This window comes from Phoca vitulina, unplaced genomic scaffold (assembly GCF_004348235.1).
Source record: "Phoca vitulina isolate PV1807 unplaced genomic scaffold, GSC_HSeal_1.0 scaffold40, whole genome shotgun sequence".
Lineage (NCBI taxonomy): Eukaryota > Metazoa > Chordata > Mammalia > Carnivora > Phocidae > Phoca > Phoca vitulina.
Window position 1 is genome coordinate 16,020,909 of NW_022589743.1, and position 71,277 is coordinate 16,092,185.

At 43.8% G+C, this 71,277-nt stretch overlaps 4 protein-coding genes across 4 annotated transcripts in view; 3 read left to right on the top strand and 1 right to left on the bottom strand.

The window, feature by feature from the left end:
* The window catches only part of CCL5 (C-C motif chemokine ligand 5), a 6,846-nt gene extending 3,203 nt beyond the window's left edge, over positions 1-3,643 (top strand). Inside the window, exon 3 of the mRNA XM_032429301.1 lies at positions 2,680-3,643. Within this exon, the coding sequence (XP_032285192.1) occupies positions 2,680-2,767 (88 nt within the window). The 3' untranslated portion in view covers positions 2,768-3,643. The remainder of the gene's footprint in view (positions 1-2,679) is intronic.
* A 781-nt stretch (positions 3,644-4,424) lies between these two features.
* On the top strand, positions 4,425-16,918 carry HEATR9 (HEAT repeat containing 9). Its single transcript, XM_032429201.1, has 15 exons — positions 4,425-4,512; positions 5,430-5,479; positions 6,980-7,161; positions 7,420-7,546; positions 7,755-7,811; positions 7,999-8,055; positions 8,736-8,793; positions 9,162-9,292; positions 12,518-12,700; positions 13,108-13,200; positions 13,306-13,425; positions 14,533-14,606; positions 15,094-15,145; positions 15,586-15,672; positions 15,915-16,918. Exons 1-15 carry the CDS (start codon positions 4,425-4,427, stop codon positions 16,293-16,295), a joined length of 1,740 nt encoding a protein of 579 aa, XP_032285092.1. The 3' UTR covers positions 16,296-16,918.
* Positions 16,919-22,735: 5,817 nt separating this feature from the next.
* Positions 22,736-53,700, bottom strand: TAF15 (TATA-box binding protein associated factor 15). Its single transcript, XM_032428623.1, has 16 exons — positions 53,582-53,700; positions 46,545-46,584; positions 45,155-45,206; positions 44,984-45,068; positions 44,799-44,901; positions 41,249-41,442; positions 40,064-40,184; positions 33,401-33,435; positions 32,744-32,776; positions 31,412-31,521; positions 30,338-30,467; positions 27,520-27,612; positions 26,762-26,843; positions 26,555-26,643; positions 25,919-26,447; positions 22,736-24,598 (listed from the first exon to the last, which is right to left on the bottom strand). The coding sequence occupies exons 1-16, from the start codon at positions 53,586-53,588 to the stop codon at positions 24,559-24,561; spliced, it is 1,743 nt and encodes a 580-aa protein (XP_032284514.1). The 5' UTR covers positions 53,589-53,700; the 3' UTR covers positions 22,736-24,558.
* Positions 53,701-63,221: 9,521 nt separating this feature from the next.
* MMP28 (matrix metallopeptidase 28) overlaps positions 63,222-71,277 on the top strand; it is a 24,156-nt gene continuing 16,100 nt past the window's right edge. The window contains exon 1 of the mRNA XM_032429032.1: positions 63,222-63,653. Within this exon, the coding sequence (XP_032284923.1) occupies positions 63,543-63,653 (111 nt within the window). The 5' untranslated portion in view covers positions 63,222-63,542. The remainder of the gene's footprint in view (positions 63,654-71,277) is intronic.

Here is a 71,277-nt window from a genome sequence, read left to right on the forward strand (position 1 = left end):
GAGGGGAAGTTTGCTGCAAAAGGTGTTTGAGAGAAGCCTGCGGGACTGGGCACACTAGGCAGAGCGAACACCGCCAGGACTCTCCTTTGGTTGTTGCGGCATCCCCGGGTAGAAGAGCAATGAGGGCCTCGAGTGGCAGCACAATGACGCAAAAGCGTTAGAGCGAGCGAGATGAGCTGGCACAGGGAAAGCCTAGAAAGGTCAGGTCCAGTTAAGAGGCTGTTACGGTTATCCATGTGAGCGGTATTGAGGCTAAACAGGACCTGAAGGGGACGGGAAGGAGCGATGGGGTAGGAAACCATCACAGGTGGAGTCAGCAAGCCCCGGCAGGTGAGGTGAGGTCAGGAGCAAGGACGAGAGGGGGGTTAAGTGACTGAGGTTTCTACCCAGACGGCTGGAGAAGGGCGGACGCCCCCCCCCCCCCCCGCGCCAAGTCTCAAGGAAGAGCTGTTTAAAGAGGAAAGAACCAAAGTGCCAGCTCGAAAACCCTGTGGCAATGTCCAGCAGGGAGCATGAGAAGAGGGGTTTGTAGCTAGAAAACAGCGTTGGGGCTAGAGATAGGACATTCTTTTATAGGAGGAAAGGGTCTCCTGAGATGAGAGTGGCAATCTTTAGCAGAGTCTTGGTGAACAATGGCCCCAGAGCTAGTCAGCCTTGGTTAGAATTGGCAGTGGCAGGAGCTTGGACCCAGCAGTTAACCTCTCTGAGCCTCCGTTTCTTCCTCTGCGAAGTGGAGTGAAAAAGAAGTACTTCCCTCACTGGGTCAAAGGGAAAACAAGGAAATGAAAAACGAAATCGGAATATATCCTGGCACACGGTTGGTGCCTGATAAGTGTTAACTTCTCCTCCTTCTCCAAATGCACTATTATATACACAGAAGTGACAAACTTGATGAGTGAATGCAGTTCATTCACTAACTCATTCAATAAACACCCGTTAAGCTCCCGCACTGTGCCAGACCGAGGGCCAGAGACTTGGGAGAAAAACACAGAAAAGGGCAGCAATTCTGAGAACACCTGCTCTCAAGGGGCAGGCGGAGGTGGTTGCTCCCAAGAGAACAGGCAGGAAGAGAGGCAGGAGGGGAGTCAGGCAAGTAGGAGGTCCCCAAAATGGGGGCAGGGAGAGAAGCTTAGCTTAGCCAGGAGGGGTTGTTCCTCAGTCTCACGTTCTTCAGGAGGAAATGGAGGCCTGAGAAGCCCTCACTCTAGAGGGCCCTTTTGATTTCCTGGCCACTGGCTGAGGGGGCCAAGAGAGAGGATAGCAAGTCTGCAGGATTTCCTGTCTGACTCGTGGCTGAACAAGGGCAGGGGCTTGGTCTGAAGCTCCCTCACCACCCCAAATAAGCAAACAAACACTAGGAGGCATGAGAGCCCAGAATACTCCATCTGCTCCCTTTCTCTCCTCTGCACACTAGAATGGAAGAGAGATGGTCAAGTGGCTCTGAGTTTCAGAAAAGGGGAGGCAGCTTCCTCGAGAACAAACACTATCCAGGATAGAACCTGAAAACAAACCGAGAAACCCTCATTCTCACCAGACGATCTAAGTCCTCACTTTGTCTGAAAACCTTTAGGCTCATAAAGGTGCAGGAAAACATCCTAAAGAAGCCGAAAGGAGAAAGGTCCAAGTAGACAGGGCTGGCCCAAAAGTAACATGTTAATGGGCAGCGCCGCTCACTAGGCCCACGGTCTCCCCCAGGTAGAGCCGGTCTCCCAGCAAACAGGCGAGGCAGGCAGCTGGACTGAGGCCGTGCCCTGCAGGCTTTCATACCTCCAACGCCTACCATCAACACCTGTGGAAACAAGGCCTCTCCCTCCCAGAGGCCTCCACGTTCCGGCGGGGTTCATTGGTAGAAGTGCTTTCACAACGGCTATACCTCGGGGCCTTCGACCTCGCTGAGCACTGATACCCAGTGCCAGGACCTTTGTCATGTGGCTCTGATCCCTCCCAAAGAAGAATCCCATAACATCCCAATAACAATACGTGTGTGGTATTTTCCACACCTCCACAATACTATCTCATTTGAGTCTCACAACAACAGTGCAAAGTAGGAATTATTTCTATCTATATTTTATGGTAAACAAATAGATTCAGAGGCCCGAAGTGATTTGCCAAGGTGAATGCACTAATGAGTAGTGAAATCAAGACCCAAGGTCATGTCTGTCACTGATGCACACACGCATAGATGTATTCATCTGTTGAGCGTCCACCCTGTGCCAGGCACTGTATTATCTAAAGCCAAATCGCACCTTTGGTTGTTTTTTTTAACCACTTCTTATCTCTCACTTAGTCAACCGTGACTCAGTTCCTAGAAGACACCTCTTCTTCTCTGCATCTTGAGCACCCAGCACAGAGTCTGAAACTGAGATGCACTGAGGAAAGCTAGTGGTTGACGAGCTCAATCCTAGACTCCTCAGGGTCCATATGCCCTTAGCTCTCCAGGTTGCATGGGTTTGTGTGGGGGTTAACATGCACACAGATCTGCTTTTGGTTGGGAGCCCTACGACCCAACAGAAGAGGAAATATCCTTTCCTTAAAAGCTACAAATCCAACCTTACAGAGCTCCAAGAATGCCCCACCCCAGTACCATCATGTTCATCCCCTTGTGGCTCAGTCCACCTCATCCCCAGAACCGGCTGTCCGGGTGCTGACCAGGTCCCATCCTGTGCTCTTCCCCCACAGCTTTGTCACCCGGAAGCACCGCCAGGTGTGTGCCGACCCCCAGAAGAAATGGGTGCGGGACCACATCAACTCTTTGGAGATGAGTTAGGATGGAGGGCGTCTTGAACCTCAACTCATGCAAACTTCCCTAGTGCTTCTTGTTCTTGTCCTAACCAGCTTGGGAGACTCCCCACAAACCCCTGCTCCCACTCCCTCCTGGGAGGGCACAAATTCCACCAGCCAGCAGCAGCTACAAAAGCCTCCTCCACCTAAAGCTCCCAAGAGCTCCTGAGGCTCTGCCTTGTGCACACAAAGTCTCTCGGCTCTGAGCTTCATTTAGGCCCCTCGGCTTCTTGGCCCCGGCTCTGCAATCAGAAAGGAAGTCAGCTTGCCTCTGGAGGCGAAGAAGGGAGGAAGACTGGGCTCCTTCGGTAAAGTCCTGCGGCCACAGATCCTCTCTCAGCCCCCTCACTGGGAAGGGCTGACTGGCAAAATGTGAGAAATCAGCTTCCCATTAAAATTCTCCATGCAGTTACCAAGCTGGCTCCTGGTTTGACTGCCTCCTCGGGAACCCCCCTTCCTCGTGAGCATTGAGCAATTAGCTACATATTGAATTTAACGGTCCTGTCTTTTTAGAGTTCTTTAGCAAACTTTTTGTGTGCGACTTCAAGTATTTTATTAGGAGTTCATATCAAATCTTTGTAGAATGTTCCCTAAGTTTGGATTTGCCTGGGTGTTTCCTCATAATTCGATTCGGGTTAAACATTTCTGGCAGGGACACCACATGGGTGACACTGGGTTTCTCAGTGCAGCACATCAGGGTACATGTTGGTTTACTGGTGATGTTGAGTCTGATGGCCTGACGACGGTCCAGATTTTCTTGCCACAGCAAGCTCGCTGATGTGCGCCAGGCACTATGCCAGGCACGGGAGGTTGGCGGGGAGAGAGATGAATGAGCCACAAGCCACAATCTTTAACTTTAGGCAGATTAAACATATGATAAACACCTAAAGGGAAGCAACTGTTCAAAAAGCTGTGGTCACACTGGGAGTGGGAGTGGCAGGGGGATGACACCACTGAAGGAGGTGAGGCAGGGTGCTTGGGGGAGAAAAGAGATGTCAGAGATGAGACAGCGTTTAAATGAAGTTTGGAAGATTGGAGAGCCAGTTTAGCAGGTAGGAAAGGCCTGACAGGTAGAGGGAACAGCATATGTAAAAGTAGGAGGTACGGGAGGCAGCTCCTCACCACACAGGGAAGAGTTCAGTCTCTTGCAGCCAAGGAGGGAGGTGTGTGTACAAACGGGGCTTTCCCCCTCCTGCCATTTTCCTGATGACTAATCCTAAGAACCATCCCTGCCCCTCCCATGGGCTGATGTGTGCTTGACAGTTCACCAAATGCTTTGACTTTCTTTCCCGTGCATGCCTCACCACAGCCCCTCCAGCTCCCAGACAGGCATGACTTTCCCACTTTTCAGATGAGGAAACGGACGCTCCCAGAGGTCAAGTGACTAGCTCAAGGCCACAGGCCAGGGGACCCCAGGGGTGGGGGCTGGGGGGGCGGGGCTCAAGAATGGAACTGGAGTCTTCCATTTACCTAGGAGATCTGGTTGCTCAACACTCGGAAGATTCTACCCGCAGAAGCCCCAGCCCCTCACCTGTCCCTCTTGTGCCACAGAGGACAGGTCTCCCCAGCTGTGTCCCCACGCTCCCAACAGCCCTGTATTGCCCCACCTGGGTTCCCTCTGGCCCCACCAGGAGAAGAGGAGGATGGCCTACGAAAAATCAGCTGATCTCTTTGACATCTCCAGGTCCATGTTCAAGTACCCATGGCTAGAATACCCAGAAAGGACCAAAGGTGAGGCTGGAATAGGCAGGAACAAAGTCAAGGGTGGGGCCTGGAAAGAAAAGCTCCCTGGCTCCCTCTCCCAAGACGGGGGTCTGGTGAGTTCAGCAAATCCACAGGAAGGGTCAGGGCAGGCCACCGGACACTTGGTGGCCCCACGGCCTTCAAGGTAAGTCTCCACGACCTGCAAAGATGGGACATCTGTCTCCCTAGCTTCCACTCCCACATCTGCACCCTGCTCTCTACCCAACTCCCCACCTCCCGGTCTTTGAAAGAAGTCATTCCCCGTGTCTAGCGCTCTTCCCCCTTATCTATCGGGCTAACCCCGACGTGGATTAAAGCCTGAGCCTCTGGGAAACCTTCCCTGATCCTCCCAGCCAGGTTAGGGGCCTCATCTGTGCCACCTGTGCCTGTCTCTTCACATTTGTCTCCCTTGGTTAATCACTAGTAAACAATTCTGTCTCACCAGCTAGATCCGTGGTTCTCAGAGTGTGGTCCCAAGACAAACAGCATCAGTATCTTGTTAGAAAGGCAAATCCCCAGCCCCCACCCCACATCTGCTGAATCTATACTCAGGATGAGTGCCAGAAATTGGTTTTAAGAAGCTCTCCAGATGAATGTATGGTGATTAACATAACAATAAAAAATTTTTAAAAAAAGAAGCTCTCCAGGTGATCCTACAACACACTCAAGTCTGAGAACCACTGAACGAGACCACTGGTTTTCACCATCAGCTGTACATTAGAATCCTCTGGGGAGCTTTCTGAAAGGCCTAGGCCCTATCCCCAGAGCATCAGATTCAATTAGTCTGATGTAGGGCCAAGGCAGGTTAAAAATTCCCCCAAATAATTCTAACATGCAGCGTTCACTAAATGCTGAATAAATGAATACCTGACTGGATGATTCTTAGCCCACCATTTGTACCACAGAACTCAGAAAAGTCACGGCTCCTGTTCACCTGCCCTTGTCCTGCTACCAGGTAAGACCCCTAACTTTTGCCCCCGCCCCTGGAAGCTTTGTTAAAATGCGAGGGGCAGCCGACTGTCCCTTTCCTTTAAGGCCAGGTCACAGAACCCTTACACTCATCCTTGGGGCTGCCGCTAATTCTGTGTGACCTTGGACGAGTCACTTGCCCCCCGCCCCCGGGGCCTCAGGCGCTTCCTCGGTCACAAGCCAACCCCTGTCCCACTCCATTTGGGGAGTTGCTATGAGCTACTATCTGTAAGGCCCGGGCTTAATGCCGGCAGTGCTTAATAAGGAGTCATTTTTATTCATTAACGCAGGGATCCTCAGAGTTGCCGGATAGAATACTGGATGCCCAATTAAATTTGAATTTCAGATAAGTAACTTTTTGTATAAATATGTCCCAAATATGGTATCCAATACCTAAAATCTAAATTTACGTGGGCGTCCTGTTTTTTTTATTTGCTTGGTTTTCACTAAATCTGACAACCCTACTCATTACGAGTCAATGCTCCACTTTCTGAAATCATGGCAGTCACCTGACAACCTTTACTATGATCTTCTCCATCACCACACTGAAATCCACTGGCTGGAGCCCCTCTTGTTGCTCAGAGAACTGACTCTGACAAAGGCTGGGGCAGAGATAGGAGTGAATTCTAGCCAAATCTGCGGAGAAAGTCCCCTGACCCACCCACCACCCTCCACTACAATCACAGCTGCAGTTTCACGACCGTTTAAGGAAAGCCTGCTTTTCCAACTGAACTGTGAAGTTCCACGAGGGGCAGGGATGATAACTGCCTCCCCAGCACCTAGCACAGTGCTTGGCACTTAGCAGGTGCTCGGTGAGTATCTGCTGCATGCCTGAAGGGGCAATAGCCTGTCTTTCCCCTTTTCACTCCACATCTCCCTCACCCCTTGCCTTTTTTTTTTTTTAAGATTTATTTATTTATTTGTCAGAGAGAGAGTGAAAGAGCACAAGCAGGGGGAGCGGCAGACAGAGGGAGAAGTAGGCAGAGGGAGAAGTAGGCAGAGGGAGAAGCAGGCTCCTTTGCCGAGCAAGGAGCCCGATGCGGGACTCGATCCCAGGATCCTGGGATCATGACCTGAGTGGAAGGCAGACGCTTAACCGACTGAGCCACCCAGGCGTCCCACCCCTTGCCTTTTCATCTCCTTGCCCAGATGGCCTTTTCAAAGTGCTTTGAAATCCTCAAATAACCAAACGGTGTGCTCGGATTGGCTTACAGATCAACAAGGGCTTCACAATCTTGATCTCATTTGTTCTTGCAACAAGGGCTACAGAAAAAAGGATTATTAGCTCCATTCTGCAGATGAGAAGACGACTGAGATCTTGGTGGGTGAAGTCACTTGCCCAAGTCACACAATGGGTAGGAGGTCTCTGACTCTAGCTGAGATGAGAGACTAAAGGGCGTCCCTCTCACCTAGTCCCTTCTTATCCTGGTCTTTTTCCTGGCTGAGGAACATCCCCTCCCACTGCTGTGCCATTCACACCCCCCAGATGCCAAAGGAAGAGTTTCCCCCAAGCCCAGAGTGCTGGAGGCAGCACCCGAGCAAGCCACATTCAGTGCCTTACTGCTACTTCAAGAAGCCTGAGATCTACACACACTGGCACGCTCTGTATGATCAGCGACAAGAACGGGATGCCCAGAAAATGCTGCAGAAAATGAGAGATCACCCTAGGTGTGCTTTGCCCCTCCCTATTCTCCACACCCTTCATACCTTCTAGGAAAGAGAGGAAGGAGAAGGAAGGAGTGGGGTAGGGGGTGGGACAAATCCAGCTTACAGATCCCAGAGAGAAGCCTGGGGTAGGAGGAGGTGCATCTGTCTTCCTCTGGTCCCATCTCTGAGCTGGGCTAAGGACCAAGGGCAGAGGAAAGTTTGTGAAGTACGAGGGAGGGAACAAGGGGACCAAGGCTGCCTATGCAATTTCTCACACAGGCAACTCAAAGAGGGCACGCCCATCCAAAAATTCCATCTCCCTATGAGCAAGTTGACTATAAAACCTCGGACGGTATCCAAGCCCTCAGACTCTACTGGGAACGCCCTGAAGCGGCAAAGATTAAAGGTCAGGGACCACGGTGGGAGGGAGAATGGGGAGACTCCCTTTCTGTGGGTGCCCTTACCTTGGGCTCACATTATCCTTCAGCCCTCAGTCCCTGCCTACAAAATGGAGGGAGGAAAGGAAAAGGGATTGGATGAGCTCCTCTCTGTTTGAAGTTCTACAACTATATTTATCCCTTTCTTCCTCTCCACTGGCTCCCTTGGATGGGCAGGAACTCACCAAAAGCCTGGAATCTCCCAGAGAGCATGAGCAGTTCTATGCAGCACAGGTGAGAGGTGGCAAGGGTGGTGGAGTATGGCCACAGGTAGGAGTTGGCTGAGCTGGGGAGTAGAAAGATGCTTGGGGTGGGGGTGGGGGGTGTATTCCAAGACAAAACTCCAGCTGTGTCCAGAGGCTGTAACTCGTGGGGGTGGTATCTGAGCTCTCTTCCCTTTCTTCCACCCCTGTTCTTGCAGGCTCTGGGATGCCTGGGCGTCAGTGACAAGTTTGTCATAGAGGCCCTACAGCAGGTGGTGAGTCTAGGGCTGCATGGAGCTCGTGAGAGGAGGAAACAGGGTCTGAGGTATGTGGAGCATGGGCACAGGGGCACAGACAAGGCTCGCCAAGGTGCAAGGATGCTGGGTCAGATGCAGTGAGGAGAGAGCTGCCAGTGTGCGGCATGCCCCATCTCATGCCCTTGGCTTTCTTGAAGGGCAGCTTGGTGGGGCTGGGGGAATCTGAAGTTCCCCTCTGTCGAACAGAAAAGACCCTCAACTGAAAAGCAGAAAAGAACTGGGACTGAGTTCATTCTCTACCTTAACTGAATCAATGCCCCGTGCTTATAGGCCAATTTATAATGGGGAACATGCGTTCTTATCCATATTCTCATTTAAATCTTACAAACTGGGAATAGACAGTAGTATCTGTGTTTTTCTAATGATAAAATGGAAGCTCTGAGAGTGAGCCAAGTGACTTGCCCAAGGTCCCATGGCTACTAGATACCAGATAGGGATCGGAACAAAAGTCTTACTCCCGAGTTGTGTTCCTTTCATTGCACCATCCTGCCTGTTGTACTCTGTGTTTGAGCATAGGAGGTCACTCTCTAGGCCTCGGTTTCCTCACTTGTAAATGAAAAGTTAAGCTGAGATGATTCTTAACGCTCTGACATTCCATCACCTTACGGCATATCTCCACCACCTGCCTCTTAAATCAGGCCCAAACTGGTCCAGAGAAAGTGAAGTATGAGGCCTGTCGAAGCCTGGCCATGCTGGGTGAGTATGTCCCCTCCCTGAGGGGCGAGTGGGAGAAAGTGAGAAAGGAAGCAGTGCAGCCCCTGTCCCCTTTGGGTAAGGACACCCACTTCTACCTAGCATTTGGCAGGAGCTGGGAGGTAACCTAGTACTGTGGGCAGAGAGAGGAAAGTGGGGTGAAAAGGAGAAGAGATTGGGAGGGAGTGGGTGGGTCCCTGGAACCCCAGCCATGCTCAGCCAGCTGCAGCAGTGTCCTGGGAGGACGGGCAGCACCTGGGGATCCAGGACTTAGAACTTCTGTCTTGAGGGCACAGTGGAGTCAAATCGGTCCTGGCAGAGAGGGACAGTCCCTGAGGCTCTGCCCTGACCCGAGGACCTCCCTTGTCCAGGCTGCCTGAGTAAGCACGTGATCCAGGTTCTCATCACACAGCTGAAGGGGCAAAATGAGGGGCAAAGGATGGATTCTCTGACAGGGCTACGAGCGGCTCTGAACTCCTGGGCTGCTGTCCCCAAAGACAAGGTGATTGGGAGAAGAGTCAGTAACTGGGGCAGGTAGGACAAGGTAATTGATGGTGCTGGCTGGGGTTAGCCCCTAGCTCCTAGCCTTGATGGGAGAAGACACTGTCCTCGTGGAGTTCCCTGTGGAACAGCTTCCCTGAATAGAAGCGCTGGCAGGGCCACGTAGGAGTCACACAACCCCTGACAAGCTGGCTTTCAGAGCCATGGTCTGTTCATTTCCAAAATGGGGGAGAGTCACACTCATCAGGATGAGCACTGAGTAATGTACAGAACTGCTAAATCACTAAATTGAAACTAATAGAACACTGTACGTTAACTATACTAATACAACACTGTATGCTATTTTTCAATAAAAATTCATCAACAGATTAAACAAAATGGAGAGTAATTATAGCATTGTTGAGAAGATTAAATGAGATAACGTATGTAAAGCACCTCGTTCAATGCCTGCGCTTTTTAAATGGTAACCATTATCATCCTTAAAATAACCTACTAAAGAAAAAACCTCTCTCAAGAGGGGAAAGGGATCAAGAGAGTCTGCAGCACTACTCAAATTTTTTCCTTTTAGGGTCCTCTTACTTTGAGCCCATCACTGTTCCGTGTGAAATAGAAGTCATCATTCATCCATTTACTCAACAAACGTATATATTTTAAATCAGCTATCACATGCCAGGCACTGTCCCAGGCCCTTAAGATACATCAGTGAACCAAAGAGACAAAGATCCCCTGCTCTTGTGGAGCTTACCTTCTAGTTGGGGAGACATATAATAACCAGTAAACTTAATTATATAGTATGTTAGAGGTGACAAGTGCAGTGGAAAAATTAGGTAGCAGGGTGAGGATGATCAGAAATGCCAAGTGGGGATGGGACTAAGCTGCAGTTTTAAACACAGAAGGGAGGGAAGGCTTCATTTAGAAGGTGTCATTTGAGCAAAGACACGAAGAAGGCGAAGGCGTTAGCCTTGTAGATATCTAAGAGAAGGCATTCCCGGGGGAAGGGCCAATCAGTGCAAAGGCTCTAAGGCAGGAGGGTGCTTGGCCTGGTCCAGGGACAGCAAGGAGGCCAGTGTGGCTGCAGTGGAGTGGAAATAGAGAAAGTAGTAAAAATGAAGGTAGGTCAAAGTAGTTAACAGGAGACTCAATTATACTAGATCTAGATCGACTAAATCATACTAAGTCATTGCTTTCTGGACGACTTCAAGTACTTGGACTTTTACTTTGCCTGAAGTAAGGAACAAAGCAGTGACATAATCTAACTTACATTTCAAAAGGTTCACTCTGCTGTGCTGAGAAAAGATGGGAGGTGGGGGTGGGGCATCAGGTGGAAGCAGGTGGACCAATTAGGGGCTACTGAAGCAATCCTGGTGAGACGTAATGGTGGCATGGATCACGGTGGTCGTAGTGGGATTAGTAAAACTCTTGACAGGTAGAATGTGAGCTACAAAAGCCAGTGAGGAAACAAGGATGAAGCCAAGGTTTTTGGCCTAGTGGCTGAAAGGATGGAGTTGTTATTAACTAAGATGGAGAAAGTTGCAAGTGGAACAGGTTTGGAGGTAATATCAGAAGTCCAGTTCTGGACAAGTTATGTTTGAGTTGTTACTGGACCTCCAAGGGAGACAGCAGGTAGAGTTGTATGTACAATTTTGAGTTTAGAAGTCTGAACCAGAGAAAGGAATTTATGAGTTGTTGGCATATAGACAGCCTTTAATGTCATTCAATTAGATGAGATCACTAAGGACCAAGTAGGAAATCTTAGGGCATCCCAATATTAAGAGCTCAGGGAGAAGAGGAAGAACCAGTAAATAATGACAGCTGGCCATTAGGTAGGAAGACAACCCAAGAGTGTGGTATTCTGAAAATCAAGTGAAGAACATATATCAAGGAAAGGAAACAAATCACCCACATCAAATAATATAAGGACTGAGAACTGATACACAGATTAACAATGTAGGAATCCTTGATTATCTTAACAAGAACAATTTTGGTGGGGTCATGGCGGTGTAGGTCTGACAGAAGGAGTTTAAGAGTGAACAGGAGGAAAGAAATTAGAGATGGCAAGAATGGACAACTTTCCAAGTTTTGCTGGCAAGGGCTGTAGCTGGCACCAGGGGTGGATTTTAGAAAAAAGAAAAATAATAGCATGTTTCTATGGTCCAGTAGTTAGAAAAATGATAACTTTGAAGAGAGAATAAAGAGTTGTGATTAGGTGAGAAGAGATGAGGTCTAACACACAAGTGGAAAGACTAACTTCAGACAGATGGCCAGAGTCTATACTAATAAGAGCAGGGAAGAATATATGGGTGCAGGTATTGGAAAGAAATGGTGGTAGGTGCCTCTGGAACTTCTTTTCCAGTTGCTTATATTTGCTCAGTGAAGTAGGAAGCAAGGTCATCAGCTGAGAGTTAAGAATGGAGGAAGAAGTGTTGGAGGTTCCAGAGGACAGGGTGTGAATCAGGAGGGCGGGAAAAAGAATTGCCCATGGAAAAACAGTATGGTTACTAGGTAGCACTAAGGGTCTACACGAGGTTTGTGTTCACACATTCAAAGCAAGATCAGTCACCATAACTGTGTGCTTTTATCCAGGAAGCGCAGGCACAGAGTAAGTCGAGAGTTGACTACAATGAAGCAAGAGGAGGTAAAGGAGTTGAGTGAGGCAAGCAAGTGACTATAGTAGGACCATGGAGTTTAAGCTGGGTAGAGAGGGAAGAAAATGAGGAGCAGTGAAAAGGTGCTCAGTGGACTGTTAATCCTTGTGGAGTCCAATAATTATTGGCAAGATAAGAGCTGGAAAGATAGGAGGTGATGGTCAGAGAGTGGGATCCATGAAATGGAGATCATGGAGAAGTCACAGTAATGGATAATGATAAAAACCTCTCTGTGAAAATTAATGGCTGACATAGAATGGAGGACAAGGACAAGATTATTGGAGAACAGGAGTAGGATCAATGACATGTATATTTTTTTAAATGTCAGGAATTAAGATAGCAGAAGTGTTCGAGAGTGACAGTCATCCATCCACAAGATAAAGTTGTAGAGAAATGAGATAAGACCTAGGAGCAAGTAGAGGAGAGCAAAAATAAGGGGAAGTGGGTAAAATAATCTGAGGACATGAGATTCATTCTGGGGAGGAGGGACAATGCTCTGGAAGTAGCAGTGAATTGCCCTCTTAACAAAGCCTGGCTGAAGACATAGTCCCCCTGCCCATTTCACTTCTTGTCTCCCTCAGAGGACTCAAGTCGGGGATGAAGAGAAGTTGGTACCTGTGCTGCAGATGCTGATAAATGAGTCATCGAATGAAGCAGCTCTGGAGGCAGCCCTGTGCTTGGGTTTCCTGAGGCCCTGCAGCGACATAGCCCAAGAGTTCTTGTTGCAGTGCCTGAGCCAAGGGTCCAAAACCCAGCAGATGAAGGTGTGAAGGGCAGGAGGCTGGGCTCCCTGGGGAGCACTGGGGGACCAGAGGCCAGTGCTGACTTTGGTATAGCCTGGACCCCGTCATACTCAACCAGAGAAAAGAAGCTTCAGCAGGGAGCACTGCGGGGCCCTGTGTGTCTACGAATATGTATATGCATGAGTATGGGGTCACATAGATGTGTAAGTGTACATGTCTCTGTATATATTTGATTTGTATGAATGTTCATTTATAAATGTGCACATATGTGCACACATGAACTTAGGTTCTCACTCAAAAGGTGAAGAGGCAGGAGATGGACCCCATCTGTTCCCCATGAGTTTTAGGCTCAGCCCTCAAGCCTACCTGGCCGTCCAGATGCCTCTTGGCCCTGTACACCCCACCCTACCCTGCCTGCCCCCCCACAGGCACTCAGCATGCTGGTCAAGATGATGCATGTACACACAGCCACAGTCACCAGGGCCATCCTAGACCAGCTGTGCTATTCTAGTGTCCTGGAGGTAAGCTCTCAGACTGCCTAGGACCCTTCCTTCTCCAGCACTAGCACAGGGGTGAGGGATAAGGAAGAGAGTCTATCCTTTATACCTTCCCACCTCTGCTCTCAGCACCGCTTTGAAGCCACCCAGATGCTCAAGACCATTGGGCTGGAAAAGATCCAGGCACAAGGGCTGGAGGGATTCACATTTGACCTGCTCTGGAGGAAGACGTATAATGAACCTTTCCTTGTAAGTGAGACCAAAGCTCCCAAGCCCAGGCAGCCCAAACCCGCCTCCTTTCTCTTCTCTGAAGACCTCCCCCAGCTTGGCTCCCACCACACTGCCCCACAAAGTATCATAGTCACTCTAAGGCACTAAAGCACTCCCTGTTCCCCTAATACGGCCCATGTTTTCAAGCCACCTTGCTTTTGCTCAGACGGTTCTCTCAGCGAAAAGTGCCGAGTCATCCCTCCCTCCCCTCTGCAAGGTGAAAAATTTGCCTCATGCTATTATTCACTCCTCCCTCCTGCCTGTCACAGTGACTGCTCCTGCAAGGCCAGTCCAAACACCTTCTATGGGAACCTTTCCCAAATCACCTCCAACAGAATGAATCCTGCTTTCCCTCTGTGCTCCTTTGCTTTCATCTTTTTGTAGCTTGTTACAGAACCAGCCACAGAACTTCTAAAGACATTTTTCTAAAATGTAAATCAGATTGTGTCTCACCTCTGCATAAAACTTTTCAGTAGCTCCCCAATGCCCTCAGGAAGGCTTACATTGCCCTTTACCACCCAAGGCCTGCTTCCCTCTCTAGCTTCATCTCTCCCCACTCCTGCTCAGGGCCACACACCAGCTATGCTTAAAATGACCTTGTCCTCATTTATACCTGTTATCCCAGTGTAATTCCTCAGAGCGCCCCACTTTGAAGAGTCTCAGTGTGGTCACCTAGCTAAACTGAAATATTTTCTGTTCCCCAACCTCTGTGTGCTCTCTCCTGCCTCTAAGCTTTTGTACATGCCCTCCACTCTGCCCAAAAAGTCATCCCGTCCCCAGCCCTCTACTGGTTAACTGCCATCCACCCTTCAGGCTTCAGCTGAGGCATCACTTCTTCCAGCAAATCTTGCTGATACTCGGACTGAGGAGACCCTCCTATGTTCACCCTATAGTTAGTTCAGTTGTAACACTTAAAACAGTAGTGTGACTGCCTACTCACTTGTCTGCTTCCCCTACCAGACCATGAGTTCCTCAAGACAAGGACCATATGTAGCACAAGGTCAACATTCGGTAAAGGTTTGTGAGCACTTCAAGGTACACTCCTGTATTCTTTTTCTCTGTTGTCCCACCTTAATTCTTCTTCAGGCTATGAGGCAGGCTGTGGCTGAAACTGTGGAAGAGCTCAAGATGAAGCCTATGATGATGAAATTGGTGGAGGCGTGAGTGGCTCAGGCTGGGAGCTGCCAGAGCCAAATCCTAGGCTGTGGGAAAGGGGCACGGGATCGGAAAGAGCTGAGAATCTGATCCCAGTTCTTACTTCTCACTTGCCCATGCCCCTGGCCAAATCACTCTTTGACCCCTAGGATTTTTCTTTATCTGTAAAAGGGGGCCGATAATACCTACCACTCAGGGTTGCTATAAAATATAAGAGCTCAAATTAAGATGAGGACATGAAAGGCATCTAAAGAAGGTAGAGTTCTGGACAGATGTGAGTCCTAATTGTCATTCAGTGCCTCCCGGCAAATTGCAGTACCTGCCTTTCCCTTCCTAGCCCCTTTCCTGACCCAAGTAACAAGAGGGAGCAATTGATGAAATTAGCATCACTCATTGACCTTAAGCCTGACTCACTCTGGGCTGCAAGAAGAAACCACCAGCCTTTCTCCCCTACCCTCTAATTGGATAACACACTCATTCCCTTCTACATAGGCAACTGATGAACTCAAATGCCACTGCACGCCAGGAAGCAGTCATCTCTTTGGTAAGGCCAGCTCTGCTTCTCTGGCCAGATGTCTTGGTGGCCGGGGGAGTAGGCAACTGAGCACAATTACTTAGCGGCAGAAAGGGCTATAAAGTTTGGGGAGGTGTGCTGGCTTGTTTTAGAATTCTGGCCCTACCAGGAATTCAGGGGTAACCTCTTCTTCAGGATTGGAGGTATGTGGGATAAGGGACAGGAGATGGGTATAAGAGATGTTGCTTAGAATTTGCAGGAATTGTCTTGACTCTTCCTGGTGAACAGTATGCACTGGAACCCAATGCAGTGGCCCCAAAAGGGAAAGAAAGGGATACCTCAGCTGGGGAGCTATAACGCCCCCTCTCTCCAGGCCACAGGGTTATCAGAGGGGGACTAGAATGGAAAAGAGCACAGATGTGCATCTTCCTAGGCTGGCTACTTAGTCACTCTCATTCTGCCTCTGCCAGGGCGTCCTGGGGATCCGCAACCCACAAGTGTTCCACTTGCTCCTGGACATGCTAGACACAGAAAAGAGCCAGGCTGTGAAGAAAAGCGTAAGGCATTCCTGCCCACCTCCTCCACTTCCCTACCCCTCCTCTAAGCCTCTCCCACCCATCCTCACCACTTCCTCTTTGTCAGGAGGGAGGAAAGGGGAATGAGCCTCGGACATTATCCCTTGACTTCATTACCTGGGGCCATAGTGGCCTGTGGCCAGAGCACCCCTCCCTGAGGCGCCCCCTCCGCTCCCAGCCTTAGCCTGAAGTGAGCCAGCCATAGGACCTTTGTTTCAATGCAGCTACAAGAAACATTAACTCTCTTGGCCTCAACTGATCCCTGGATCCAAAACAAGCTGAAGAACAAGGTTCTCTTTGTATATGAGGCACTTAAGACTAATGAGGAGGAAGGGCCTACAAGGTTCCGGAAAGAGCCTGAGAACCCAGAAGAGTTAACTATCCAAGACTTTCAACTTGCACAGCTGAACCCCTTGTTTATTGCAAAGTCCAGAGCCACATCAGACCAACAGAAAAAGCTGAGTGCCCAGAGACGTTCTGCCTTCTACCTCACCTCTGCCTTCCCACCCTGTTTCTCTAAACCGAAACACAAGGAACCAGCCACAGGGCCCTGGGTGCCAAGGATCAGGAAGCAGCTCCAGATTCTTGCTAAAACCTCCCAATAGGTCAGTTCTTCGGCCCAAGTTCCCACTCTCTCCCTGAGGTTGCTTCTCAGGCTCCCCTGAGAAAACAATCTATACCTATCTTCCGTGAATAAATGAGTGTCACTCTACCTATCACTGCTGGTCCCTTTGTCAGAGGCTGCATGGAAACTCAGGTCTCCTCACTCCTGGTTGAGTGTTAATTCACTCAAGCCACATGTCCTTTTCACAAAGGGAAAGAGCCAGAGCTGCTCTAGTGGCCAACCTGCCTCCCTAAATCAAGCCCTTGTTTATGCCCAGAATTTGATGAGCCTCTGCCCAGAGTGGGCTACAGAAGGGAAAGGAGAAAATCCTGGAAAGCTTGGCTCTTGGACCATTTCCTCTTACTAACTTGTTGCTCCTCACTACCACTTCCCAGTGGTCAGGAGGTAACGAGGCTATACTCAAGACCAACCATCTCTGCTGTCTCTTCGCCACCTGCTTTCTGCCTTCCTGAGGGCCGTGCCCTGTGACAGGCCCTATTTACTCTCTAAAACTGCTTCAGTTTTCTCCCTTGTTTGTTCTAAAGGCTTGTTTCCCTTTGCCAATAGGACCTGCCACACCAATCCCAACAATCTACGTCCTCCATTAAAAAGAAAAAGCCCAGGGCGCCTGGGTGGCTCAGTTGGTTAAGCGACTGCCTTCAGCTCAGGTCATGATCCTGGAGTCCTGGGATCGAGTCCCACATCGGGCTCCCTGCTCAGCAGGAAGTCTGCTTCTCCCTCTGATGCTCCCCCCTCTCATGCTCTCTCTGTCTCTATCTCATTCTCTCTCTCAAATAAATAAATAAAATCTTAAAAAAAAAGAAAAAAAAAAGAAAAAGCCCAGACTTTGTGTAGTCAGAAAAATCTGAAGTCTAAATCCTAGGGTCCATCACTTTCTTGAACTTTGACTTTGGACAAGTTAATCTTCCTGTTTCCTCACCTATAATAAAATGAGAGTAATGTACACTACTTCAGAGAGCTCTTCTGAGGAGTAAACAATAATATAAATCCTAATAGAGTGCCTAGCATCACATAGTAAGCACTCAAATGTGAGCTGCTTTTCTCTCTTTTCCTCTCTTCAGTGTGGTCATGTGAGCCTGTGACCACCAGAGGTTAAAAACGTCCCGCCACCCCTATTAATTCCCCCAATCTGATTGAAGTGATCTAATGTGAGGTCAACTTCTTCCCATTAAGCAGAAAAAGGTCAAAGTAAAATAGATTCTCCTTTCCATTTCCCCACACTCCAGGTTCTAGAGTAGTCCAGTTCTTCTGAATCCAAAATGGTGTGTGTCACTCAGATGTATCTTCCTACCTACCCCACCACTTCCAGATACATGCTTTGCCTCATAGAGTTGTAAGTAAAAACCAAAAGAGCAGTGAAACTATTCTGGAGTATAAGCAACACTGCCTCCACGAGTGTGGCACGAAGACCAAAGATGGCAAAAATGATCTTTCTCTCTTGCCCACTCTGCACCTTTGGGCCAATGAACAATCTAACCCAAATTTCCCTGGGCCTTAACAGCCTGTGGGTACAAACAAGGGCTTAATAACTACATAATTCAGGCTCTCAACTCCTACAAAATCCTGCCGACAGATCTCCAACCCCTGCTCCTCCTCCTCCATATTTCTGGCTCTCTAGAGGATGGTCTTATTACTTGACCAGATACCAGTCTCTGCTCAACACCTCAATCCTAGTTTCATCAATCCTCATATCAGAAGATTTAAGACAGCACTGAACATAAAGCTCTGCAGACATGTATCATATGACCTCACTGATATGAGGAATTCTTAATCTCAGCAAACAAACTGAGAGTTGCTGGAGTGGGGGTGGGTGGGAGGGATGGGGTGGCTGGGTGATAGACACTGGGGAGGGTACATGCTCTGGTAAGCGCTGTCAATTGTGCAAGACTGTTGAATCACAGATTTGTACCTCTGAAACAAATAATGCAATATATGTTAAGAAAGAAAAAAAAAGAAGATAGCAGGAGGGGAAGAATGAAGGGGGGGAATCGGAGGGGGAGACGAACCATGAGAGACGATGGACTCTGAAAAACAAACTGAGGGTTCTAGAGGGGAGGGGGGTGGGAGGATGGGTTATCCTGGTGATGGGTATTAAAGAGGGCACGTTCTGCATGGAGCACTGGGTGTTATGCACAAACAATGAATCATGGAACACTACATCAAAAACTAATGATGTGATGTATGGTGATTAACATAACAATAAAAAATTTAAAAAAAAAAAGCTCTGCAGAGAGCACCCACCATGTGGTACACCACCAATGTACTAGAGCATTCCCAGTACCAAAGCCACCTAGATTCAACACTCTGACAAAAATGCTTAATCCAAGCTGTGGCCAGTTTCTCTCTGAAGCCTGAAAGCCCACTTCTCTCAGCCAACAGGATCTGTTGGTATTGCTCTTTGGACACCATCCAAAATATAAGTTCCCCCCCTCTTCTCTCTCCTCTCTTTCTAATGAAACCCCTGAATACACCCTCCGATGGCAGCAGAAACAACAACAAAAGGCATATACACCCTCCTCCTCTTCCAACATTCTCATCCATCTCTGTGCTATAACTGAAATCTGGCGCTCTCCCTTGAACTAGCCTCTTCCCAAAGTCTTAGGTGTTGCTCAACCTCCTCCATTCCTTTCAATGTCACCATTGCCCTGTGCCTTCATATAAAAATCACTGCTTCTCTGAGGGTCTTGGCTCTTAATTATCCCACCCTCTGGTCCACTTCTCTATTTTCTCTCATTCATCGCCTGAACCTTAGTGTTCCTATCACCATGATGGTAACAACCATCCAACACCCCATCTCCTCGGTTCTTGATCTCAACTACAGAGGCTTCTCCCTTCCATTCACTTCAGCCACCCACTTCCATGGCCACACCTAGCCCCTGTCATCCCCAGGAATTGCTTCATCTCCAAAATGCTGAACATCTACTTGTGGACCCAAAGCTATCTATCCAGCTCTTTTGATCCCCACTACCAGTTCTTTGAATCTCATCAATAACACTATGCTCTTGATGTCCCTACATTCTTCATTAACTTCCTTTTTTTCTTCCTACTCAGCCTGGACTTCATCCATCAACCACTAACCTCACTCTTCTCATACCTCTACTAGGTATGAGACAAATTTGAAATTTTTCTTCAGATTACTAGTTTCTGACTAGTAAAATCCCTAACCCTGGATCAAACTGCCTCTGTTCCTATAAGCAGGTTGCTGATTAAAGATGGAGAAAAATCACATATCCATACAGACTGTACCCACAGAACACTTGTTCCCTATGTTAACTGAGCTCGTATTGTTGCCTGGCAATTTTATGGGTTCCATACTTTCCTATTTCCTACAATGGTTGTTTCAAGCCTTCTCTGCTAGCCTCACATTTACTACAGTCTCTTCAAACCTTCTATCATATTCCGTAACTCTCAGCAGACCATTATACTTTACTATACTTGGAAGGGAAAAAGACATCAGATGGAATTACCTCAACTTCCTGCCACCTCTTTTATAAGCATCCTTCTACATAGTAAAGAGCATAGGCTCTAAGGCCAGATCCTTGGATTAGAATCCTGACTCTGCCACACACTAGAGATGTGATCCTGAGCAAGTTGCTTAGCCTCAGTACCTCTGTTCCTCACTGTACCCTAGGAAAAGCCCTTTCCAAGTGGCAATCAAAATCATTTATACCATTCACCTCTTCTCTGAAAGGTTTCCTTTACCTCCTTGGTTCACAGCATTATTGTGAGAATTAGTTAACACACAGACTGCTTGTAACAGTGCCTGGCACATGGTAACCTCCCCATAGATGTTAATCGTCTGTTACCATTATTACCAGCATCTGCAACTATCCTTACCTCCAGTAACAACGCAAGAAGCATTCTCCTCTTCTAAGGCAAATCCTTCACCAGTGTTCTGGTCACCATTCCTTCAAGGGATGTGAATATTAACTATCCCCATTTCCTTGCAAGGAGTGTATAAACATGCTTAATACTCACCCATCTTAAAAAATAATCTCCCACAAACCCACATCCCTGCCTAGATGCCTCCTCCTCTTAACTCACCCCCCCTCTAGAGAACCACCCTTCATAATCATGATTCTTAGTTGCTCATATTACTGGTCTCCATTTCTCTAATTTCCATTATTCACCATCCCACTTCATTTTGAGTTCAGAATTCAATTCTCTTAACAAAAAGGCTTTTGCTAAGGCAGTGGTTCTCAAAAGGGGCAATTGTGCCCCCAAAAGGACATTTGGCAATGTTGGGAGACATTTTTAATTGTCACAACTGGGGGCTGCTACTGGTGTCTTGTGGTAGAGGTCAGGGATGCTGCTAAACATCCTACAATGCACAGGGCAGCCCCCCACAGCAAAGAATTATCCAATCCAAATGTCAGTAGTACCAAGGTTGAGAAACCCTGTGGTAAGATAATTTACAACCTCCATATCACTAAATAGGAGTGCTTTCTATCCTTTGTAACAGACTTGGCCTGGCTTGAGCACTTGACACCACTAGCTTCTCCCTCCTTAAAATCCACTCTTCCCTTGGGTTCTACCAATACCTCACTGGACATTCCCAGTCTCTATCTCAGGATCCTCTTCTACTATCTCAAATATTAGTATTTCTCAGGGTCCTGTCCTAGGCTCTTCTCTCTCTACATACTATCTCCCCAAACCATTAAAATCAACTGAGGCTCTTTTGGTTTTTTAAATGCCCAGGCCTAACAGATTTCACTGTCTTGGAGTGGAACCCAGCATCCTTGTGTTTTAAAAAACTTCCTCACTAATTCTAATATACAGCTTGGATGGTGAACAGTACTCTAGACAGTCTTACTGTAATTGTATCCAGTCAGCACTTTACCATTTATATATTAATAGCTCTCATTAATCTCAAATCTGTATCTATAACAGATTCATTTATTTAGTCAATATTCATTGAGTACCTACTCTGAGCCTAACACTGTTCTAGGCAGTAGGGTAGAACACTGAAAGAGAGACAAGGTTCCCTACTCTCCTGGAGTTCATATTCTAATGGAGAAGAGAGAAATTGACAACCACAAAAAGATCATTCCAAATAGTGATAGATACTGTGATGACATTATAAGAGGAGATATGAGAGTCACTGGAGAGAGGCAGTGTTTTTTGTTTTGTTTTTTTTAGAGAGAGGCAGTGTTTTAAATTGGAAGGCCAGGGATGGGGGCGCCTGGGTGGCTCAGTCCTTAAGCGTCTGCCTTCAGCGCAGGTCATGATCCCAGGGTCCTGGGATCGAGCCCCACATCGGGCTCCCTGCTCCACGGGAAGCCTGCTTCATCCTCTCGCACTCCCCCTGCTTGTGTTCCTCTCTGTCTCTGTCAAATAAATAAATAAAATCTTAAAAAAAAAAAAAAAAAATAGGAAGGCCAGGGACGGGGGCTGGAATCTGACCCAACAATGCAGTGAAAAGGAGTCAGCCATGTGAATATTTGAGGAAGGAGAATCCTAGACTAAGCATATGCAAAGATACTGAAGCAGAAGCATATTTGGTACCATCAAGAATATGACCAATGTGGTTAAAGCAAGGTAAGTATGGATAAATGTTACATAATAAGGTTGGAGAGGGAGACAGAGGCCAGATCATAAGGGCTTTGCAAGCCAGGGTAAGGAATTTATAGCCAACATAGCCTACATGTAATAAAAGTCAATGGGGTGCCTAGCTGGTTCAGTCGGTAGAGCATGTGACTCTTAATCTCAGGGTCGTGAATTTAAGTCCCACATCGGGCATGGAGACTACTGAAAATAAAAATTAAAAAAAAAAAGTCAATGAAAGGCTTTTAAGGCACGACACAGTCATTCAATTCACATCTTTACAGTATCATTTGGCTGCTATGGGAAAAACAGATTTTAGAGGAACAAGATTGTGTAGGGGGACCTATTAATAGGCTTTGCAACTGTACAGAAGAGAAAGAATTATAGTTCGTACCAGGATTGTAACCAAGAATATAAAGATGGTTTCGGGATATATTTTGGAGATTGAATTAAAAAGACCTGCAGGTACAGGATGAATGAAAGAGAAATCAAGTGTAAACTCTTAAGTTTTCTTTCTGGTCTGGGAGGACAGTGAAGACATTTACTGAGATGAGGAAGCCTAGGAAAAGAGAAACTGATCTGGAAAGGGAGATCAAAAGTTCTAATTAGTCCTGGCAGTGACCAAAAGAAAAAAAAAATGTTCTGTTCAGTGCATCCTAATGAAAAGGTCAAGTAGAGAGGCACCTAGGTGGATCAGTTGGTTAAGTGTCTGCCTTCGGCTCAGATCATGATCCTGGAGTCCCGGGGTCAAGCCCCATGTCCAGCTCCCCGCTCAGGGGGAGTCTGCTTCTCTCTCTGCCCCTCCCCCCAACTTATGCGCGTGCAAGTGCGCTCTCTCTCACACTCAAATAAAAAAAATCTTTAAAAAAAAAAAAAAAAGACTAGGTCAAGTAGGAAGGTGAATATAATCCAGAGTTAAGGGCAGAAGTCAAGACTAGAGACTTAAATTTGGTAGTCATCACTGTATTAGATGGTATTTAAAGCCACAGTCTGAATGAGTTCTTCCAGGATAAAAATGGGTGTAAACAGAAAGACAAAGGTGATCAGAACAAGCCCTGAGAAACTTCCAACATGTGAAGGTCAAGTAGAGAAATTAGCAAAGGAGACAGAAGTCAGTAAAGAAAAAAAATCAGGGTGCATAAATATTGAATGCCACTGTTTTCTAAGCTGCAGATTTACACACCCAGCTGCCTACTGAAATCACTCCCCTCATCTTGCTCCCAAACCTGTTCCTTTTCCCAGTGTCTCCTATTTAAATGAATAGCACATCTACCCATTACCAGGCCAGAAACCTGACTTCTCTCCCCACAATTTCTGACATCCAGCCAAATCCTGTCAAATGTCCCTCCCTCATTTCTCAAATCAATTTAGTTCTCTCCTCCTCATCCAGTCACTGTCTGAGCTCAGACCAGAATCTCTCTCACCTGGCTTACCATTCTGTTTCCAATCCAGTGTCTCCACAAGGCAGCCATAAGCATGTTTCAGTTGACGCCACTCAGGTCAGGCCACTCCCCTGGTTAAAATCTTTTAATAGCTCCCTATTCGGAGGCAGAGTAAAAATGAAATGCAAGGACCTTCTCACCAAGCTTGCTTACCTCTCCAGTCTTACCTTTTGCAGGCCCCTCCTTGAACTCCTCCCTCTAATCCAATGCACTACATACAATTCTCAAACACAGAGCTTGTTCTTCACTCTTTCTTCTCTTAATTCCTGACTTATTTGTTCATGTCGTTCATTTTCTGCTGGGAACACCATTTCCTCACCCAGCCTTCGTACTTGGCCAACTCCTACTCTTCCCTCAAGACTTACCAAGCCTTCTTGACCCCACGTGACTGGATTAAGTGTCCTTTCAATCAGCCTTCAAAACAACTTGTACTTATTCTTATTGGAGTACTTGTCAGACTGTATACTGTTTGCTTGATGGGCAACATATCCAGCATCTCGTGCAATGTCTCACCCTTGGTACGGGTAGGAGAGGTAGTTCTTTAAGTAACACACCATGCACACTGTATCTGGACCCTGGCTTGTCCTTCCTCTTCCTACCTGGCCCTTAGACCTCACATTCCTAGCATCTACAGCACTGCCCTAAATAAATGGTTCACAACTGTAAACTGCAATTAAACTGACTATCAAAACCACCTGGTAAACTTGATATAGATGCCTAGGCCTAGCTTCCCACACTTAACAAGTTCTGATCAATTAGACCTGGGGTGAGGCCTAGGAATCTGTAATTTTGACAACCTCTTCAGGTAATTCTGACATGCAGTCATTCTTGCAAACTACTACTCTAAACAGAGTAGGAGTTCAGTATTGTTGAAAGTAACATTATCAGTTCATGAAACAATGCACTTAATTCTTTAGGGTTAGAGTCTGCTGTAGCTGAATCCTGAGTGTGACAGAACAATGCACTAATGTACAAAAGTCCACAAAACAAGCAGCCTTTATTGCAGTAATACAAAACACTTTCCATTTTGGCAATATTTTACAACGCACTTAGCCTCAAGGGAGGTTGGAAACTAAACGGGAAAATTTCAATGGACATTTCTAAAAGAAAAACTGTCCCAGCCCTCCCACCCAAATAAAAATCCAAATGTCACTTAATTTCACTACCCAAGAAGAGGCCACGAGGAAAGCAGCAGGCAAAACTCTGGCAATTTCACTATGGATCATGTCAGAGACAAAGGAACATTCAAAACAGTCATCAGTATGGTCGGTTGCGCTGATCATTTCTGTAGTCGTTTCTAGGAATGAAAAATAAAGAGCCAGACTAAATTCTAATTTTCTACCAAGGGAGAGCATCAGACACTTCCTCAGGGTGCTGGTGACTGGCGTCTGTTTGACAATTTCTGTAAGAATGACACCATACCTAATTTATTTCTCTACTCCTAGAAGGTGCTTATTAATAAAGGCCTAATTTAACAGCTTTAAGACCCAGAAAGTTCCTAGAAGAAGCTTTTTGCTATCACTAACTCTTAAAAACTTCCCATCTAGAATAAGGACTCCAAACCACTGTGGTATTTCAGGAGGTCAGAGACTGTGCCTATTCCAGCTCTCTAAACAGAAGAGTGGCATAACAGAATTAAGCAAGCGAACATTGTCATGTAAGAATTCTGGGTCTGCCACTTACTATGTGACCCTGGAAAAGTTACTCAGTGTTTCTTACTCCACAAAATGGGAAATAGATCTACCTCATGGGGTTGAGAGAAGGACTAGAACTAAAGAATACAGATACTTCCGCAGGATTTGCCACACAGTAAGAAGGGTTCAAAAGATAGTAATTACTAAGAGCTAACAATTACATAGCATTTACCATGGGCCAGGAACTGCCATAGTGTAGTAATCTAATATGACTCCTCGAAGGAGGTATTATTGGCTCCATTTTATAGATGAGAACACTGATGCTCCATAGGATTAAGTAACTTGCCTAAGGTCACATAGTAAATGGTGGAGCCAGAATTTGAACCCAGAGAAGTCTTGTCTCTGAACTCCATGCTATACTAATTCTCATACCTTATACTGCCTCTGGCATACAGAGGCTTAGTGTAATAACTGGTGGTTCAACTTTTTCTGCCTCTACGCCATTCACATGCACAACACACTCCTATCAGTACCATCAGTGATTTTCATCTGGAAAAGGTATTACCAGAATCTCCAGAGAAACAACTACAGGGTGGCACAACACATAAGATTTCAGAAAACATACCCCTACCCCCATGAAAGGTGTGCTCCCCCTCACTTAAATTAAGAACCTCTGATTTACGTACAATTTTAAATTCTCTCTCAATTATCTTTAGCCATGAGGAAGAATAACACATATTCATATACACACACTCACACCAATATAAAGATTTGTGAAACAGAATTTCCGAAACACAGTGAGTTTTAGAAATTTCTAAACGGGAAACTAAATGAACCTTCCCCATCCTCACTGAGAGCGCTTCCAATGAAAAATTCAAGTTCCAAAAAACTGGACCTTAAGAAAATGTGACAAAAAGGGTTCAGATCCTAAAGCCTAGGAGCGGTTGAGGTAAAATGGTTAACAAGTACATTCTAATACTCACCTTCCTCCCATTTTGCCTCCATAGCCGCCTCGGTCTCCTCCATAGCCGCCCCCACTCCTGTCACCTCCATAGCCGCCACCTCGGTCTCCACCGTAGCCCCCGCCGCCACCGCGGTCTCCTCCATAGCCCCCCCCACTGCGGTCTCCTCCATAGCCGCCTCGGTCTCCACCGTAGCCTCCTCCTCGGTCTCCACCATAGCCTCCTCCTCGGTCTCCACCATAGCCGCCTCCTCGGTCTCCTCCATAACCGCCTCCTCGGTCTCCACCGTAGCCTCCGCCTCGGTCTCCTCCATAACCGCCTCCTCGGTCCCCACCGTAACCGCCTCCTCGGTCCCCACCATAGCCGCCCCCACTTCTGTCTCCACCATAGCCACCCCCACTTCTATCTCCTCCGTAGCCGCCGCCGCCACTTCTGTCTCCTCCGTAGCCGCCACCGCCACTTCTGTCTCCTCCGTAGCCACCTCGGTCTCCACCTCTGCCCCCACGACCTCTGTAGCCCCTCTCTCCACCATAGCCTCTTCCCCGGAAGTCTGCAAGGTAGAGATGCAAACCAGTGAGGTCAACAGGATAATGTAAACCACCCTTAATGCTAGTCAGAAGATAAATGCCATGCAGATGCTGTTAAAAAGCAACCCACCTCCTCCTGAGGGACGAGAGTCCTCTGGTCTGGGCTCATTACACTGGTTGCAGGAATTCCTTCGAGCAAAGTTCATATTTCCACACGACCTGAGAAAGGGGGAAAATAAAAATGTTCAATAGTTTCCAATTGAATCAGAACCCCCTCTTGCATCCTCCAACCCCAATCCCAACTCCTACTACCGCCAGAGTTAATAAGGATACTTACGGATTAGGGCAAACCCAGTCCCCACTTTTGGGGTCTCCACCTCTCCCCTGAAAGCCTCCACGACCTCTATATCCTCCACGGCCTGGGGTTAAGAAAGGTGGGAGAGAAAAATCAGCACCCGACATTAACACAGCAGAAGAAAAGCACCAGATGAAAGAATTAAGAGCAAGTAACCATCAATAACTTGGTGGCCACCCCCAAAATTAACCCCTATGGTAGAACTCTGATTCTTTCATTTGACGCTTTAGTTAGTAAATCCAAAAAATGTGGGAAAAGATCCCAGGCACATATTACAGTGCAAACAATGCACTAAAAAACTTCAAAGTCCACTTTCTATTATAATACCCTCCCTGGTTTGAGAATCTCAGTGATAAAGGTAGAGAAGACATATTTCAAATTTAAGGAACTAAACACAATGGAAATGAACAAGGTGGCAGCAACTCTATCAGAGAACTTATAAACTGGTCAGATTACCTAATTAGGTATCATTTAAACAACTGCCTCCTGATCTCCAGGTGAATAACAAACTGCCACGAAGCTTTCCAAAGGGATTTCTAGAACCTTCTTCCAACTACTTTCTTAGCTATTATGACACCTTATTTACCCAATCTCCTTTCAGTACCCACTCTCACTTTAAGATAGAAGGAAAAAAACCTACGGGGAGAAAGAGGTAGTAGTTCACACAACAGAGACAGAACATGGACTCAAATTCAAACCCTTTGTACAATATCCAGGCCTGTGAGCGACAAGTGTCTTACCTCGTCGCCCACCTCCACTTCCACCCCCTCTCATGAATTCAGGTCTTCTGGTAGCAAAGGACACTTTAATGATGTTGCCATGGAATTCTTTTCCTAAGAAGAAAAAAAAAAGTTTTGAAGAAATGCTACTCCACATCTCCACCTCTCAACAAAAATATAAAACTGTCCTGAAAATTTTCAGTTTCAGAGCAGTAACGGACATCCTCACACAAATTCAAACACACCAGTGTTCCCTAAGAAGTCAAGGTAACAGTGCTAAAACATGATACAATCTATTGAATAGAGCAGATCTGTCACTGAGATGCAGTTACTTCTTACCAAGCAAAAAAACGCCCACATCTAATATTTGTAATATGAAAAGAGCCAAGTGCAGAACCATGTGTGTAGTGTGTCACCACTTCTGCTTTATAAAGGGAATGAGTGTGTGGGTGTGCACACATGTGTGCACACGTGCCTTTACATGCACATACATGCTATATATACACTGCCTATTATGCTCAACTCTCAGGAGGGGAAAAGAGATCACTGGGGGTCAAAGGTAGAAAGAAAGCTCATTTTTTATTCTATACTTCTGGTACAGTTTGAAACTCTTTTACTATATGCAAGTAGTATCTTTAAAAATAATACATGCCAGAAAAATGAAAGCATATGTGATTACTTACACACATGCACACACACCTCTATTCTGCAGCCCCAGGGCCTTAGAGACAGTAACTAATCTCTTTACTTTATATTAAACAAGAGGATTCATAAAATGGTCACAATTCCAGGAGCCTTAGCTCCCTAATCAAAGCACTTATTATTATGGCTGGCAACTTTACAGAGTATCAGACAGTAGGACCTAGGAAGCCACTCATGGATCAGTATTTTCAAAGCTGTAGAATGACCTGAACTATGGAGTTAGGTTTAAGAGGCTCATATGACCTGTGGGCAAAAAGCACAATTATTTTTGAACATATGAGCAAAAGAGATTGTTTTTTAATTCACAAGTGAATTTAATTCCTCAAGTGAGGAAGAAAGGACCTAGCCTTCAAGAGCAAGATGATGAGGCCTGACAGAATAATGCAAAAAAAGTAAAGAATATGAAGGTGAAGTTAAGAATGGCAAAAATGGACAGGGAAAGAAACAACAAATGTTGGAGAGGTTGTGGAGAAAGGGGAACCCTCTTACACTGTTGGTGGGAATGCAAGTTGGTACAGCCACTTTGGAAAACAGTGTGGAGGTTCCTCAAAAATTTAAAAATAGAGCTACCCTATGACCCAGCAATTGCACTCCTGGGTATTTACCCCAAAGACGCAGATGTAGTGAAAAGAAGGGCCATATGCACCCCAATGTTCACAGCAGCAATGTCCGCAATAGCCAAACTGTGGAAAGAGCCGAGATGCCCTTCAACAGATGAATGGATAAAGAAGATGTGGTCCATATATACAATGGAATATTACTCAGCCATCAGAAAGGATGAATACCCAACTTTTACATCAACATGGATGGGACTGGAGGAGATTATGCTAAGTGAAATAAATCAAGCAGAGAAAGTCAATTATCATATGGTTTCACTTATTTGTGGAACATAAGAAATAGCATGGAGGACATTAGGAGAAGGAAGGGAAAAATGGGGGGGGGGAATTGGAGGGAGAGATGAACCATGAGACTATGGACTCTGAGAAACAAACAGGGTTTTAGAGGGGAGGGGGGAGGGGGGATTAGTTAGCCCGGTGATGGGTATTAAGGAGGGCACATACTGCATGGAGCACTGGTGTTATACAAAAACAATGGGTCGTGGATCACCACATCAAAAACCAATGAATGTATTGTATGGTGACTAACATAACATAATAAAATTTTTTAAAAATTTAAAAAAAAAATTTAAAAAAAGAATATGAAGGTGAAGACAGAGTATCACAATCTCATTTTTGAAGAAATGCAATTATGTTTTAAAGACACAGGTACAATAATCTCAGAACCAGAAGGGACCTCAGGTGTCTGTCAATCTAATCTAGCATGGTTAAGTCCTTTAGAGACTGTGGATCCAGACTGCCTGAGTTTGAATCCTGACTCTACCAGTTATGCTATGATCCTGGAAATTATACAGCTTCTCTGTGCCTCAGTTTCAACATCTAAAAAACAGTAATAATAGGCTGTCTCATAGGGTTACTATGAGGATCAAACTGAATTAATGCATATAAAACTTTTAGAACTATGCCTAGCCTATAAACCACAGTAAACATGCAGTAAGTGCTGGTTTTTATTAGAGAACAAAACAATGAATTTCTAGTAACGTGGGGAAATGACTGTTAAAATGTTAAGTGAAAAAAGCATGAGACAAAACTACATTTGGAGTATAATGACAAACTTTTTAAAATGCTTTTAAAAGAGTGGAGTTAAATTTAATAAAAAATATTATCAATGGTTATTTCTGAGTAGAGGACTACGGATGCTTTACTGCTTTCTTCTACTTTCCCGTATTTTCTCGTTTTTGGGGGGGAAAACGTCTTAATATTTCTTCCAAGTATGTATTAGCTTTGTATTTGAAGGGAAATTAATCTAAATTTACAAAGAGAGTTAAGCAGGCCAACCCTCGAAATCTCCATCAGGGTGGCTTCAAGCACAAGGTAGAATAATAAGGAAATATTGAGGACAAACGAGAGAGCTCATCTACTTCATTTCTAAATGTATGTAAAAACTCTGCCCTTTATTTTTAATAAAATATCCACAAAAGTAAACATGAAAATAACCAGTCTACCAGAATATATTTTGACTTCAAGGCTAGAAAACATTTATCCAAACTGCATATTGAAACTGTATGAATAAGATATACCATCAAACCAGTCAATGGCTGCCTTAGCTGAAGGAGGGTCATCAAATGACACTGTTGCCTCTCCTTTTGGCTTCCCTGTGTCCTTGTCTGTATACAGATTTATCATTGGTTTTCCCGTCTTCTTATTTGTCTGAGGAACAAACAAGTTGGTATTAGCTTTTTAAAAAAAAAAGTGATCATAAACCACACAATTAAAGATTTTTTAAAGGAATTCACATATCCGTACTACAAATATTATGTACCTAATATAAAAATTAAGTTACCTATAGGTTCTGAAAACTCTCTTAAGATATATTAAGTGAACCCAAGCTACGAAAATGATACATAGTATACTATTTTATCTATGTATAATTTCTTTTAGATAATGCTTCATGTAAATATATACCTTGTAAAACATAAAAAAAAAGTCAGGAAGAATGTACACCAGGCAAATTAACAGATTACCACTAAGGTATACACACTGCAGCTGGCTGGGATGGGAGTGGAAGACAAATAAGAATGTTTACTCTTCAGAACTGTATGAATTTTTTACATGTCATGGGTAAATGAGTAATTCCACAGACACCAAAATAAGGACAACTGCAAACTGATTTCAGGTAAATGCTACAATCTACTAACACTACTCTAACTGCTGCTTTCTAAGTTGAAGAGAGGAGAAATACGTGCATGAAACAAATGGTGCAGGATACAAGTTAAATACACAATAAACAATACAATTATGAAATAAAGCATCAGATACTGGGCTAATATGTAACGCAGTTTGCATATAATGGCCTTTCAGAATCTATAAAATGTTCTCACAATCTCATTTGGTTCTCACAATTTTAGGAGCTAGGCAGAGACTATTTTTAGAGCCGAAGACTGAAAGCTAAAGCTGTAGAAGGCTGTGGAAAGATAAACAAGTAAGGAATAAAATTTTCATGTATTTAGCAAATTTAGCAAAAGGCCTACAGACACAGTTGGGCATGTGTATCAGGGAATTTTAAGAGATATAATCTTATGTAATCTACGTATCTTAACTATAGTATGTTAATAATTAGGAGATTTTCAACATAAGCCATACTTTCTACTCACCTTGATAATTCCTATTTGTTTAAAGAACTCCCCCACTTGATCTGTAGACACACCCTCCCCAAGTCCTTGCACAAAGATTGTGTTGTTATCTGAATTATCAGATTCTGAATCTAAGGGGGAAAAAAATTATGGTTAATTTTACATATTCCTTGGTTTTACATCCTGTTCAGTAATCAAGAGCAGTAATTTATTGTCCAATATTCAACTGTTTCTATGACCAAAAGGAAAAAGGACCAATATACAAAAAATCTTGTATCAACATGCAAAGTGGTCACCATAGTTATTTGGTAGTAGATCAATCCTTACAAATAAACTTCAGTTAAAGTGGATCAAGTCCACACTCTGTGAAATACAGACCAATTAAGGGAGATCTTAGATATCTTACTCTTTAGATTCAGATACAGGGCTGAAGCTCATGAAGAGATGAAGACAGTTAGTATTAATTAGCATTCCTTTCTTTGGAGAGCTTTAACGCTTTTATGGCTAATCAGTACTTTTAAGGCTCTCAGTAGAAAATTCCCCAAATCTGACACTTTGGACTTCCAAGCAAGCCAAGCACAACTGCTGGTTTCCCAATCATTGCAATAAGCTTTGTATATACCAGAGGGTAGGGGCACCTTGACACACACCTTACCTTACACGCACACTTTTGGATTAGTACAACAAAGTAAGAAAGATGTACAAAAATTCAGTCCATCAAGGGATAATTCAGAAATTGCCATCCATATAGAATACTTTGGCATCTTAATAAAAACAGAAGTTCTGATTTCAATATATATTAAAATTTTTTGGCTCAAATAGATTTTTAATATCTAAATTATAACTTCCAAAAGGCTCCAGGTAGCCCTGAATTTCATTTAAAAATAAAAGCCACATGAAATTAGTGACCTCTGCCCAGAGTAAGACAATTCTCCCCATGTATGAATTCAGGTTTCTTAGGCCCACTAAGGGGACTACCAATCCGATGTAAAATTTTCTTAAACATAGTTTTTCTACTTCAAATGCCCAATGATACCAACTCTCTCAAATCTGATTTGTAGTTATTTAAATAAGTAATGTTAATTAGCAATACAAGATCAAGTATTTTTTCACAAAAGAAAAAGCAGAGCATAGGAAACCACAAACATAGCAATTTTCCCCAGCAAACTTTCCAATTTCCCTGAATTTTTCTTTCCGGTATGTTTTTAGAAGTGAAGCTCCCTAATTCCAGAAACACTACCAATTAAATCTTCCTCCTGCCCTAACTCCTCCAAACAGACACACTTTTCCCTTGAAAAGTTGGAAAACTAATACTCTCTTAATGGCAAAGTCACAAACTACCATAAACCTTACCAGCATCTGGTCTGGGTCCATAATCCCTGTGACCTAAGGGAAAAGAAAAGAAAAAGAAAAAGAAAAAAAGCTATTTAAGGCAACTCATTAGAAATCATGAAAAAAATAGTAATAAAAACCAAGGCATGAAAGTCAATACTTCCAAAATCCTTGAAAGTCAACCATCACAGATTTACAAAGTAAATATATAAATTAAGTTTTATTAAGTTTAAGAAATCAAGATGAAAGTCAATTATTTCCTTAAATTTGTCCCAGACGGTACCCGCCACTTTGGCATTATGCTAGTATCACTTTTGTTAAGCTCTGGTTGTGAAGGCTGATTGGAAAACCCTAATAATTTAACAACACCATGTCAGCTACCTTTATTAAAAAAATGTATTGTCAAGATCCAGTGAAAGTCTCATTCATCGGTCACCACAGACTCTTTCATGCAAATTCATTGTGTAGAAACCCATTGGACTGTTTGAGATCAACTTTGACTTTTTAAAATGTTTTCTTTGATATATATGTATATACATATAATTTTTTTTTAAAGCACACAACACACACCAGCCTCAACAGGGTAAGAAAGGGCTTAGACTGCGTCTGCGGGATATTGGTGGCTTTTAGATTTATATAGCATTTCCACTGAAACATTTTGGGATACTCAGCACTTACCACCAAAATTTTTGAAGCCACCGCGGTCACCACCACTGCAGAGGAAAAATTGAAGAAATGATTTCTTCCTTAAGTCTCTAATGTGCTGAGCCCTGGGCTCAATCTACACTTAACTGTCACAAGTAGAGCGCCTAGGGAAACAGTAGCACCTCTAACTTTCCAGTAAATTCCATTTCATAGACTCCAAAATGTTGTTTTCACCTAAGTGTTTTCCCAAGGATCTATTTCCACAAGGTTGCCTTTTCAAGCTTATCACAGAATGTATCTCATATACTCTTATTTTAAAATCTTCCCAACCCCAAGCCAAAGGGATACTATTCATATCATAACTTAAAAGCTGGAGGCACAGAATGAAGAATGCTAAACTGGAGCAAACATTCTTTCCAAGGGGGTATTTTTTTAAATATGAGGAAAAAGACTAGAAGAACAATATAAAGCTAGGTTAAGATTCTGATAGCAGAATGGGAGATAAAAATTTCAGTAGTATGTTCTATTTTGATATCAAATTGTGGGTTTTATGAGATGAAGAAAAAAAGCGAGGTACAAATATACACAAAAGTGAGCCTGAATGAAAGTAGTCTTAAAAAATCTCAAATCATTCAGAAATCTGAAAAAATGAACACTAAAAGAAAGCATAACTTAAAACTGCTCTCTTACTCTATACCCACTTTAATATACGAGATCTCTTCATATCAGAGCTACTGAGATTCATGCTGCCAAATGCTCTGTACACCAATCAGTAGACCGTTATCAGAGACAGAATGCAACATACTCCAATATCGCAGGTGCCCACAAGAAAATGACTAGGCAAATTTCCACTGACAGATAAGTCAATGGTCTTTGTGTGCATAAATCTATGTAAGAAATCTAAGATCTCTCTCATCAAGAAACTGTTTAAATATTCATACATTAAAAGCTTGTTTCTCTTGCCTGAACTAAGTAATCCTCCAAGATTCACATGCTGTCGTGGAAATAAAAACACCCAGTTTTCAGACGGTGACACCTAATATTCTACTACTATTAATCATCTTCTACTATAATCCAAGAAACTAATCCAATACACTAAGCTCTCTTCAATGCTTAAAAGCTTCTCCTGTAATGATAACACTGCCCCCTCTAGCCTCTAGATAGATGGCTTTTCTGAGCCATCCTGAGAAAAACCGCTCTAACTAAATGAGAAAGCAGTCTTCTTTTATAAGTCTATTCTACTACCTTGATGTAAAATCTCCCCTTGCAACCAGCTTAGGTATAGACACATGCATCTTAATTCGTTATTAATTTTATTTAATTTCCAGGAAGACTATAAGGAGAATAAGGCTATTTCAAGGCTATGTCGACAATATAAAGCTCAGGTCCACTTTATATACATATAGTCTCCTATTCAGTCTCTAAGACCCCTCTTTTCAGAACAGTACCCAAGCCCTTCCTACACTTCTCACTGACCTGTGTATCACTGCTTAACTCTTTTAAGAAAGGAAACCCAACAGAGTTCTTGAGATTCATCTGCTAAAAATCTTATTACTAGAAACCAAGATATCTCAGGTTTCTTCAAAGATGATCATGAGAACTCAAAAAAAAAAAAGAGGAAAGAACCAGTGAAAATATTAAGCCCGCATTCCTGTCAGGTGGTTAAAGTCCCCAGGATAAAGTAGATTCTTTAAATAGGAAATTTTTACAAGTAAGTGCTCTAAGAGATACCTCTTACTTATTTTGCTGTCATCTTTTTTTTTTTAATTTTTTATTGTTATGTTAATCACCATACATTACATCATTAGTTTTTGATGTAGTGTCTGTGTCATCTTAAACCAAGTACCAAACTGTTTATCTGGCCACAGTGGAGAGAAAATATGCAATTACATATAACAGCTAATTCTTGTATTTTCTATTCTGGCCGGCAATATAACTTTGAACAATAAAAAAAGGATATACCACTGCAAAATAAAAGTGCTATAAAACAAATGACATTTGAATACGTTTATTATTTCCTATTTCTCCATATAATGACATTTTAACTTAAATCACCTTCATTGAGCATTTCCTTTAAAAATACGGCAGCTGAAGATTTCAACACAATGGCCATAAATATGAAAACATCACAGTGCATTTGAAAAAGTACTAGTCTTCAAACTCAGAGACTCAGGGTATACTCTTTACTATCACTAATCAATCTTGAAAATTTGGACAAGTCAGTAATTCTCCCTAGGCTTCAGTTTCCTCCTTCACAGAATAAGGGTTTACATTCCCGCTACTCAAAGAGTGGTCCAGGGAATAGCAGCACAGGCAGAGCCTGAGAGCAACTCAGAAAAGCAGGATGGCAGGCCCCACCCCATACCTACTGAATCAGAATCTGCATTTTAATAAGATCCCCAAGGAATTCATATGTAAAGTTTGGGAAGCACCAGTCTAGATGATCTACAATCCTACGTGAAGTTTTCTTTCAAGTTCAAATGTTTCAATTATTTTTCTCTTCACTTATTAAGAAATTCCATATGAACTAGTTATATTACAATCCCTTATAAGTAAATTTATTATATTAAATACACTAAATAAACCTCAAGTAGTACTCACTATTAAATATTTAACAAAAGATGGGCCTGTGGTTAAGAATCTTTCAAACCTACAGTCAGGTTACAAGTCCCTTTTCCATAAACCAAGTTGAGGCTTCACTAGTCAATTAAGACAATAAAGATACAGGAACATCTGGGTCAAGATGTTGCCACAACAATTTGTCTTCCTCCCAGAAAAAGCAGCAAATGTGTACACATAAAGAATTCCTGAAGTAAGGACATCTGAAGGTAAAGTAGTAGAGATATTTAGAGATTAAACATCCTCAAATGTATGGCTGAGTGTCCCCTGCATAAGAAAACCAACTATATATTCTTGACTCAACTATGGAAATTGTCCCAAGTTCAAAACCACAATGAACAGCCTACCCTAAGGTAGACTGAGGGTTCTTTCATTGTTACAGTATTACATATGTAGAGGAGAAGACAGTCATTTAACTTGATGGTCATTTAATTTCAGGTGCTTGTCAAGAAAAAGTTCTTTGACAGAATCTCTACTCCAAATCTTTCATTTTAAGAAAAATCTAAATATATCTATTCAAGGACTTAAACTGAGAAAAAGTAAAAGGACAATATAGGAATCTTTGTTTCCAGAAAATCCATTATCTAGACAGAAAAAGGGACTAGCTAAAAATTAGAAAAGATTAGTTAAAAAACAAACAAACTGTGCTATGCTTGAATTTTCATAGTAAATCCAAAATACAATTTTTTGGGGTGTGAAGAAGACTAACATGAATTCCAAATGTAAATGACTCAATGGATTTAAATATCATTCTCAACAGTAGCTGTACTTATGTCTTATTTCCTCCCATGTCTTGTATGTGTGGTAAAAAGGCTCTCTGGATTCAACATTTACCCACATTTCAAGAAGCCAAGAATCTGTCATTCTAGAGCTACATGTCCAATATAGTATTCATTAGCCACACGTGGCTGTTGACCATTTCACATGTGGACAGTCTAAACTAAGATGTACTCGAAATATAAAATGCAAAATGGATTTCAAAGTCTTAGTATGAAAAACTCAATATACAATATTCAGTAATTTTATACTGATTATATGATAAAATATTTGGGGTATATTAGATTAAATAAAATATATTATTAATTTTACCTGTCTACGTTTTTTTAACGTGCCTACTACAAAATTTAAAATTACATATGTGGCTCACATTTGTGACCCATATTACATTTCTATTGGGCAGTGCTATTCTAGACTATCACCAGAACATACGTACAATTCAAATGGAGCTACTCAAAAACTCTTCTAAGACAGTCAAAATTCAAGATGACTTTTTTAGGTTTGAGATATTAAAGCCTGGAAAAAGCTACATAACTCGATGACTTAATCATGAAAAATGGTTATCTATAAAGTTCTGGCAATTTTGCAATGCATTCATCACAATGCTGAAGTTAAAAACACTGAGAGAACTTACGGCCTTAAGCTTCCAGTCCACTAAGAGGTCAGTGATCAATTTTAGATGACAATTAGAAATTCAATCTTTTTTGCTATAACTGCTTTTTCAAAGAAAAACATTGGTTCCTAAAGTCCCTATAATTTTCACACGTTTTTCTTCCATATTTGGAAAGCTAGCAGCTTCCTTTTGGTCTGTATTCTTCCTCCAGCCAAGCAATCATACGACTTGAGTTTAAGAATGTCCCATCCTTTACCACTTATCCCACCCTCACCCACAAACTATGCCCCTTCTTCTTTAAATAAAAACCTAACCAATGCCAGATATTCTTCAAACAGCCCTGAAAAGATCGTATTTTCAACCTTGATATAATTTTTTAAGTAAGATGATTAGAAACACAAATGGGAGTGTTGATGAAGACTAACAAAAAATGTCTGGATATTTTTGGTACTTAAATGTAAAACCAAGTGTGAAAAAAATATCCTGAAACTGGGCATTAAAACTCTAATTCAAAATACTTTATCCCTATAAATAAGCTAAAAAGCACATCTTGAGTAAGATATTGTGACATGTGAAAATTGTATGAACTTCAAATTTCCACACCCATAAATGAAGTTTTACTGGAACACAACCATATTTATTTATATATTGTCTATGGCTGCTTTGGTGCTACAAGGGCAGAGGTGAGCAGTTATAAAAGAAACCATATGGCCCAAAAAGCCTAAAATATTTACTACACGGCCTTTCACATAAAAAATTTACCAAACCAATATAATCATCATCATCCACATGGATTCCTAAAAAAGGCCTTTTGTGCATATCCCATTTATTGGCTGGGGGGAGGAGGCAGAGCAGGGTATAGATAGCAATTGGGCAAGACCCCCCTCCCCCAATCCTACCTTGAACCAGATCAGTATCATTTTGACCTAATATATAGTGGGTTTCTGCAAAACATAGTGTGTGAAGAGGTTCTAAGGCTAAATAAAACCATTTGAAAATCAAAAACTTTGGTCCAGATCAAGTATCTGGACCAAAAATCATATTGAAATATGATGCCAAGGAGGTTATAAAAGTTATTAAAAATGGGACTCTCAAGATGGTTAAGGTTTGGAGCTCCCCTGTTTTATTAGGAGATTCACTCAAGGTCCTTTCAAATCTCTAAGATGAGTCATCTCTCAAAGATGAAAACACATTTTTAAAGATTTCCCTACCCTCCTCCTCTTAAAAAGTGGGATTCTATCATTCTCACACATTGTCACAGTTTAATAAGTAATGTATAGGATATAACTTCCTTATGAAGAAAATGAAACCTACGATATACTATAAAACATACAGTATTCCAAAGAAGCCAATTATCTAAAACATATTAACTGGAAAATTAAATATACCTGTTGGCTATCTTGTTTGGGATTCTGTTTGAGATGGGAAGGAGGCTATTAGGTAGAAAGTAAGCACCATGTCACTTTACATTGTTCATTTATATCCACATGATGGCAGGCTGCTCACTTTGATAATGAAGAGCATACAATAATATATTTATATATTGTAAACTGACTCTGCTACCAATCGAAAGACTTAATGTTCAGTCTTATAAAAGTTCATCAAATATGGTTAGGCTTTAGTTTTGCCCTAATATCGAAGTACTGTACACTAAACACAGAGAAATACAAGTCGGTGATCAAATTCCTGGCTCAGTTGAAGAAATAACAGCGCTGTATGTAACTAGTTTTGTTTCTCAAGTCACCTCAGGGAACAAAGAGCCCCTAAGGAGCAGAAGAGTAAACTGGTACTGGTATGTTATTAAGTTAACAGGCCACTAACAATTCCAATTCCCAAGGAACACAAATTATCTTTTAAGCCTGTGTATTTTACACATAAATTTGCAACCTGCAAACCTCAACTGAGGACAACAAATGTCAGTTATTTTTTCATTCTTGTTTTTAGGGCCAAAGTGCTATATTTACAGATATATTTAAAAGTAATTTTATAACCAGCTTTCTTAACATATGCCAAAATTAAGTACCAAAACCTGATAATACTAGCAATGGGGAAAAGAAAGGTTGAATTAAAAAGTAATCTTTTCCACAGCTTAGTCTGAACAAAATATGCAATGATAGGAGATGTTGCACTAATTATTTCAATAATTATTTACTTAAGAAGGAAGACCCAATAGTTAAATTACATAAAATCTTTCTCATTTGCCATCCCCACCTTTATATACTCTGCTATCGCCTCCTAATATTTTCCCTTCCCAAGGGGATTCAAGATTAAGGAATAGCCTCTCTGCACTCCAATCTAAAATTAACTTACCTTTTATGTTTTACATATAATATACTTGGATTTCTCAGAGTCATCTTTTAAAGGAGTTTAGACTCTATAGCTCTGGCAGGAAAAACATAGTTAAGTGGTTTAATCACAACCATAATAGGGGAATTTTCTCCACTGGTGTTTAATATACACCACATAAACTAACTGCTAACATAGCCTATTCTGAGGTAATTTACTGACATCTTAAGACTGAAAATAAATTTTGAATTTCTGCCTTCTTCCCTACAACATAATCTATTTAAGCCTCTTACCTAAATCAGATGCTGGAATCAAACCAGCTAAGTAAAACAACAAAAACTTTTTTAAAATTAAAAAAAGAGATAGAGAAGAAATGTAGACACCTATACCTAAATACTTACCTTGATCCTGTCATAGGACCTCTTCCATCCTTGTCATATCCCCCACGCCCTCTACCTCCTCCCTGTGACCCGCCATATCCTCTATTATCTTCTCCATACCTACTCACATCACGACGGTCATCTACAAAAAAAAAAAAAAAAAAAAGGAAAGAATATATACGTGAATAAATAACCATTGTCATTTCTGATAAAGGCTTCCCATAATATAAACTTAAATGGCTCTTTGGCTCACACATTATGTCCTTTGGAAAATGGCACATGTACACTCAATGTGAACTCAAATGCAAGTTATCATAAAACTATCTGGAATTAAATATGTTTGAGAATTATATCTGTGTCAAATTCCACTCTGCTATAGTCAGAAAGCAAAATGGTGACATGGATATAACCATTTGATGTGATGGTGATAAAGAATAGTTTGAGTTACAGTACAATATTAGGTACAGAATCTTAGTAATTAGATGAAAAGCATAACCCTAATCTTACAAGTTATTTCTTTACCTCAAAAATACTTAAATGTAAATCAAGCATGGACAAGAAATAACTGGATTTTCAAACTGAGACATATTTAGTGACTATATTCACTGAAGATATTCAGTGAATGGGCTTCCACGTTTACTCATTCACTTATTCATTCATTCAATTATTCAACAAATATTTATTAAGCACTTACTATGACCCAGGCCCTATACTAGGCAATGGAGAGTATAAATGAGTAAAACAAGACTTGTGCCCTTGAAGTATTCATGTCCATGGCACAGACCGATTCCTAAGTATCAGTAGTATATTCCAAATGCTATAAGAGAACAAGTGAAAGAATGGCTAGTCCTTCTTAGATGAAGTGAAAAGGCTAAAATAGGATCATAAATTCCCTAAATCAAGTATACCAACACTATCAATACAACTGGCAGCAGCAGCATTGTCAAATGATCAGAGTTAAGTGACACAACAAAGGAAATTCATGTCATCAGCCATCAAAAAGTCACATGACCATTTGGGAGTCTGAGAAGTTCAGAAACAGAAGTCTAATAAACTAGCTTTGATGGCCATGAGAGAGAAGCATGTATATTCAAGGTCACTCTGAATGTTTACAAACAGTTGAAATCCTACACAGGTCTTTTAATCTAAAACTCAATATAATTCTATGAGGGGAAAAAATAAAAATAATAGGTCAATATATCATACCTTGTGTGTGGTGGCTGTAATTCTCCCTTTGTGAATGGTAGGGCTGTTGATTTTGATTATAGGAATCATGCTGCTGACCATAATTTGACTGCTCATCATATGAACCTTGATGTTGATCATAGCCTGACTGTTGGTCATACGACTCTTGTTGACCATAGTCTGACTGGTCATATGAAGGCGCTCTTCCACCTTGGCTAAACAGAAATCAAGAATTTGAAATTTTATAGAAGGATTATGTTCACTGTAGTAAATTGACTGAGACTGAGAGGCCTGACCAGGTAGACCTCAACCATATTTAATACTACTTACTTTTTTTTTTTTTTTAAGATTTATTTATTTGCTAGAGAGAGAGTAAAAGAAAGAGAGAGAATGCAGAGGGGAGGGGCAGAGGAAGAGAATCTCAAGCAGACTTCCCCCAGTGAGCACGGAGCCCCAAGCCCAACACAGGGCTCGATCCCATGACCCTGAGATTATGACCTGAGCCGAAATCTAGAGTCGGATGCTTAACTGACTGAGCCATCCAGACAGCCCTACTACCACTTTCTGGTGCAAATCATTTAGTTATTTTATCTACAAAATCTCCTTATCAGCAATGGAATGACCTTCAAACAATTCACTATCACTGAAGAGGTGCCACATTATGAGAAAAACCACACACACCTTTGAAAACATTAGTGAAACAAAAAGTCACTATGGCTTTTACCATCCCCTTGAACTTAAAAAAAAAATTAAAGGTGCCACAAAATACAGTAATATGTCTCATTCTTTAACAAATATATCACAACCAGTGCTGGGTCTTCTTTCTTTTTAAAGATTTTATTTATTGGGGCACCTGGGTGGCTCAGTCGTTAAGCGTCTGCCTTCGGCTCAGGTCATGATCCCAGGGTCCTGGGATCGAGCCCCACATTGGGCTCCCTGCTCCACGGGAAGCCTGCTTCGCCCTCCCCCGCCTCCCCTGCTTGTGTTCCTTCTCTCGCTGTGTCTCTGTCAAATAAATCAATAAAATCTTTAAAAAAAAAAAAAAGATTTTATTTATTTATTTGAGAGAAGAGGGAGAGAGGGAACACGAGATGGGGGAGAGGGAGGAGAAGGAGACTCCCTGACAAGCAGGGAGCCTGATACGGGGTTTGATCCCAGGACCCTGGGATCATGACCTGAGCCGAAGGCAGACGCTTAACCGACTAAGCCACCCAAGTGCCCCAAGTGCTGAGTCTTTTTAACAGTTACATTAAAAGGCTCTCTACTACTTAATTTTAACAATGTTATCTCATAATATTTGGGGTACTATTTTCTTTCTTATTTTTTTTTTAAAGATTTTATTTTTTTGACAGAGAGAGACACAGTGAAAGAGGGAACACAAGCAGGGGGAGTGGTAGAGGGAGAACAAGGCTTCCCGCTGAGTGGGGAGCCCAATGTAGGGCTCAATCCCAGGACCCTGGGATCATGACCTGAGCCAAAGGCAGACAGACGCCCAACCAACTGAGCCACCCAGGCACCCCAGGGTACTATTTTCTTATAATTATCTTTAGAACCTATAGTACATTCCCCTAAATATCTTCAAAGATAAATTTCAGAAAACAGTAAGGGGCGCCTAGCTGGCTTAGGTGGAGCATGCGCCTTTGATCTCAGAGTTGTGGGTTTAGAGATTACTTAAAAAACAGGATCTTACAAAAAAAAGAAAACAATAGTAAATCGGATTTTTAGAGGAAGGAACTTGCTTTGTGATGCCATTTTTTATCTGAAACTAGTCTACCAAAAAGTGAGACTGCTTTATTATCTCTGGCAATTCAAAAAGAAATTTCTAAGTATGTTCTAAGCAATATGACTATTAATTACCTGTTCTCAGGATGGGAATGTTGAAAGGAATATTTAATTGGATTTGAGTTCTAATGTTTTAAAAAGGGAACAAAAAGTCTCATAACTTAATAGTCACACCTTATTCTCCATCAGATGACCAAAGCAATCTAATAAATAATAAAGATCAGTATGTTCCTCCAACTCCTTACCCAAAGCACATCACATCAAGAGTCAGAACTCTAGTGCTTCACTTTAAAATTGTTGTCAAAAAAAAATTAGGGGCAGCTGGGTGGCTCAGTCAGTTAAGCATCTCACGGTCATGGGATGGAGCCCCACGTTGGGCTCCACACTCAGCGGGGAGTCAGCTTGAGATTCTCTCCCTCTCTCTCTGCCCTTCCCCCCCACTTGCACACATGCACATGTGCTCTGTGTCTCAAATAAATTTTTACAAATTTAAAAATAATAAAATAATAAAAAGTTAAAATAAAAAAAATAAAATGGTTGTCAAACCAAATCTAACACTTTTCTTTGGTCTGCATTTATATCTCACGCTTCCAAAAATTCATCCTTATAAAAGGATTCTCCTAACTTTAAAACTAACCAACAGGACTTAAAGAGTTCTTCCTTCTACTATAACATGCTTTCTGAAAATTATTCTCTACATGTGTACTCCAGTTTCTACTTTTCAAAACACTCTCATATCTATAAGACTGACAATGTGACCTCACAAATCCTTCCCCAGTGGTTTTATTTAACCGAATTTCACTTAGAATAATTTTTTTCACTGCAGAAAGAATACTTGTGATCTCAGTTTTTGCGTAATTTTTTAGCTATGTAACTTAACAGGCTACATAATCTTATTTTCTCTTTACCTCTACAAACTGGGGACAATTACTGACACTCTCTCATAATGGCTAAGGATCAATTCGAGAATGCAAAAGCATTTCACAAAATGTAAAGCATAATTTAAAAAAATTAAGCTGCTATTATTAAAATTAGTAACAAGAACAAGCTCCACACATCTGAAACTTTAAAAAAACTATAAAAACAAAACAAAAAAGCTATAAAACCTGTAAACTTGTTGGTAAATATTCATCTACCTATGTTAACAAATAAAACATATTTTGAGTATCTGAAATGTGTGGATAGGTTTTGGCACTTTTTAAATATTTTTGTCCCTGAAAAGGTAATACATTAAAAAATGGCTAAAAAATAAAATGGAAATAAAAGCAAGCACTAAAAGTCTCCTTGCATAGCTAGGTTCTTATTTAATCTCAGGTATAAAGCAGAGCTCCAAATGTTTTTTTAACATTTAAATCATGTGCTGCAGGGTGCCTGGGTGGCTCTGTAGCTTAAGCATCTGCCTTCAGCTCAGGTCATGATCCCAGGGTCCTGGGATCGAGCCCTGCATCAGACTCCCTGCTGAGCAGGGAGTGTGCTTCTCCCTTTGCCCCTCCCTGCTACTCATGCTTGCTCACTTGCTCTCTCTCAAATAAATAAAATCTTTAAAAATAAATAAATCATTTGCATTCATACAGCTAAACAGTAATATTACAAATAACACATCATAAGAATCAAATGACAATGCTGACAATTTCCACATTCTTCCTAACACAGAACTATGAAATTCACCCTTCAAAACTTTTCTGAAAAAAAATGTGTAAAGCTAGGATTTGATGGTGAAATCTATTTAATACCCAAAGTGTTATTTCCATTACCCAACACAATCTCTGTGCTTTTACTGATTCCTTACCCTCCTGATGATTCCGTGTTTTGCGGTCCCTGGTTATTGTAAGACTGCTGGCCATATGAGCTCTGCTTTTGATTCTCATAACCACTGTAAGATTGTGAATAACCTAAAGATTGGATGGATATACCATTTAGTAAATGTTCTGATTTTTTTATTTCTAAAACAGCAAATTAACAAACCAGTCCAACCTGATTGGCTTTGTCCATAGCTTGAGTAGCCGCCATAGTTTTGTCCATATGAGGAATCAGTAGTTTGTCCATAGCCAGAATAGCTCTGAAATTTAGGTAAATACAAGTTTTATCACCTACTTAAGATAAAAATAAATATTTACAAAAAGCACAATTTATATTTTAACCTACTTGTGGTGCTTGTCCATAACCTTGGCTGCCTTGATTTCCATAGGAAGAATAACTGTAAAAGAAAAATGTACTCCTTGAAAGAGATGTGCTAGAATTTAAAAGCTTAAAAAAAACCCTATCTTCAACTTTCAAATCCATACAAGCTTCTCTTCTGAGAAATTGCCAATTTGCCTGTTTCTTAGAGTCTAAATTGAAAGGTGATGACCAAAGACTGTTAAGACATAAATGAAGTCACTCCCAGACCTCTTAAATACCAAACAAGCACCAAAAGTTTAGCTTTGACAATCTCACACAAATAAAACTTGAGTAGAACTAGAAAATCTCAAGAGAATTATACTTGGGTGTGGGGACTGACTACATGGAAGTAAGACCCATAATAAAAATGAAAAATAATTTTTTAAGTTAGCACTTTAATCAAATTAGCTATGTTTCGACAGATTAATTTCTTCCTACCATCTGCCCTAAATCTGCCTTTAATAATTATATTGTATCCCCGTAACACAGCACAGCCTGGCATATAGTTTGTTGACTGAATAAATGTACCTCCCTCAGATTTGAACCTTAGTTTTATAGCATGTAAATTCTAACAAGTCAGAAACAAACTTTCTGAATATATGCCCCCAAAAAAATATTTGGAAAAAAAAAAAAATTTTTATTATTCTAGAGCTATCAAGTGCTAACAGACTTTAACTTTATATATTTCACTGAATAAACATTTGCTAGTTGCCTATTATGAAGTTAGCACTACCCTATGAGAATAGAAAAGTCAAACCAGTTTTGTTTTCATGAAGCTTAAAACCTGAAGACAGAAGATACCTGAGATGCTATTCTGAATATCTCACATTGAGCTGCAAACGTTTATAGTGTAAGTTAAAGGCTGTGTTTCTGGCAAGTAAGAGAACCCTACTGCATGTCTTCAGTCACATAAAAACAGACTTTTCTTTTTATTATAAGCATGGTAAGGAGTGTTTTTAAAATGCTAAGCATTTCTAATATAGTGCTTAAAGAAAATCCGCTCTGAAAAAAAATAGCATATTACATACAATCAAAAATTTAAATGCTTTCTCTAAGAACCTGTTATATAGTTCAATTGTCTAAATCCTTTTAATAGTTTCATTTAAAAAAATTCTTAAAGAAAACCTTTAAAATACCTATGAGATTTGTCTTAATCTCTAGGGGGCATTTGTATTTACTGATTCAAGCAGGCTTTTAAAAAAAAAGAAAAAATGTTTCAGTATGTATGTACACAGGCCTTTCCCCCTTGACAAGCTAACATTTAACTCTAAGAAATCCAGATACCAAATCTCAAAAGGAACGCTTGACTCAATTCATCTTTTTTTCCCTCAGTTCTACTCTTACATGGTATCATTAAAATGTATGTATACTTTACCTTTGCTGCTCACCCCCAGACTGACCGAAAGTTCCAGAATCTAAAACACATAAAAAGAATTTTAAATCTTATTTAAAATTATGCTTCCCTCAAAGGCTGACTTTAGCTTTTAAAGATGGAATGCAGTAAGAAAATGTAATAAAAACTACATACAGAAAAAAAAAACTAGTTAAAATTCTGTGCAAGGATTTGTTTACAGTAACTACGTCTTTGAAAAACAACTACTTTACAAATGTGTCCTGATGGTCACAAGAACCAAGTGAACAACCATAAAACAAGCAGTGAAAAATCCATCTTTTTAACAAAAACTCAAGTTATCTTTACATACAAAAAGGCATCTATTGAAACTAATCAAGACTAAAAGGGGGGGGGGGGAGACATACACTCTGACAAGATAAACCCCCAGGATTACACTGACTTGCAAATCCTCACCAGCCCAACATACACACCATTCCCCTGTACTGGACCGCTCTGGCCATCAGCAGCAACAAACAGATCTCTGAAGACTTTGGTAAAAGCATCTAAGTTAGTTGTTTATCTCCAACTTTACCAAGGTTTCAGAGACTTGGCCAATCGGCATACCAACTCAGCAAGACCTACTTCCAGCTTCCTTTTCGGCAATAAAAACTACCAAGGAAGGCATGAATTAAATAACGTCAAAAAAACTTTTTTAGGGGTGCCTGGGTAGCTCAGTCGTTAAGCGTCGGCCTTCGGTTCAGGTCATGATCTCGGGGGTCCTGGGATGGAGCCCCGCATCGGGCTCCCTGCCCAGCAGGAAGCCTGCTTCTCCCTCTCCCACTCCCCCTGCTTGTGTTCCTTCTCTCGCTTTGTCTCTCTCTGTCAAATAAATAAATAAAATCTTTTAAAAAAAAATTTTTTTTTTTAAACTCTGAGCTTTTCTCAACACCTCAAAACATCAGTTATATCAAAAACTTTTGAAGAGGCTCTATCCTTTGGGTTTCTACTCAGAGTCAAAGTTTATTAGTGATGAATAAGAGTAATATTATACGAAATATTCTTTCAACTGCAAAAAATAACTCCATCTGAAACAGCTGACCATTAGGCCCAATCTCATCCAACATGAAACAAAATCATTTGCTGTCAAACAGTTCTGAAAACCCACCAGAAATCAAATTAGTGACATTTGCATTCAATTCACATAAAGCTACAATATAAAAACATCGCCATTGGCAGTATAAGTAGATAACATCAGATTTGCCACTTTTCTGCAGCAGAGATCTACAATCAGACTGAACAAGATTTTTTTAAATCTTTAATCGTTAAGAATATTGAATGAAATCCTGACAAACTACTTCTATGAATGTGAAGAACATAAGGCTAAGATGAAGAAAAAATTGTGTATCACTACCACACCCATGAAAAAATGACCATAGATTTATCGCTAATAACCAAATAAAATATGAAAAGCACACAGAATCTAATTGGACCACAAAGAGATTAGATACATCTACCAAATGGGAAAGGAAATTAGCTTCAACTAAATCAGAAACTGAAAAGGGTTATGAAGGGGGGGGGGGGGATGTATGAGTAAAACTTAAAGTATCCTGAGGATAAATGAAGATTTCGCTTCAATTATATCCCAAGGCATGGATGAGGGTTCTTCCACTGAGAGTGGAGTCTAAGACCTGCTTATTTCCCTTTCGCTCAAGCAAAATTATAGACGTACACAGCATATAGGTCATGTGACCCTGGCTCAAATCTATATGAGAGTCCATAACTTAACCCAGTCACTTTGGTTCTCTGAAATTATAAATCTTTAGTTGGCTGACATTAAAACTCTAGAAGATATAATATTGACCAATAAGTACGGCCCTTAGTATAAATATATTTAAGTGAGAAAGTACAAATGTTTTATATTCATTAGAGAAAATCAGTTTGTAAATGTTATTTATGGCATTTCAAACTACTGGTCATTATGAGTACTTGACACTTGAGCCTTGTCTGAATCCATGATTTAGAAATGCTTTCATTTCCAAGTGTATAGGGTTTTGATTCTGTTGTTTTCTAATTACATTCCATTGCAGCCAGAAAAGGTATTTTCTCTATTATTCCTGGTACTTATTAGGATTTGCTGTTTTTTGCCTTTCCCCTTGGTAAATATTTTACTTGCATAAACACCCCTTATGTGCTTGAAAAGAACTGTGTATTTTTTTTTTTATAAGATTTTACTTATTTATTTGACAGAGACACAGCGAGAGAGGGAACACAAGCAGGGGGAGTGGGAGAGGGAATAGCAGGCTTCCCGCTGGGGGCAGGGAGCCTGATGCAGGGCTCGATCCCAGGACCCTGGGATCATGACCTGAGCCGAAGGCCGACACTTAACGACTGAGCCACCCAGGCACCCCAGAACTGTGCATTTCCTAAATGTTGAGTAAATTCTGTAAGTCTAGATGATAACTTGGTTATACCATTCATACTCCAACATTTGGTCTGCCCCATCTATTAATCACACAGAAAGGTGTGCTTAAAAAAACTCCATTTGACCAGACTTGTCAATTATATTTTTTTGGTTTCTATATTCTGAGGCTATTTTGTTAGGCACATAAAAGTACAGATTTATATATTCATGATGAATCCTCTTTTAACATTACATTATGATTAAAAATGTCCAAACTTTATTTTGACTGGTAACAACTAAACAATCAATCTTGCTTTCGGTTGGTGTTTGTCCGGTTCATCTTTTTCTATCTCTATATACGTCCAACATTTCTTAATCTTATGTTTCAGGTATCTAATTTCTGAACAACACAGAGATAATTTCTTTTCCCAATGTGAAACTATTTCAATTGGCGTTTTCGTATTTTTACTTTTCACTTATTCCTATACGCCTATATTAGATTTTTCTACTTACTAGGGTTTTCTTTTTCTTTTAACCCCTTTTCTGCCTCCTACTGGATTTTCTTTACTCCCTTTTCCCCTATTGCTTTAGTAGTAAAACATTCAATTTTTGTTCTTTTTGCTTCCATTTTTTAACTTCCAAATGTAATCACTTTAATCTTCAATGTTCCATACTGTTAGTATTTGCTTTTTATTTACTGTGTTTGCTCCTTCTATTGTTTTTTGCATCCTATCTCTCCTTTCTGGATTTACATTTTTTAGTTCTTTTGGCAAAGGCCTAAAAGTGGTACTCTTAATCTTTAGACTCGATATCATTTCATTATTTTCCAACTTCTTAGAATTTTTAAGTCTACCAATCTTACCATTTCCCTGTTTTCCTCTGGTAGGTAATCGGTATTTCATAATCTGCAGTTTCACATCAATGTATCTAGGATGAATTGAACATGGTATCTCATGTTTGAAACTACTGTTTTTTGATCCAAAATATTCATCAATCTTGGAAAAATCTCAACTATAATCCTGATTCCTCCCACATTTTCTTAGGAGACATATTATATACATATTAGATGTATGACAGGACTTCTCCATCTGTTTCTAAATCTTGCTTTTCATCTCCTGAATTGAATTGTGGGTAATTGTATCTGTCTTCCACTTCACTAATTACTTCTTCTGCTAGGTCTGCAATTCAACTTAACCACTGTTTCTATCTCATACTAGGTTCTTTTTAAATCTATATGGCCTTTCTTCGTAACATCTTGGTCTTAGGGTTGATTCCTTCCTTTAGGTTTTTAGTAATTTCAAACTTATTTGCTTTCAGATTACCTATTAGGGGTTCTAACCCCATTTGTCACAAACTCTCATTTTGGTGAACTGTCTCCTCGAGTTCTACAATTTTTTAATGTGAATCTACCTTTTGCAAGGCCTATTTTTTCTAGAAGATTCCTGTGACCTAGGCTGTGAAATTTCCTCCAGAAAAGGTTGTTCATTTGTTTCTACCAGGAGCCCCAAGGTTATTACCAGCCCAGAACCAATTTTTATGTTAATTTCTTGGCTTAAGTTTTCCTGGACCCCCATAATTAGCCTAAATGTACACCCAAATTGTATGAAGCAGTTCCCAGGTTACAAATTCTCAGGACAGACCTACCTCACTCAGGGCCCAAGCTTCCTTGTTATCTGTTATGCTGATACAAAGGTTTTTTTCTAGTTCACTTTTTCACTGAAGACAATCTTTCAAACATCTAGGTTTTTTGCTTTTTTTTTTTTTTAAGATTTTATTTATTTATTTGACAGAGACAGACACTGCGAGAGAGGGAACACAAGCAGGGGGAGTGGGAGAGGGAGAAGCAGGCCTCCCGCAGAGCAGGGAGCCCCATGCGGGACTAGATCCCAGGACCCTGGGATCATGACCTGAGCCGAAGGCAGACGCGTAACAGCTGAGCCACCAAGGCGCCCCAAACATCTAGGTTTTATATAAGGTCTCAGTTCCCATTATCTGGCTCTAATAGTCTCAAGGCTTCATCTCCTTGGGTACTTGGGTAATAAAACCCAAGTCTCGGGGCACCTGGGTGGCTCAGTTAAGTGTGTGCCTTCAGCAGGGGGCCTTGATCCCAGAGTCCTGGGAATGAGCCCCAAGTCAGGCTCCCTGCTCAGCAGGGGGCCTACTTCTCCCTCTGCCCCACCAACCCCTGCTTGTCCTCTCTCAAATAAAATCTTAAAAAACAAACAAAAACCCCAAGTCTCTAAATGATGAGACCTATACCTGCCTCTTCAGGGCAACTGTCAAGCTAGCTCTATGCTGGCTTCTACTTCATTTCTGGCAGTTAGGTCTTGCCCTTTTTTTGTAAATTCTTGCATTTCTGGTGTTTGTAGATAGAGGATTTTCAATTTATTTTGGTCTGCCATATTGCCAAAATGAGAAGTATCTTAACTTTAATTTTTGTATGTATAACTGATACGTTTGATTCTAACTTGAAGGTGTCAGATAATTCACATTTGTAAACAATATTCGAATGAGTTTGATTTAAAATATTTACAATTTTTACTTATTTATTGACTATGTAAGCACTTATATTTTATTAAGTTTATAAGTCTGCTTTATCAGGCATCTGGAGTGGTTGAGTTTGGAATGTTTAAAGGATTTAACTAAACTTAATGCAATCAGCTGTTTAGGGGGGTTTACTGTTAATTTATTAATTGAAACATTCACCAAAAAACAAGTCAAAAGCATACTATTTTTATACAAAATCAAAAATATTTTTATACACATTTTACAAAATGTATAAACAGCATATAACAACACTAAGTAGAACTTAAAAGATTCTCGCTTTAATGGACTTAATTTAGAAACAATTTTTATATAAAGTTCTTTTCACATGTGAAAGCCAATCTTGATATTTAAAAAACTTAACTTACAAAGTGACAAATTAATCTAGTGTCTTGGTACTTTGAAGACCAGTACTAATGGATAAACCAGCTCACACACTAATATGACACACTGAAAATCCTGGATTTTACAGATGGTAACCTCTAAAATTTAATCTTCCATAAAAGCTACGCAGTCCTATAAGACTAGCCATTGTTTTACACCAATAAAGATGTTAAAATTCAAGACAACGCCAATAGTTTTTAATGTCCATTGAAACGGTAAATCTCCCCATGAGGGTAGGAGAATCTAAACCATGGATGGGTTACACACCTCCTAAGGACATACTTCTACATACTTCTGTGGAGCTTTACCAGACTTCATTCCAAATTATGCACCTGGTAAAAGATGTACCAATGTCTACTTGGAGTAAGAAATTATTTTTCCTTGGAGCAAGGATTAAATACTGAAAGAAGCAAGAGAGAAATCCTGTGCAGTTAACAGCCTCTTCCGTCAGGTAGGTGCCCCGTTCCACAAAAGCTCAATATTCAGACTTAATATTAAGGTTAATCTAAGGAAGGTTTATTATTCTCCTGTCCAGCCAGTCTTGTTACTTTGGCCTCATCTCAGCCTGCTACTTGCTTTTTGTCACACATTTCCATCCTTCTGCAAGAATGCACTGGGGGGGGGGGGGTTGTGTTTGTTTTTTAAGTACCAACTCCCTTAAAAAATGTGAAAGACTGTGCCAGCCATCACTTTGATCCCCATCATATGGCTTCAAGGAAATGTTCTGCTTTTTCACATGAAACGTGATCTCTCATGTTTTCTAGCAAGTGGACAGCTGGGTCTTTGCAGCCTGTGAGGGACCCACAACAGAGGACCTTGCGTGGTTAGCTAGGACTGCTAAATCTAGAGAACATTCGTGTTCCAGACTTTATATTCGGGTTTATTAGCAGGACCTAAACTGACTGTCCTAAAGAGATCGATGCCTTTTTTTTCCCCCTCTTCCACACAAGGGAGGGGGTGGAGGTGTCGGTCACTTTAAATGTTTGGTGTAAGACTGCCTTTCCTTCGGCCTGTATACTTTAAGGTAAATGCCACATGTACCTACGGAAGTCTATCCAGAATAGAAAAGGCTCATTTTCAGGGCTCTTGCAGGAGATGAACTGGAGAAGGGAGAAAAATGAGAGGAGGCTGAGGAGGAAGCTGAATTATATGCAAACACCCCCATTCGAATCCGGGTGGTGACGGTAGAGGGAATGACGGTAAGTAGGGTTTCGTGCAAGGCAACGTCCTTTGACAGGGCTCCCAGAGCGTCAAGACCCCCACCTGATGAATGGGTGAGTCAGGAAGGCCCAGCTCCACTTCACAGATGGGGAAACTGAGGTACGAGGCGGCGAGACGAGTGGCCCGAGGCCTCGCTGAAAGATCTGAGGCGGAGCGGAGAACCAGAAGCACCGATTCTCTCAGCGGATGCTCTAATCACGGGCTCCCCCCGCCCCCGTGATGGCGTAGACGGCCTCCGCCCCCCCCCCAACTCACACACCCTCCCCGGGAGCGGCACGTCTCCTCAGGTTCCAAGGACAGGGTCAAAAAACAGGGGGCCCGAAGCACTCCCGCCGAGATTTGCAGACGGAGAGCGTTGGGAGCGTGCGTCCCTTCAGTCCAACATGGCGGCTGCCGCGGCCGCCCCCCCCCCCCAGCCTCCCTCAGGGCCGGAGGCTCTCCCTCGGGGCCCTCCGGTGGGCGGGAAGACGGCCCAACCCCGCCAGGCCCCTTCTCGCCGCTGCCGCTGCTCGCTGAAGGAGTCACCTACCCGACATGACTAACGGCCGCAGCGCGGAGCCCCCAGAGCCCGCCGAGAACAAGGGATACGAGAGCCAAGCGGCGCGGCGGCCGGAGCTGTACTGAGGGCGGCGCGGCGGGCTGAGCCCGACTGCGGGGCCTCGGCAGCCAATCAGAGGACAGTGGGCGGTACCACCGCGCCACGGCGCGAGGGGTGGTTCCTGTACGAGTACCAGCCTCTGAAACCTGAAGTCTTCAGAACCCCTCTCTGTTCTCCCCTCCGCGAACGGTACCATTATTGAGAGGGAATCGAGAGGAGAAAGTACCAATGCCGCCATTAGCATGGGGGAGGAAGCTGAGCCTACTTTCTCGGTCCCAATTACAGTCCTATTTCTGACTCTTATCGTGTCTGATAGAATTCAAGGTTAGGAAGCGAAAGAGGGGAGGCCTTATAAACACAGACCATTTGGTTAGAAAAGGCCTTTCTTCCCCTAAGATTTAGAGTGGTATGCCCTAGTTCGCTCAGCTTTGGTTGCAGACAGCTGAAGCCATCTGGGGGCGTTGGGTGTCGCCGAGCTCGGGGACAGAAAGTCGTGATCGCCTCCCGGTCTAACTATCTTGTCAAGTAAAACAGTGACTACAAGGTGATACTGGAACAAACGTATGCATTAAAACGAAACCACACACAAACCCGGCCTTGAGAATATAGTGGGTGGGAGGTCGAGCTTCGGTTTTAAGTGCTGTTGTAATGGCCAACTCTAATTATCAGGCACCTTACATCATCTCATTTAATTCTCACAACACACTGATGAAATATTATCCCGACGTTACGGGCGTGATTATTCATTTGCCCTAGGTCGCACAACTAGTAAATGGCCAACGTGGAATTCGAATCCTAGTAACCAGATACCAACCATTGCCTGTGGGGTTTAACCCTTATGCTGCATTGCCTAGTGGGGGCTGGAGCTCTAGAGGATGAAATGAGGCTGTGAAAGCTCAGAGAGCACACAAGGACATTTTGCCCGATGGCAATGCAACATCTGAGTCAAGCCAGAGACCAAGTGAAGTGGGGAAAGGGCTTTCGACTGGTTGTAAAACAAGTAATTCTGTATTTTGGAGTTTACCCGCCAGGGGAGAACGGTAGATGAGGCCAGAAAAGTAGAGGGCTAAATAGTCCATACCTTGTAAAATACACTGCATTAGGGTTTGTGCTTTATCTTGAGGGCACTGGGAAGCCAGAGGATTTTAAAGGAAGGTCACATTTGCATCTTCAGGCTGCAGTATGAAGAATGTATGGAGATGAGAGGTGCCTAAAAGCAGGGAGACCAATTTGGTGGCCAATGCAATCATTCTGGTGAGAGATCACAGTGGCCTGGACTTAGGTTGGAGCTGTGAAGTCAGAGGTAAGTGAAGAGATCCCTGAGATACTTCCGTGGTAGACTGGGCAAGATGGAGTGACCAATTTGGAAGGGAGGAGCTAAGGAAGAGTGAGAAGTGAATTCTGAGTTTCCCACTTAGAGAAGTGGTCAGATGGTGGTATCATTCCCTGTGGTAGGGAACAGGAGGAGGAACAAGTTGGGGTGGAGGTAGAGAGATACGTTCAGAATTAACACCTTCAGGTCAGAAAAAAGACATGAGGTCATCTCTCTTCGTTATACTATGAGTAATTGTACACTCAACTCTAGATATCGAGGGTCATGGAGCTCTCTGGATAAGTCCAAACAAGCAAGGTTAAAGGAATAAAAACTCCTTCGTGACTAAAAATGATTCAGCCGATCAGTATGAACATTGAGGAAGGCAACCCAGAGGAGGAGATGATGGGCATGTGCAATCGCAGGAGAGAATTGGGTTAGGGATGGGGGAAACTTCTAGATTGTTCTTCCTATTTTTTTATTTATTTTACAATTGGGTGTACAATTAAGATGGAAATACAAAAAGTGTTGCTCATCATTGCGCCCTTAAGTTTGTACCATCAATTCATTCATTCACGCATGCATGCATTCTTCATTCAACTGCCATCTCCTGAGTTCTACTCCATGTCAGGCCCTGGAAGGCCTGGAGGTAGAGAAATAGGAATTTTGATGGCCCCTGCCCTCCAGGAGCTGCAGTCTCACAAACCTTTAATTCCAATGACTACTGAATGTGCTAGAATGGGAGGATGCAGAGGGCGCTCTGAAAACAGAGTAAAAGCACCTAGCTCACATGAAGGGTAGACGGGGTATTAACGAAGGCTTCCTGAAGGAAATACCTCCTAAACTGAATTTTGAAGAAAAAACAGGAATTAGGCCCAGGATGTATATCAGGCAGAAAGGGCTGTATTTGCAAAGACTACGAGAGAGCCAAGTGCCAGGAATTGCAAGTGGTTCTGGCTGGCTGGTCTGTGGACGTGCAGGGGTGGACAGTGGTGATAAATGATGAGTGAAAGAGGTACACAGAGGCCACATCTTGAAGAACCTGTGGGCCTGGCAGAGGAGTTTGGATACTAAATCAAAAACAATAGGGAAGGGGCGCCTGGCTGGCTCAATCCAAAGAGCATGTGACTCTTGATCTCGGGGTAGTGAGCTCAAGCCCCATGTTGCATGTACAGATTACTTAAAAAAATAAAATCCTTAAAAAAAAAAAAAATGGAACTTCTGAGGAGTCTAATCAAAGGAGTGACATTTAGTTTTTTATATTCATTATTTCTTTTAATATTCTGGACAGCCCCGTGAAATAGGTATTACTGTTGTCCACATTTTGTAGAGAGAACACTGGAGCTCAGGGAAGTGAATCTCTTTACCAAGTTCACACAGCTAATTAGGGACAGAAGGCTCACATCCAGGCCTTTGGACCAAGCCCAGGGTTCTTTTTACAGTGTCCCTGGTCTCTCAAACATGAAACAGAGAACTCCTCCTAAATCTGTATTCCTCTGGGTCTTCTTCCCAAGGGCCCTTCTCTACCAGAAACTGACTCACAGATTGAGTCCTGTGCCCTCCTGTCTTCCAGGCTTTTGCCAGGGGATGATTATCTGGAACCGACTTTAATCTTCACCCCGCCGTTCTTCATGCTACAAGATCCTGCTCCCTCTACATCCACTATCCTGGCCTCACTCTGCACAGTTAGGGAAGACAGCAGGTACATTTTACACATCAGCTTTAGCAGAATGTACCTGGGAAGGTCTTAGTACTGGGCCTGTTTGCCCTTGATCATTCTTCAGGTCCTCACTTGGAGAGCTAACCCCGCCCCCACCCCCCACCGCAGGCTACCTTTCAGTTTCAGAGATTCCCTCAGGCGGTAGCTTCCAGCTAGAATCAGTCAATGGGCAACCTGGTGGAAAATCAAACAGTAGAAGAAAGGAAGAAGCCAGGGTTATGTCTCCCCCTTCTCTGCCACCAGCTGCGGCTGCGGTGTCTCAGGCAGCAGCTGTCTTCTCCAGAGATCTTTCTATTCCGTGCCCCTGGCTCCTGGGATCCTGTAACCCTTTCTTCCTTCAATCCTCCCCCTCCCTTCATCCCTCCAGCCTACGGCTGGTAGAATCTTCTTGCTGTTGAAAATTTCTGAGTTGCCTCCCTCCCGTTTGGCTTCCCAACCTTCCACCATGGGTGTAGGGCCTTGTAGGGCCCTGTAAGGACCGCGAACTTTGTTAGAGTGAGAGGGGAGGCCGGGAGAGGGCGCCACTTAGCAGAGCCACGCTAGGATCTGGCCTGTATTACTGGGGTTGCTGGGGCTGCTCTCTTGAGAATGGACCATAGGGGGCAGGGAGGTTATTGCTCCCACCAGAGTCAAAACCATAGCACAGTGATCTTTTGTCTTTTTTGAAATCCTGTGGAACTCTCAGTTGTACCAACCTTCCAGGCTTGCTACCTGATTAGAGGCTGATTTATTCTCTAGTTGGGTTGCCTAGTTCCCCTCTGAACTCCACAGTGTCTCACACAGTGCCAGAAACAGTAGGCACTAAAAAAAAAGGGGGGGGGGAGCTTGTATTTAATGAATGAATAAATAAATGAGGGGGGAAATGGCATGACTTGTCTTTCTGACTTGTCTGTAAACTCTTCAAGCTCAAAGACCTTCTCTAGGACTTTCTTACATCTCCCGCAAGGCACAGAGTAAGTGTTGAGGGAGCACTGTTCAAAGACTGACAGACTGCTCTGTGCCAGGTGTCACATGCTGGTAAGCAGTCGTAGCCATCATCACCACCCTCCCACCCCCACCTCAGGAAGTGTCCCTGGAGCCCTGCTCCTCCAGCCTTCCTAGAGAGCAAGCCTCCCACGAAGATCTCCCTGAGGCTCTGCGAGGCAGGAGTCGGTTCCTTGGAAATGACCGGCTACCCCATCCTTAGGACAGTGGCAGGCACTTCCTGTTTGGGGTGGAAAGGAACCAGACACTTTCCGGTTAGCAGGTCTTTTAAGCAAAGCAGCAGATGCTGAGCAGGTCCTGGTCAGCCTTTCCAGCCAGATGTCTGGCGGTTAGACAGCCTTTCTGTGGAAGGGAAGTGGGGCACACTGCCAGATTGGCTAGGCCTTCATTGTGCTCCTTGCAAGTCCCCTGGGTCCTGCTATGAGTAAAAAACAAACCAGAAGAGGCTGTCGCCCTGCAAATCATGATGAGGATTAGGAGAGATGGGGCTATTCTGACCAGAGAGCATTCATTGCCTGGCAAGGAGGTGCTCGTGTGATTGTTCCAGAGCATGCTTGTGTATGTTGTCTGGATATGAGCATCCCCCAGTGTGAAACTGTGCAAAGAATACAAGCATGTAGGCTTGTGTCTGTGTACCCAATATCTAGCACTTGATAGGATTTAACAGTGAATAATTGTCTAGTTGGCTCCCTCTAGCAAATCGGGGTAACAGAAAAGGCAGGAATTATTGTTGTCCCATTTTAAGATGGCAGAAACTCGAGAGGTTAGTGGACCTGCAAGGTTTAACAGAGTAAGAAAAAGTCCAGGTTCAAACCCAGGTCTGTCTCCCTCCAAATTTCTTGCCTTTTCCAGTCCCCTATGAGCATGTGTATGTGTGTATACGTACAGGGAGGCAGATAGGGCAGGTAGACTTGGGAAAGTGACCCAGACTAATAAGAGCACATCCACATGTGCTAGAGAGAGGAAATTTCTCTTCCAGAGGCAGAAGTGGTTGCTAAAGACTCAGGGCTTCTAAAATTGAATCACTGTGCTAAAAATGCACAGAGGTTATAGTCAATAATGAATCCAAATTATCACAGCTAACCTCCTCACAACTCTGGGGAACAACTCCTCTTCAAAGCTCCCAAGCTAATCCCACGTCCTCATTCTTCTTATTATTCCTATGATTGTGATTTGGGGAGGTTGGTCATTCTGTTAGTGCCTTTCTCCAGAGCCCAGAATTCCTTCTGATAAAATCTACTTTGTGCTCTGCACATTTCCTGGGAAGAAGGAAGGGGCAGAGACAAAGCTAATTGTTTCTCATGTTATGAAGAGAGAAACTGAGGCCCAGAAAGGGCCTTGTCCAGGTCCATACATCCTGCTTGATTCAAAGGGTCCTGGTCAGGAAGACGACTCACTGGCCAGCTGTTGCCTTCTGTCAGAGAAGAAGGAATGGCCCAGGCAGCTGACAGCCACTCCCTTGGGCATGCAACGTGCCCAAGCCCTGTCCACTTGGGGAGAGCCGGGAGGCACTGTGGGTTTGAACTGAGCCCCAGTGCAGAGAGAGAAGGAGGGGAAGCAGCTCTTTTTTGAAGAGGACAAACGGAGAGGACTGCCAGCCTAGCGGGGTCAGGAACTTGCTCACCCAAGATAGGGAGGGAGGGAAAGAGAGAGCCAGACCCTTGGAAAACCTAGCCCTCCTATCTTCCCCTTGAACACTGGTGTCTAGTACTTAGTGACTTAGTAGGTCTGGAGTAGAGCTCAGGAATCTGAATCTTTACTGCCTCCAGGTGATTCAATACAGGTGCTCCAGTGATCTTTTGACTTGAGGTGAGATAGCAGAGTTTAAGAGCTCAAGATCTGGAGTTATACTATCTGGGTTTGAACCCTGGCTCCATTACTAGATTTGTGACCTCAGACAAATGGCATAATCTCTCTGTGCCTCAGTTTCCTCATCTTTAAAATAAGGATGCTTATAATAGTAGCTTTCTCATAAGGAAGCTGCAAAGATTCAATGACATGATTTATGTAAAGCACATAGCACATACGTGGCACATGCTCATTTCTCAGCAAGCATTAACCACTATTATTTGTTCCAACTCCTCATTCCCATCCCCACCCCCACCAGAGGAGGAAATAATGGTATTGGATTAACATAGGGACTTGTCATCCAGGATTGTTTGGGATGTGGCTGATCCAAAGCCATTCTTCCCCCAACCCCATCACTCTTCCGATGTCCTTGCTGTGGACTGAGCTTCTTCCAATAAACTACCCTGCCTTTCTTATCTTCCTTCCTTCCTCAGTGCCCCTCTCAGATGGCAGACCACCCTCCTCCACCCCATCCAAAGTGACTTGGCTTAGGATGTGTCCTGGAAAGTGAAAATATACAGCAAGTCAGGCCCCCAGGTTCCTGAAGAAGATCACAGAATTTGGTGCTCTGGGACTTACGAGTAAGCTTTGGAGTCAGAAGAGAACTGAAACTCCTGCTCACCCAGGTTCTAACTATGGAAACATGCTGTCTTTCTGGGAAATGGAGACATCCTGTGCCAAAGCATGGTTGAAGCCCAGGATGAGCATGCGGGCAAAGGAAGATCTGTTCTGCATAAATTCTTGCAGGCACTTCCAAGTGCAAATTCTTGGCATCTCCAAGTAACCACAAACAGAGGTGAAGTGGGACAGGTGAGGATCGGATGAAATAATCTAACCAAGAACACAAAAGGAAAACAGGAAGTCAACGTTCAAACATAACAGTGGTGCTAGTTTTCCAGGTCCAGGGGCCATGGCTACCATGGGATGCAGAGAAAGCCAGGGTCAGCTCTCTGAGTGGCTCAATCCTCCCAGTCACTCAGCCCTTCAGGGAAGCACTGCTTCCTGCCTTCCCCTCTCCTCCCAGTGCAGCTGAAATGGATACCCTCTGGCATGTGCTGGAGAGAGAGATGGAGAAATTCTGCTTGGAGAGAGAATTGGCAAATCTGGGATTGACTCCAGCTTGGCCAACAGTGTCCTTTGCCAACTGGTGCTCCCCAGAGCTCCCTGCCCTAGATAGATACAGAGTTGTATCTAGCCTTTCAAAATCCACCTATTGATGTGGAGAAAGGGGAACCCTCTTACACTGTTGGTGGGAATGCAAACTGTTGCAACTACTCTGGAAAACAGTATGGAGGTTCCTCAAAAAGTTAAAAATAGAACTATCCTATGATCCAGCAACTGCACTACTAGGTATTTACCCAAAGAATACAAAAATACTCAGTCAAAGGGATCTAGGCACCCCAATATTTATAGCAACATTATCCACAATAGCCAAATTATGGAAACAGCCCAAGTGCCCATTGATTGATGAATGGATAAAGAAGATGATATATATATGATATAAATGAGATATATATTATATATATATAATATATATAATGGAATAATAGCCATAAGAAAAATGAAATCTTGCCATTTGTAATGACATGGATGGAGCTAGAGAGTATTATGCTAAGCAAAATAACTCAGAGAAAGACAAATACCATATGGTTTCATTCATGTGGAATTTAAGAAACAAAATGAATGAGCAAAGGGGGAAGAAGAGAGAGGCAAACCAAGAAACAGACTCTTAACTATAGAGAACAAACTGATCGTCACCAGAGGGGAGGTGGGAGGGGGGATGGGTGAAATAAGTGATAGGGATTAAGAAGTGCATTTGTTGTGATGAGCTCAGGGTGTTGTATGGAAGTATTGAATCATATATTGTATACCTGCAACTAATATTACACCGTATGTTAACTAACTGGAATTTAAATAAAAACCTAAAAAAAAAAATCCACCTATTGGTCAAGGACAGAATATACCTTCAGGGAACACACACACACACACACACACACACACACACACGGGTTGCTAGATAAAATAGAGGCCACCAACTTAAACTTGAATTTCAGCTTAACGGTGAATAATTTTTTAGTCATGGCACATACTTAATACTAAAAAATTATTTGTCGTTAATCCGGTACTCAAATTTAACAGGTCATCCTGTATTTTTATTTGCTAAAACTAGCAACGCTACCCCACTCGCCTTCAGAATCTCCCTCCTCTAAGCTCACCCGCAGGACTCCTCTTGAACGTGTAGCCGTGTCACAGTTCTGTCCTTAGCTGAGAACCTTCGTTCCAGTCTGCCCCGCTAGACTGAAAGCTCTCTAAGGGGAAGGCCCAGGCCTTGGCCACCATCTCTGGGCCTCCGTCCCAGGCAAGGACGCTCCTTAAGGATGTGCACCAGGGCACCGGCGGAGAAGGGGCGTGAATGGGCTCATAAATCCGTTACCACTCTAAACCCACCGCAGGGGCCCTGGCGCAGGGATGGCGAAGGCCGCCGATTATTCACTGGCCTGCGCAGAGGTGCGCCTGTTTCTAATTGGTTCGCCCAGGAGGAGTGCCCCCTTTTCATTGGTTGGCTGGGAGGTGGGCGGGGCCTACCGGCAATTTGTTCTCCCACAGCAGCCCTTTAAGTCAGTCCACCGAAGAGTTGCCTTTTAAAAAAGTTCCTCCACCAGAGTGGCACCTTTTTTGCAATAACACAAAAGCCTTTTGTATGCTACTGAGTCTCTAAGCCTTAGGATAAGAACACTGCAATACATTTGCTTAGCACTTTAGACATTCTAAATTACTTTACGCGTATCAACTCATGGAATCCCCGCAAGAGTCCCCCGGAGGGAGGTCGGTATCATTGTGCCATTGTTCCATTTGTATTTCACAGATTAGCACAGATTAGACCAGAAGAGAGAGAGCACCCTGCTCGCAGTGACCAAGGCAGATAATGAAAACAGTTGACTTTTGCTCAGTGCGAGTTTAGCGAAGGCTCTCACGTAAATCGTTTCACTCCACCTTTGCTACGGACTGTGTGGAATACATTAAGCCAAGCACTTTGCCCTCAGTTTCTCTTTTAATCTCCATGCAACTCTGGGAACTAAATATCATTTGCTCTCATTTTATTGAGGAGGAACCTGACGCTGGAAGTCGTTAAATCCTTTGCCAAAAGTCACAAAGCGGCAGCCTACCACTTATTAATTGCGTACTGCACGATGTCGGGTACAGTGCTCAGTTACTTAGAGACATTATTCTCTCATTAAATGCTCCCTACAACCACATGACATTAGTATTCTTATTATCGACATTTACTGATGAGAAAATATGTTCAGAGAGGGTGAGTGACTTGCTCAAGACCGCACAGCCGGCAAGTAATGGAAACAGGATTCACACGGCTAGCAAAGGAGCAGATCTGGAACTCAAGCCCCAGTCCTCTGACCCCAGCCCGGGGCTCCTTCTTTCATAGCCCAGGGCCTCGCCCCCTGCCAGCCTGGCTGAAATAATGTGACCCTCAGGCAGGCCAGGACCCTCCTTGATCGAAGTCTTAAGTAGCTACAATCTCCAGGAGACCCTTCTTCCCCCGCCCTCCCGGGAGAGATCCGGATCAACTGGAGGTGGTTGGCGGAGAGAACGGGTGGGCAGGGCGGCGGCGGGCACCCGGCCAGGCTGTGCAGCCTGCGGAAGAGGCTCCGGGACTGCGGCGTGTTCCAGCGGCGGAGCGGAGTGGGTGGGGCCGGAGTGCCCGGCCCCCGCCCCTCCTCCCTCCCTTCCTCCCTCGCCTTCCCGGTCCCGCGGCCGACGACCCGCGGGCAGGCACTGCCGGGGCTGCACTACCTCGGGCCGGCTCCCGGCGAAGCTCCCAGAGGGGCGGCCCTGCGCCCGGAGCCGGGGCACCCGCGAGCCCCCCCCCCCCCCGGCCCTTCCCGCTCCGCGGAGGGGCGGCGCAGAGCTGGAGCATCCGCGAGGCCCAGGGCGCCGCTGACCGCCTCCGGCAGCCCGGCGCCCAGGGGCTCCCCACGCGCCCGCGCCCGGGTGGCGGGAGCGGCGGCGAGATGGCGGCGCGTGTCGGCCTCCTGCTGCGCGCCCTGCCGCTGCTGCTGTGGGGCGGCCTGGACGCCCAGCTCTCCGAGCGCCGAGGCCAGGAGCTGCGCAGGGAGGCCGAGGTAAAGGATGCGCGCCGGGCGGAGTGGGGGCCGCGTGCTAGAGACCCTCCAGAACTTTGCAGTCAGGCCACCCAGCCGTCTCATCTGAGCCGGCGATCTGCGTTACCCTCTCCCCGTCCGCACAAAGAGCCTCGGGAGCATTCTCCCCCGTGCCAGTGCTGGGACCACACAGGCACACGGATTTGTATTGATTTTCCCGGACAGGGAGGGGGGGGGCAGGAGGGAGCGACAAGATGGGACAGGCGGGCAACAGCTGAGAGAGAGGTAGCCCCTGCACCCCAGTTGGGCGCAGACCTACTGTTCCTCACCGCCTAGGATGCGGAGACTTGGCAGTTCATTCATCCGATGTCCCGAGCCTTCCCAGAGGCTGCGGAGCCCCCTAGATTGGTGAGGTGGAGAGGATACCACAGACTGCCCCGGACACAGGAGACAGCACTGGGCTGGTGCTGCCACTGACCAGCTTGAGCAAGGCAGCGTCCAAGCTCGGTACTAATTTCTTAACCTGTAAAATGGGTAAGAGTACTATAGTTTCAAGAACTGCTTCTAAGGAGCTTTGGAACAGTGCTTCAGGACTGAACTTGAGAAAGGAGGCAGGGAGGTGGAGGGTCTTGGTTTGACTCCCCTCCTCTGGACTCAGCTGCTTGCTGTAGTTTGCACAAGGTGAGCTCTTTGGAGGCAGGGGTGGGGATCCACTTGGGGTATCTATTTTCCAGATAAAGGTGATTGTAATAATACGTATCACTTCTTTGAAACATCTCTGTGTTCTTATCTATTCTCAAGATTAGGACTGGGGTCTCCACTATTTTAAGGAGTTCTAAATTCCTGAGCCCAGTGCTCGGCCCTGAGACTCTTGCTCCCTAAGTGTTTCATTCCTGCCCTAAAACTGCCAGTCCAGAACTTCTCAGTACCCTCCCATTCCCCTTCCCTAGAAGAGGCATGCTGAATCTAAGAAACCTCCAGAATGAAGAAGCCCCCACTGAAGGGCTCTTCCTTCCAGCAGCCAGCTCCCACCACTATTCTGGAATATTTGGAAATGACCGTGTTTCAACAATGGGGGCCACACTCTCCCCTTCCAAGCACTGGTCTCTTGTTTTGCGCTCTCTGCTTTTGCACATTTGGGAATCACTCTGTTTCACTGAATTTAGAATCTTACAACATCAAGTGCATGGTCCTCATGGCCCCAGGAGAAGGCTTCCGTCTACCAAGCCAAGTCCTATTAAGAGTCCCGCCCCACCTCCCCCCAAGTCCGGGTCCCAGGCAATCCTTGGCAGGAGAACAGAGACAATATCTCTGCCGCCCATGCCTGTGGTGGCCCCAGATGGAGAGAATTTTATCTTGGGGTGTGCTTGGGAAACATAATACTAAGCAGATTGAGTCTCTTGCAGTCTATTTAACATAATTGGGGGAAGGGGATTTTTAGCTCTGAGAACAAGAAATATTTTAAAAGTATTAAAAACTCTGGAAATGTGTATGTGTCTCTATATGCCTATGCATGTACATATGTATGAATATATATGCAAATCGGGGGTGTTAGTATGTCTATATGTGCTTCTGTAAATGGTCAATTGCATGAGCTTCAGTGTCAGACAGACATGTGTGCAAACCATAAGTGAATCATTTAATCTCTCTGAACCTCAGTTTTCTTCTCCGTACAATGGAGGTTAATAATGCCTATTTCATAAGACTGTGTGGTTTCATTGAGATAATGTATGTAAAATGCTCAGCACAGTGCCTAGTACATAGAAAACAATCTATAAAAGGAAGCTGCTCTTAATATTCTTGTTATTATTATCTTTATCATTATTTTAGAGAACAGAGCTTCAGATTAAAGTCCTGGCTTGGTCAGAGCACCTGGGTGGCTCAGTCAGTTAAGCATCTGACTTCAGTTCAGGTCATGATCTCGGGATCTTGGGATCGAGCCCGGCTCAGCGGGGAGTCTGCTTGTCTCTCTGCCCCTCTCCCCGCTCATGCTCATTCTCTCTCAAACAAATAAATAAATAAAAATCTGTAAAAAATAAAAGAAAGAAAGTACTGGCTCAGTGACTAGCTCTCCTAGAACAATAACACAGGACAAAATACGTAAGGCAACTATTTTCAGCATTGGACAACAGGCGACACAGAGCTATCATTCCTAAGAGATGGTGTTGCCGTTACTATGGCAACATTATAAATTACCCCAGAACTTAGTGAGGTAAAACAAACATGTATTATGTTCATAGATACTGTGGGTCAGAATTTCAAACAGGGCGCATGAGGGCACCTTGTCTCTGCTCTACAATGTCCGGGGATGGAATCATCTAAAAGCTCTTTACTCACCTATCTGGCTGTCAGCTGGGGGCCCCCATTCTCTCCCGTGGGCCTTTCCACGTGGTTTCTCCAGGTGGGCTAGTTTGGGCCCAAACATGGTGGTTGGGTCTCCAGGATGAGGATTCCAAGAGAGAGCGATAGGGTGAGAGAGAGGGCAAGCAGAAGCCCTGTCCTCTTTATAAGCGAGATGAGGAAGGTTCGTAGCATTGCTTCTGCTGCACCCCATTGCCTGGAGCAGTCACAAGCTCCAGGTCAAGGGGAGGGACCGCAGACCCTACAGCTGGTGGCAGGAGCATGGAAGTCACTGTAAGAAGAGCACGGGAATGGGAGCTATTATTGTGGTCATTTGGGGAAATACAACCATCCACAGAAGAGAACCACACAAAGTGAGCCCCATGATCACCCTGGCTCCTTGCTCAGGTCTAATTCCCTGACTGGGGCGCAGAGAGCTAGACCCTAAGCAAAGCAGAGCACTCCCGCAGAGCTCGTGGACAAAGTTCAGAGTTCAGGACAGAGAAGGAAAGAAATCATAAAAACAAGCTGTGTGATCTTGAGCTAGTCCCCTCACTGCAGCAGGAGGACTTCCTCCTCTATGAGTAAGGGAGCCAAGCTTCTTAAATGACTCTCTTCGAGCTAACATTCTTTGGCTGTGGTGTGTTTATATGCCCGCGCCTGTGTGTGTGTGTACATTTCGTCTGCCTGGGTGTCCATGTCTGTCTGTCTGCATGTGTCTGTGTTCCCAGGTCTCTGTGTGTATCCCTGTGCCTGTGTGTGTCCCTTGCAGGCATACAAAATAATAAAGTTGAGCATTTTCCAAAGTGGGCTTTGCCGGGGAGGAGACTAACCGCTTACAAAGCTGCATTGTGAACAAGTTCATTGTTGCCCACTTGGGAAAACTAGGACTGCTCATGACACTAGTGAGTAGGAAGGGCCTCCACTGCTGAGTTGCAAGATTGAGAGTTAATGAATGACATCATCACCTTGGCCCCCCTCCCATTCGCAATCAGGCCCTATCTTGTATTTGGGTGACACGGACTGTCCCAAGGGATCTACCTACTGTGCTTCCCCTGGACCTTCTTTAAACACCCAGGTGGTATGTCCAGGACCTACCTTCCATTCAGTGGTCTACGCAGATCTGCACAGCTGCTCTCAGTGTGCGAGTACAAGGAGCTGGCCAGTTCGCCTCTCCAGGGAAATGTTGCAGCTTCTGTGGAGTATCCACCCACAGATGCAGTGTCTGTTTCTCATACCCCAGAGCCATCCATTTTACTTTTTGTGAGTCAGAAACCCAGAAGCCCGGGTGTGAATGCCGTTCCCAAGAGCTGAGTGCAGTGACTCACGGGTACAGGGTGAATAGAAGTGCAGAAGGGGCTCTGGAAGGTCCCAGAGGACAATGAGCTGGTGGAAAAGCCATTGTCAAATCAGTTTGAAAACTAAGGGATCTAGCAAAAGCTGGGTAGTGGAAATAGGACTATAGTAGCGAGACAGGTGGACAACTCTCCCTAAATCCGGCCTTGGTTAGGGCATTATTTTGTGCCCTAAATTTAGCTCTGCAAGCGTAGTGAGGACCATGGGTCCATACAGTACGATTATTTGGCATTAGAAAAAGTACAAGAGGGGTCTGGACGGAGACTGACCCGCTGATCTTTTCCAACTTCCTTAAGGACAAAAAATAAAAGGAGGGGGGAATTACAGCAAGAGGTATCTAGGCTACACCCAGACAGAACTTTGTGAATATGAGACTAGGAATAAGGGAAAGGAGGAGAAGATAAAGGGAGTCAGACAGAGGGAAGGGGAGGCATTTTTCCCCAATGAAGGGAAAGGGTCCTAGCTGGTCCCACTGCCCCGGGGCTTTCAGTAGAACCCAGGAGCCAGAGAGCAAGAGGAACATGCTTGAGTCCCGTTAAATACATGTGGCTTGTCAGATGACCTGTTTGGGGTGTGAAGAGAGATGTGAGCCCAGCCTCTACTGAAAGCCAGAGTCCACCACCTAAGCAGCTTCTTTCCTCTGCTCTGGCCCTGGACCTGCTTACAGAGGAGACAGAAGGAATCCAGCTAGAAACACCCCCTGTTTTACCTTTTTCTCATTTGAGAATGGTCTCCCCAGTAGAGAGAGCAGGCTGGCCCCTGTGCCTTCAGTTTAAAGCCTCTGAGTCACTTGTTTGAATGTAAAATAAGACATCCTGGATAGGTGTCAGGAAATTTGAACTCGAGTACTGGTTCTGTTGCTCACTTAGGATCCTTTAGCAAGACACTGCTCGCTCTCCTGAGACTTACTTTCCTCATCTTTAACATGGGATTAGCAACACCTGTCCTGCCTATGTTCTTGCAAGGTCATTGTGAAGTTCAAAGGTGCCAGACTCTTAAAAGATCTATACTAGTCAAGGACTCGCTGTGTTCCTGATTACCAGAAACATATTTTTATATATAGAACACGCCAAGGCAGAACACCAACTATCATCCCTTGCATCTTGACTTGGCTAATAGCGCTCAAGATGTATTGAATGACAAAGACAATCACATAGAGTCACTATGGAAAGATTATAATCATAATGAAATGTAACATGGGATGGAATAAGCCATAGGTAAAGCAACATGGTTTTTGAGTGATCTTGCCATTTTGCAATTGAAAAATTCTTGGTCTCAGGGTGCCTGGGTGCCTCAGTAGGTTATGCATCCAACTCTTTTTTTTAGATTTTATTTATTTATTTGAGAGAGAGAGAATGAGCAGGGGTGGAAGGGTAGAGGGAGAGAGAGAGAGAGAGAAACAGACTCCCCACTGAGCAGGGAACCCGACAAGGGACTCGATCCCAGGACCCTGGGATCATGACCTGAGCCAAAGGCAGACGCTTAACCGACTGAGCCACACAGGTGCCCCTGCATCCAACTCTTGATTTCGGCTCACGTCATGATCTCAGGGTGGTGAGATCGAGCCCCATGTCAGGCTCCGCGTCAGCTCATGGGGGAGTCTGCTGGAGATTTTCTCTCCCAGTTTTGCTCCTGCAGTTCTTTGATATGGAGGATGTTGCAGGCACTCTGGAGACATAAGACTGAGAGCTGCCCTTCCCAGACTTACCTAACAAAATTCCTTTCCGGCAATAAAGCTCTGTGACTATAGCTTTTTAATGGGACAACCGTCATAAAGCTTTCCCAGGGTATCTTATCTTCTTACTGGATTTTCACGGCACTCCTGTGAGAAAGCTAAGGCGTTCTTACCTGTATGTCACACCTTGAGGCACAGAGAGGTTAAGTACTTTGTCATAGCTCACACAGCTAATCAGTTGCAGAGGCAAGGCTATGATAATAGATGAAGCTGGAGTACATTTTAGCTCTAATCCAACCCTTTCATTTTATGGAAGAAGAAATGGAGGCCCAGGTGCGCCTGGGTGGCTCAGTCAGTTAAGTGTCTGCCTTCTGCTCAGGTCATGATCTCAGGGTCCTGGGATGGAGCCCCGTGTCATCTGTCATCGGGCTCCCTGCTCACTGGGGAGTCTGCTTCTCCTTCTCTCCCTGCCCCTCCCCTCACTCATGCTCACTCTCTCTCAAATAAATAAATAAAATATTTAAAGAAAGAAAGAAAGAAAAGAAATAAACAGAGGCACAGAGAGGGACAGAACTTGCCTAAGAACACACAGGTCTTAGTAGCACAGGAATAAAACTCAAGACACAGCCCAGGGCTCTTGCTCTGCCAGGCCAGTGACTCAGAGTTCTTGACTCAGGCCTCAATTTATTTTGCTACACCTCATTGCTAGTCTTGCCCTGCTCAGAAATGGCCAGAAATTTCCCCATCCCTCGGGCACTAAATGGGCTGGGCTCTATATACCCTTCCATGGCAAGTCAAGACAGATGCGGGACTAGAACCCCCAGAGTTCTAATCCCACTCAGCTTTCTGGGTCGCAGGGAGAACCGTTTTCATTTTACTCAGACACCACAGCCACTCCCAGAACTTCTCAGAGGCGACTCCCCAGGGAAGTGGCCCCAGCCCTGACCAAGTGGGTGAGGCAGGTTGTCACAAGATTTAGGCCTGAGCAGGGTGAATCACAGAAGGGGCACGGTCCTCCAGCTTCCTCTCCACTCAGCTTAAGCCTTGGGCTCCACAGGAGAGAGGATGGGTGGAGAACGGGGCAAAGAGAAAACCTGGTGTTTGGAACCGCAAGGCAGAGAGGAGCAGCCAGGACACGGCCTTCATGCAGGGGGTGGGGGTGACCCCAGGTAGAGCTCGGGGGTCCCTAAGAGAACACAGGACAAGCCCTGGGGAAGCTCCAGCCTGGAAGGGAAATGACTCCTCCAAGGCATTAGTGGTCGAGCTGGAATGAGAACAGGAGTTCTACCTCTTAGTCCTGTGTCTCTTTCTGGGATCCCTTTACCACGTGTCACCGGCCCCCCACCTCTGCTCTTTCCCCCATGCAGACAGGGCACTTCTGTAACCTTTGCAGGGGAAACTGAGGCTTGGCAAATGGGCTCACCGAAGAGGGTTAGGGACAGCTGCAGGAGCCGAGGGTGTGGTTCTGCCTCCACTCAACAGAACTTCAGGGTACTCAGCACTGAGGATATGAAGGGCCTCTTCCTATACGTAATTTTAAAGTGTTCATATTAAAATACAAATGTTCATATTAAAATAAGTGTAAGGGAATCCTTAAGTTCTGATAATTGCTATTATAATACTTCAGTGCAGGCCACCTGGGTGGCTCAGTCGGTTAAGCATCTGCCTTCAGCTCAGGTCATGATCCCAGGGTCCTGGGATCGAGTCCCGCATCGGGCTTTCTGCTCAGGAGGGAGTTTGCTTGTCCCTCTCCCTCTGCCCCTCCCCACCCCACCTTGTGCGCGCTCTCTCTCTCTCTCTCTCAAATATTCATTTATTCAAATAAAATCTTAAAAAAATACTTCAGGGCTTTTGTGGAAATATAAAATGTCAAATTCTTAAAATTTATTTTTCTCATTCTCACGTGCTCATACTGCCTCCTGGGAATTCGGCTCTGCCTTGCAACCCACAGGGTGCCAGAGACCAGTCAGGAAGAGAGGCCCAGGATTTCCCCTCTGATGGACCCCTAAAAAAGGCCTCCACCCTCATCCTGCCCTCCAGTCCACCTTGCCTGCCAAAGTACCAGACACGGCAGCCCAGCCAGGAAACAGGAGACGCCGCTAGTCAGTATCCCCTCCCTTCTGCTCTGTCCAAGACTTCATAGTTCCAGAACCGGAGCCAACTTTCTGATAAGGGCTGGGTGGGTTTGGGGGGAGGAGCACAGGGAGTGCCAGCCTGTTAGCCTGTGACCCGGTCTCTCCCAAGTCACTCAGCAAATCGGCTTCAAAGGGGACA

Bases quoted from the DNA above. Each gene is read 5' to 3' on its own strand.
- TAF15 (XM_032428623.1), bottom strand. The intron at 40,185-41,248 runs GTATGATATATT...TTTTTTTTGTAG, and splicing joins TTACAGCCACCACACACAAG to ATGACCGTCGTGATGTGAGT. The intron at 31,522-32,743 runs GTAAGGTTTATG...TTTCCCCCTTAG, and splicing joins TGGACCCAGACCAGATGCTG to ATTCAGAATCTGATAATTCA.
- HEATR9 (XM_032429201.1), top strand. From the start codon at position 4,425: ATGGCCTACGAAAAATCAGCTGATCTCTTTGACATCTCCAGGTCCATG. The intron at 5,480-6,979 runs GTAAGACCCCTA...CACACCCCCCAG, and splicing joins TGCCCTTGTCCTGCTACCAG to ATGCCAAAGGAAGAGTTTCC. The intron at 9,293-12,517 runs GTGATTGGGAGA...TGTCTCCCTCAG, and splicing joins CTGCTGTCCCCAAAGACAAG to AGGACTCAAGTCGGGGATGA.